Source organism: Notolepis coatsorum (genome assembly GCF_963971535.1).
Source record: "Notolepis coatsorum genome assembly, contig: SCAFFOLD_979, whole genome shotgun sequence".
NCBI classification, from domain to species: Eukaryota; Metazoa; Chordata; class Actinopteri; order Aulopiformes; family Paralepididae; genus Notolepis; species Notolepis coatsorum.
The window spans coordinates 1-55,000 of record NW_028173714.1 but is presented as its reverse complement, the minus strand read 5'-3'; the positions used below and the strand labels follow the sequence as shown (position 1 = coordinate 55,000).

Below are 55,000 nucleotides of genomic sequence, written 5' to 3'. Positions count from 1 at the left end.
ATATATTGTAATGCTTGTTCACAGAACAAGAATGTAGCCCTTCAAAACAAAGAAAGCAAGTCTGCCTTGGGTATAGAGGTTTTGAAACCTAATTATCAAAATTTACGAGTTGGAGTGTTGGTTATTCAAAGCATAAAACGGCATAGATTGAGTTTTCTGGGTGATATTTGGACATTAACACTTCAAATGATTGACGCCACAACTACGGTTATTTAAGCAGATTCGGATTGAGACACCAACTACACTGTGATTTTCTCCCACCAAAATCGATCGACAATGTAACTGGGCAATGGTCTGAGATAAAAAAATATTGTGATATTTGGAAGAGATGATGTTGGATGTTCATTTGGAATCAGTTATAAAATAATCGATCCTTGTATATGATTTATGTATGTAATTAAAGGAGAAATCTCTATCTGTGGGCAGGGGGCGAATTTAGAGCCCGCCACCCACCATTGGCGCTCAGTTTTTACATTTGGCGCCTCCCACTGAGAGGTCTGCCCGCCGTGTGGCGTGTAATCAATCAATCAAGTTCATAACGATACTCTTATTTTGAAAATCTGTGCGGGTCTCATTTCCGCCCCAAGCGCAGCTCCAGTCATAATATCGATGGCTCCGGCAGTTAGCAACATTCGGTTCGTATGATACTCATATTTTGAAAAAAATCGTGGCAACGAGTCATATCCGCCCAGCCCTGCAGCGGGATACTATTGGCTTCTGCTCGTATCAACACAGAGGCAGTCTGCTCTAGTCTAGAGCGGACCTCCATGAGCTACAGTAGAAGCCCTTAGAAGTCCAGCTTTTACTGCTACTCTACCACTATTCCACCACTCCACTTTGTGACTTCTATTGTTCTGGATTTCACACCTCCACTGCCTGCCACAGGCTGGAAAGATTTTCATCTTACATTTTTATTCGTCCCAAATGTCCCAGCCCCATCCAATTTCTTAGCTTTTTTCACTGTTTATTTATCATGCATTGCAACACTAATATATGGTACAGTAGCCCAAGTCAGACTGCCGATATAAAAATTATCTTGGGGGTCTGAGGGCAGAAGCCCCCGACCCCCTCCCTGGGGAAGCACGTAGGTTAAGTACCCTCGCTTTGTTTACTGCAGAAAATTTACTTAAGGACTTAGGTTAAGTACCCTCGCTTTGTTTACTGCAGAAAATTAACACCTAGTGCTAGTTCTAAACTGACATCGAAGTGACATTGGAGTGGCAGAAGGGACCCGATTCTGAAAAGATTCATCTGTACCGTTACTGTTTAAACAATGACCCAGTCAACTATTCACTTTTAGTTTAATACATGACGAGGCATTGTCTAATGGTATCTAGCTGGCTAGCTACTGATAGCTGCTGATATCAACAAATGCTCCAGCAATAGTCGACTCGAGTGCATAATACCTCCGTTCCCTCGTTAGCTAGCTCACGTTAGCTAGCTCACGTTAGCTAGCTCACGTTAGATCTATATGTCCCAGTAAACTAAATTGTCTTAACGTTATCTAGCGGGCTAGCAGTAGCTACAGATAGCTCCTGATATCAATGTCTTATAACATTGATTCAATGCGTATTCTAGCTGAGGGCATGTTGAATGTGATTTGACCAAAGAACCGTAACATTATACCAATAGGGTCCAGCTGCAGCGCCGGAGAATCCTTGCATGCTGAATGTAGGGTCTAGCTGAATATAGGGACTAGCTGCAGCGCCGGAGAATCCTTGCTGGAGCTGGAGGCTACTCAAGTATACACACAGACAGTGGAGCTGTTTGCAGATAGCGAGCATTTTGACTTATTGCGTGGTGGCGATGTCTCGCAGATAATACAACTACAAGTATGATTATATAATATATATTTTATAAAAAAAAAAATTATATAAAATATATATATATTTTTTTGTAATCAAAAAAAATTTGGCAGGTAAGAAATATGCTTGGCGGGTAGATTCTTCCCATCTACCCGCCACTGGCCGGTGAGTCAAAAAGTTAATTTCGTGCCCTGTCTGTGGGGTGCTGTAGCCTCCATTATGTCTAGAAGGTTCAGTGATGTTGTTTAACACTGCGGTGGAGTTAAGAGGAGTGGCTGGGCGAGAAGACCCATGAATGGCTCCAGACTGCAATTCAAATCTCCACCCACTATTAGATGTGTAGTTGACAATTCAGGTAATATATTAAAAACACTTTTATTCGGGGCATATACATTTAAAGGAACGCCAACATTTTGGGAAATTAGCATACCGTCTTCTCCAGAGAGAGACAAGAAGATGGATACCAGTTTCCTCTCTGTGTGTTCAGTAGAAAGCTATCTGGCTATCTTAGCCTACAGTAGCTTAGCACAAATGAATAGAAGCGGACAGTACCAGTTAGCCTAGGCATTGTCCAACTAACACCTCTCCCGAAGGCTAACCGGCACTGTCCGCTTCCATTCATTGTGCTAAGCTAGGCTAACATGCAGCCAGATAGCTTTCTACTGGACGCACAGAGAGGAAACTGGTATCTATCTTCTTGTCTCTCTGGAGAAGACGGCAAGATAATTTCCCCAAATGTTGGCGTGTTCCTTTAAGAAAGTAACATGAAATGATAATACATTGGCTGTGACTATCAAATAGCGGCTGTTACATGTGTGTTTCAGATAGACCTCCTGAGGTCTACAGCACAGTGCCGTCATGGTTATCAGAACGCGGAGGTCACCGGATCCTAACCGCGGCAGTGTGGTCGTGCACTCCAAGGGGTCGGAGCGGCTCGAACGGTCAACCATTCAGAAAACCCAGTCGCCGCTTTCACCATATCAACAAAGCGGCGTCCAGGTCGTGCGTCTTCATGAGCCTCTACGGTACCGGGCTTTGGGGGGAGAATCTCTAAAGTTCATAAATATTGATTGAGCCGTCCCATGAGCCAGAGGAATGGTATATTATGTGTGAATTATTCAATTGAGTGTTTTTCACTACCACACTACAGACGGTTAACCCTTTCACTACCACACTACAGAAGGTTAACCTTTCACTACCACACTACAGAAGGTTAACCTTTCACTACCACACTACAGAAGGTTAACCTTTCACTACCACACTACAGAAGGTTAACCTTTCACTACCACACTACAGAAGGTTAACCTTTCACTACCACACTACAGACGGTTAACCTTTCACTACCACACTACAGACGGTTAACCCTTTCACTACCACACTACAGGTTAACCTTTCACTACCACACTACAGACGGTTAACCCTTTCACTACCACACTACAGAAGGTTAACCTTTCACTACCACACTACAGAAGGTTAACCTTTCACTACCACACTACAGAAGGTTAACCTTTCACTACCACACTACAGAAGGTTAACCTTTCACTACCACACTACAGAAGGTTAACCTTTCACTACCACACTACAGAAGGTTAACCCTTTCACTACCACACTACAGACGGTTAACCTTTCACTACCACACTACAGAAGGTTAACCCTTTCACTACCACACTACAGACGGTTAACCTTTCACTAGTACCACACTACAGAAGGTTAACCCTTTCACTACCACACTACAGAAGGTTAACCTTTCACTACCACACTACAGAAGGTTAACCTTTCACTACCACACTACAGACGGTTAACCGTTCACTACCACACTACAGACGGTTAACCTTTCACTACCTCAATGGACGCATTCTGCAGTCAGTCGTTTATGATTAATGATGACTAGTGTGTGGACTATATGGTGAATCACTGTCAAGCCTTTAATTGATGTTGCTAGGGCAACGGGTGCAGTTCTGCTGGACAAACAAACAAACAAACAAACAAACAACGGTGGTTTATACACAGGTTTGTCTGTGATGGCCCACCGCAATATCAAACAGGCCCACCCCAAATTTCCCAAATGGATACAATGACACACACAAATAACCTGACAGCCAGTAGGGAAAACACTTCAAGTATTATATTTTGAGTACTTTTTAAACTACAACAATTTGACACCTGTTAAATTCAAGTTACTTTTGAATGAGACGGTTTTGCCGATAACAATGTGTCACACAGCCGTGAAAACGTTAAATCAGCGCGGCTGAAGCACACACCCCATTTAATAGGACCGCTAAGAGGTTATTGCGTCGAGGACTGAACACTGCCAAGAACTGCAGTATGAGTAAGAGAATAATTATGGACTTCTGGTCCAAAAATGCATTTGATAGCAACTGTTTTACGACTTCCACATTCTACTGAACGGAGGACTTCTGCAATTGCCAGAGTAGTACGCTGTCAGGCCAGAAATATCCTCCAGTCATACTTTGAAGAAATCACATATAATTGACAACTCTGGCCCACACACCCGCACGCACGCACACACGCACGCACACACACGCACACGCACACACACACACACACACACGCACACACACGCACGCACACACACACACACACACACACACACACACACACACACACACACACACACACACACACACACACACACACACACACACACACACACACACACAAGCGAAGTATATGAGAAAGACCTATGGCCCTGACAGAACTAAACATCTAAAATACTCCTGTGCTGAAGCACATGGTTTTTTATGTGTATCTGCCAATTTCATGATCTTACATATTGTTATGTGCATCAGTGATAATCAACCCATAAACAAAGAGGCCTACTAAGATGTTGGATCCTAATATGAAAAACGATGTGATCTAATGTTCTATGCCTTACCTTGACTTTGTCTATTTAGCTGCCATCTATTTTATGCTCATTTTATGCTCATTTTATGTCCGCACTTTATGCATTGCTCTTAATCTGCCAATTTTGTGCGCATTTTATGTCTGTCTTTTTACTGCTTTGGAGCACTTTGAGCACCTCTTGTATAAAAGGTGCTTTTATTATAAGTTTATTATTATTATTATTATTATTATTATTATTATTATTATTATTATTATTATTATTATTATTATTATTATTATTATTATTATTATTATTATTATTATTATTATTATTATTATTATTATTATTATTATTATTATTATTATTATTATTATTATTATTATTATTATTATTATTATTATTATTATTATTATTATTATTATTATTATTATTATTATTATTATTATTATTATTACCCACACTCTCTCTCTCTCTGATGCTCTTCGTATACCCAGCACCAACGCTGGCTCGGCTGGTTTCATCACGTTGTCTTTAGGGGTGGGAATCACCAGTTTCATCATGTTGTCTTTAGGGGTGGGAATCACCAGTTTCATCACGATACGATGCGATATTGATTCTTTGGACAACGATACGATATTTGCCGATATCACAAAGTCTGCCACGATACGATACGATTCGATTCAGGTGCCTGCGATCGATACGAGACGATATTATATGCCCATTTAACACAAATCAGTAACATTTAGATCAACTAAAAAAAGGCAACGAAATATCATTTGACATTTTAATTTTTGAGCTCTTCCAGACATTTAAATGAAAAACAATCTATACAAATAGACCTCCTGTTCACTGTAAAGTGCCACGTTTTGATATATTGAGCTTTAAACTTTAAGTAAATTTTTTGGAACTCACACCACGCAACCTAAAACCCCTTCCTCTCCCAAAACCGCTCCTACAAATGTTTTATGTTGCATGATGATCATGAATAAATGTATGATGTATTGTATGCATTGTTTAAATATCAACATTATCTGTCCATCCTCAGTCAATTTACTATCAATATAACATACTCCTCTGACTTCATCTGGTCTTTTCAAACACACACACACACAGAACGGGAGAATGCCCCTCCCCCCTCGATGTATCGTCCCACCCCTAGTTGTCTTGTACTCGCACAGTGGCACACTACAGGGGCTGTCAGTGGCCGTCAGTGGGCAGCGTGTCGATGTGTCCTTGAGCAAGACACTTAACCCCTAATTTCTCCCGATGTGCAGGTTGGCACCTCGCATGGTCGCCTCCGCCGTCGGTGTGTGAATGTGTGAGTGAACGGGTCAAATGCGAGGAACAAATTGTAAAGCGCTTTGGATAAAAGCTGCTATATAATTTACATTTAGTCATTTAGCTGACGCTTTTATCCAAAGCGTCTTACAAGTTCTGTACGACAAGTCAACAGGAAGGGCACAACTCTATCAGCTGAGTAACAATGTTCATCAAAGTGTTGAGTGCTACAGTGTTGGTTAGTATATTAGGACAAGTGCATGACAGTAAGGTTAGGCCTAACAAAATTAATAGTTGGTTTCAGGTTGCCGACCGACCCTGCCGATTTAGGTGCGACCCAATATATTTTATGAGTTTTTAAAAAAAATTATAAAAAATTATATATATATATATATTTTTTTTTTTTTTTTTTTTTAAGAATAAAGTTTCATAGAAATCTTAGTCAAACATTTAGTATTATGGATATTAAACATGCTGGCAGAGTACATGCATCCATGTTGTTGTGAACATTTTAATTAAATAAAGAAATTCCCTATCCATAGTCGCCGTGGGAAAGAATAAAATAAAAAAATAAAATAAAATAAATTCCCTACCTACCCATGGCCAAACTGACAACCAACCTGAAACCAACTATTAATTTTGTTAGGCCTTAGTTAGGGTTAGATATCTTTATTTTTTTAATTTTAATTTTTAGATAATGGTGCATATTTAGTCGACGGCGAAAGATTGGACGGGTTTCGGCTGTCCTAACTGGAGTGGGTAGTTCATTCCACCATTGTGGGGCAAGGACCATTTAACATTTATTACATCCATGGTAATGTTTCTCAAACCATTTCACGTCAAGGACCCCAATTTGTCACATAACCGGTCAGGGAGCTCCATGTGATTAGTCTCAGGGGCCCCTGTTTGAGAAGATCATTGTTTTTAGATTGATTTCTAATGTATGTGTCGGAGATAACAGCAGAGAGTGAAACCTATGATCAGAATATCCATACGTTCTCTCAGTGGGCTACACTGCTAGTGAATAAAGCCCCTCAAGGACCCCTGGTCAAGGACCCCTGCTCAAAGACCCCTGCTCAAAGACCCCTGCTCAAAGACCCCTACTCAAGGACCCCTGCTCAAGGACCCCTGCTCAAAGACCCCTACTCAAGGACCCCTGCTCAAAGACCCCTGCTCAAAGACCTCTACTCAAGGACCCCTGCTCAAAGACCCCTACTCAAGGACCCCTGCTCAAAGACCCCTACTCAAGGACCCCTGCTCAAGGACCCCTGGTCAAGAACCCCTGGTCTAACTGATGCTGTGTCCACCAGGCCAAAAGGATCTCATTGCAAAGCACTATATATACATTTGGGGGGTGAATAACTTCTACCTATTCTTTTTAACCCGTTCACTGCCACACTACCAAAGGGTTTTAAAGTACATTTATTGTAATGTATAATATAACCGATAGGGCACACAGACGCTCATCTGCACCTTTGTTTACACCGTTTATCTTTCTAATATCTTTATATTCAGAGTGTAATTATATTATTTACACTGTTTATTTTTTAGCATCACATCTTTATATTCAAATAAAATTGTATCGCCTATAGTTATGTCTTTCTACTAGTACTATTACCATGCCTATAGGCCGACCTCTCCCCCCCCCCCCCCCCCTGTGCTGCTATGACATCATGATTTTCCCCGAGGGGATCAATAAAGGAACATTGTATCTTAAACACAAAACGCAAAAGCAACAACTTTAGCGCACGCCGCTCCGAACATCTCTAGGGGAAACGATGATATTGTTACGGCAAAAAACAATCCTCATAATGACCATGTTAATTTATTCCATAGTGCCCAGCCCTCCACTCTCAATAAACCCAAAGAGATCAGGACCGAGGGGACTCATCGCTCCTAGAGCGGCTGCATATTCTTAATGGCTGTTCTGAGGGACCGTTATTGTACTAAGAGCACATATTTATTGACTGCTAAGGCCCTGGGATCATAGCTTCAGCTTCCGCGTCCATAAATGTGATTTTACAACCCGTATCCATGATGGCCGTCTGATCAGAGAGTGGATCTTGTGATTTGTTCCAGTGGCTTGAAGCGTGCACTATAGACATGTATAATACTGTACCAATATGCACTATAGACCTGTATAATACTGTACCAATATGCACTATAGACCTGTATAATACTGTACCAATATGCACTATAGACCTGTATAATACTGTACCAATATGCACTATAGACCTGTATAATACTGTACCAATATGCACTATAGACCTGTATAACACTGTACCAATATGCACTATAGACCTGTATAACACTGTACCAATATGCACTATAGACCTGTATAATACTGTACCAATATGCACTATAGACCTGTATAACACTGTACCAATATGCACTATAGACCTGTATAACACTGTACCAATATGCACTATAGACCTGTATAATACTGTACCAATATGCACTATAGACCTGTATGATACTGTACCAATATGCACTATAGACCTGTATAATACTGTACCAATATGCACTATAGACCTGTATAACACTGTACCAATATGCACTATAGACCTGTATAATACTGTACCAATATGCACTATAGACCTGTATAATACTGTACCAATATGCACTATAGACCTGTATGATACTGTACCAATATGCACTATAGACCTGTATAATACTGTACCAATATGCACTATAGACCTGTATAATACTGTACCAATATGCACTATAGACCTGTATAATACTGTACCAATATGCACTATAGACCTGTATAATACTGTACCAATATGCACTATAGACCTGTATAATACTGTACCAATATGCACTATAGACCTGTTCGCCGACGACTTTTAGTCAGGGGAGTGCCATGGTTTCTCCATAGAGCTTCATTATACTTTTAGTCAGGGGAGTGCCATGGTTTCTCCATAGAGCCCCATTATACTTTTAGTCAGGGGAGTGCCATGGTTTCTCCATAGAGCAGCATTATACTTTTAGTCAGGGGAGTGTCATGGTTTCTCCATAGAGCTCCATTATACTGTTAGTCAGGGGAGTGTCATGGTTTCTCCATAGAGCTCCATTATACTTTTAGTCAGGGGAGTGCCATGGTTTCTCCATAGAGCTTCATTATACTTTTAGTCAGGGGAGTGCCATGGTTTCTCCATAGAGCTTCATTATACTTAGAGCGTCCATAGAGCTTGTGACTGCAACTTGTTCTTGTTCGCGGACGACTCAGCCCTGCTGGTCTCTGACAAGAACAAGTTACAGGTTGAAAAAACCCTCAGCTCAGAACTCGGCAGAATCTGCACCTGGCTCGCTGATAACAAACTATCATTACACATGGGTAAAACAGAGTCCATTCTCTTCGGATCAAATAACAAACTCAGCAAGACCGACGGCTTCTCAGTTACAGTGGGTGACAATATTGTCACAAGGAAAGATGAAATTACATACCTACTGTAGGTTCCATCCTAGAGGCAAATCTTTCCTGTGACAAAATGGCATCCAAGGTAATAAAAAAAGTCAACCAACAAACTAGATTCTTGTACAAGATCTCCTCTCTGGTAAACAAGAATACCCTGAAGACTCTGGCAGGAGCACTCATTCAAGGGTACTACGACTATGCTTGCACCTCATGGTACCAAAGCACCTCAAAGGCGCTAAAAACAAGATTACAAACATCACAAAACAAACTGGTCAGACTTCTACTTGACCTTACCCCTAGAACCCACCTCACCCCTGCCCACTTTGACAACCTAGGATGGCTTAGAGTAGACGACAGAGTACAGCAACTTGCAATGGGCCTGGTCTACAAGATACACTATACGACTAAGGTACCCATGTACATGTCAAAATACTTCCCAAAGGTCAGTGAATACCACGACCACAACACCAGAGGAAGCTCAACAAATCATGTTAAACCCAGATTCGGCTCAAACAAGGGACTAAACACGTTTAGCAATTATGCCACATCAATGTGGAACGCCCTACCCAAAGCTGTAAAGGAATGTGAATCCCTACCCACATTCAAAACCGCTCTTAAAGAGCACCTACGGGAGGCTGCAATTCTAAACTGGCCACCGTAAATGTCCAAACCCCCCCCACCCCCACCCCCTCCTAATAGACAGTCTCCTCCCCACCGCATGTATATATTCTCTCCCCACCGTATGTATATTTCTCTCCCACCCACCCACCCCTCCTAATGTACAGTCTCTTCCCCACCGTATGTATATATTCTCTCCCCACCGTATGTATATTTCTCTCCCACCCACCCACCCCCTCCTAATGTACAGTCCCCTCCCCATCATATGTATATACTCTGTCAGGATCTATGGGTAACAGTACTGTATATTTGCATATCGTATATATGTCACAAATGTAACAGTACTAAATACCTGTATGTCATGTATGTCCCTATCTATGCCATAAATGTCATGATGTCATGTATGTTGTGTATGTCATAAATGTCACTATGAATTGAAAATGGGGGTCCCTGATGTAAACGAGACGAAAGTCTTTTCTCAGGTCTGCATCCCCTTAACAATTGTGTGTATTGAGCCGTACTGTATTGTACCCATTCTGCAATCTGTTAAATAAAGTTTTCATTCATTCATACTTTTAGTCAGGGGAGTGTCATGGTTTCTCCACAGAGCCCTGTCGTACTTTTCTTTAGCGCAGCAGGTCGCGCAGGCCCGGGGCAACTTAGTCACGTGACTCAGTTGGTATCGCTGATTGGCTGGAACGCGGTATGTTTGTAAACAGCGAACAGGTCTACAGAACTGTCCTCATGCTGAAAGCCAATAGGGAGGTGTAGTCTGACGTCACTTTAGTTTCCCGCGCGGTCCACCCGTTTAGGGATTTATCATTGGGAAAATGTATTATCGGCTATTGTAATAATTCTGCCTCATGAACATTGGCAAGCTTTCCATTTTTGCACAAAATGAGTTCCCTTCTATCACTAACATTATTGTTTGAGCATTTTTGGTTGAAATAAAGTTAGTTAGTAGTTATAAAGTTTTTAATTTGTCGTTAAAAAAGAACTACACTTACCAGTAGAACGTCTCCCGTTCAGTGCTGTCGCCTCATACAGCCAGGAGTCTACGCTGTGGTGACGTCAGTCAGCAGCGCCAAAGTGAGTGTAGTTCCTCAGTGAACGAAAACATAAACGTTGTTATTTAGCAACTTTTAAGATAAATTGCGAGTTTTTTCATGTTGAGCTATAGATTGTGGATGAATACACACAGAAAGGTACACCGTGCCAATGTTCATGTTTTATTTGTTTTAAACGAGACGATTTAGAAATGGGTCCATTGGAAATACATGGCAATTTTGAGAAGGGTGGACCGCACGGGAAAAACCAATGACGTAACCACTACACCTCCCTATAGACCAGGAAGTAACCACTACACCTCCCTATAGACCAGGAAGTAACCACTACACCTCCCTATAGACCAGGAAGTAACCACTACACCTCCCTATAGACCAGGAAGTAACCACTACACCTCCCTATAGACCAGGAAGTAACCACTACACCTCCCTATAGACCAGGGAGTAACCACTACACCTCCCTATAGACCAGGAAGTAACCACTACACCTCCCTATAGACCAGGAAGTAACCACTACACCTCCCTATAGACCAGGAAGTAACCCACTACACCTCCCTATAGACCAGGAAGTAGGGCTGGGCGATATGGCCAAAAACGTTATCGCGATAAAATTAAAAAATTATTTTCATATAACTCTATATCGATAATTATCGTGGATATAATGTCTGTCAAGTTTAATTAACTTCTTATGCCCGGCGCCGATGGACGGGCTATTAATAGACTTGTTTTGCTGCTGCGAATGTCTCGAGTTGATGTCGTCATCAGTCCGCGCACGTTAGCAGTTAGCTAGAGCAAGCGGTGTATCCCATGACAATGTACTAAATATGACCCTAAAATACTCTGTTCCGCCCCAATACATTGCAACGACGTCCACCGTATACCCCACACTACTATAACCGTTACCCTCAGAATTAAAAACACACACCAACTCGGCAGGTAAACTATAAAATAGCGCCGTGCAAGCTAATTATCCTAGCCAGCTTTGTTTACTACTTGAGTCATACCTCTCTACGTCTCCTTCCACTGTCAGCCATCTCCTTCACTGATTGGTTGTTAGTGCGTGTGCTCATATCCAAGCTTGGAAAATAGATATATCGAAACTTTGCGACCACGTTTCATGTTTATTTCGAGGAAATAATTTATCGCAATAGTTATCGTTATCGTTTTATCGCCCAGCCCTACCAGGAAGTAACCACTACACCTCCCTATAGACCAGGAAGTAACCACTACACCTCCCTATAGACCAGGAAGTAACCACTACACCTCCCTATAGACCAGGAAGTAACCACTACACCTCCCTATAGACCAGGAAGTAACCACTACACCTCCCTATAGACCAGGAAGTAACCACTACACCTCCCTATAGACGATGCATCACAGGTCACTAACAGGTGGACAGGGTTCTATCCGGACAGAGACCTGTATCATAAATCATTGAGACTTAATTCCTTCTGACGGAGCGTTTATATTTTAACTGGAGCAGCTTTTCTAGCCTTTACGGTTCTGGTTTAGTGGCTTAGGAGGTGGGGGGGGGGGGAACAAATCCATACAGCGATATATCTCTGTATGAAATGCAAAACCTCCTATCTGCAAAATTTCTGATTTCACTTTGGATGATGAGAAAACCTCCTATCTGCAGTTTCAAGCAGCAAGACGTCTAAAAGTCTGAGGAAGAGCCTTATTTAACCTCTGTTTTCATCAGCTGTGTTCTCTCTATCTTTCTCACTGATCCCCTCATCACCAGGGACTGATTAACCTACCCAGGGCCCCCCGGGGCCTCCTCCATTACCCAGGGGCCCCCTGGGACCTCTTCCACCCTCTCAAGTGAAAGTGTCCCTCCATGGGCACCTGTTCTCATTGAAATTAATGAGATGTCTACATCCAGAGGATGGTGTAGTGGTTATGAACCCTGCCTCTGGAACCACATGTCTCCCTGCTGGCCTGGGATCAGATCCCACCAGAACCTTCTCTCCTGTGTCTCCCCTACTCTGTCTCCCTGCTGGCCTGGGATCAGATCCCACCAGAACCTTCTCTCCTGTGTCTCCCCTACTCTGTCTCCCTGCTGGCCTGGGATCAGATCCCACCAGAACCTTCTCTCCTGTGTCTCCTCTAATCTGTCTCTCTCTCAGCCTTCCTACTGTCTCAATAAACAACCATCTCTCCTGTGTCTCCTCTACTCTGTCTCCCTCTCAGCCGTCCTACTGTCTCAATAAAGAACCGTCTCTCCTGTGTCTCCCCTACCCTGTCTCCCTCTCAGCCTTCCTACTAAAATAAATGGCTGCCACCTCTTTTTTTCGTTTGTTCCCACGTGAAGACAGTTATAGGTAGTAAAATACCATAGTATGAGGTGATAAATGGAGAAAGTGAAGTTGTATCCTATGGAGAGAAGACAGCTTTCTAGTAAAAAGAGAAAATAAACGTGTGAGATGCCCCCCCCCCCCCCCCCCTGCAAATGTCAAACCCGGTACAGGCGATGTTCTGAGGCCTCCCTAGGGACACCTGCCCCGCACGCCCAGTGAGTAATCCACTCATACTCGTCCTCTGCGCGGGCAATTCCCTCTCGTCCCTCCCTCCTCTCTATCCCTCTTCCACCCCTCCCTCCTCTCTATCCCTCTTCCACCCCTCCCTCCTCTCTATCCCTCTTCCATCCATCCCTCCCTCCTCTCTATCCCTCTTCCATCCCTCCCTCCTCTCTATCCCTCTCCCACCCCTCCCTCCTCTCTATCCCTCTCCACCCCTCCCTCCTCTCTATCCCTCTTCCATCCCTCCCTCCTCTCTATCCCTCTTCCATCCCTCCCTCCTCTCTATCCCTCTCCCACCCCTCCCTCCTCTCTATCCCTCTCCACCCCTCCCTCCTCTCTATCCCTCTTCCATCCATCCCTCCCTCCTCTCTATCCCTCTTCCATCCCTCCCTCCCTCCTATCTATCCCTCTTCCATCCATCCCTCCCTCCTATCCATCCCTCTTCCATCCATCCCTCCCTCCTATCTATCCCTCTTCCATCCCTCCCTCCTCTCTATCCCTCTTCCATCCATCCCTCCCTCCTATCTATCCCTCTTCCATCCCTCCCTCCTCTCTATCCCTCTTCCATCCATCCATCCCTCCCTCCTCTCTATCCATCTTCCATCCCTCCCTCCTCTCTATCCCTCTTCCATCCCTCCATCCCTCCCTCCTCTCTATCCCTCTTCCATCCCTCCATCCCTCCCTCCTCTCTATCCCTCTTCCACCCCTCCCTCCTCTCTATCCCTCTTCCATCCCTCCATCCTCTCTATCCCTCTTCCTCCTCTCCCTCCTCTCTATCCATCTTCCATCCCTCCCTCCTCTCTATCCCTCTTATATCCCTCCCTCCTCTCCACCCCTCCCTCCTCTCTATCCCTCTTCCATCCCTCCCTCCTCTCTATCCCTCTTCTATCCCTCCCTCCTCTCCCTCCTCTCCCTCCTCTATATCCCTCTTCCACCCCTCCCTCCTCTCTATCCCTCTTCTATCCCTCCCTCCTCTCTATCCCTCTTCCACCCCTCCCTCCTCTCCACCCCTCCCTCCTCTCTATCCCTCTTCCATCCCTCCCTCCTCTCCCTCCCTCCCTCCTCTCTATCCCTCTTCCACCCCTCCCTCCTCTCTATCCCTCTTCCACCCCTCCCTCCTCTCTATCCCTCTTCCACCCCTCCCTCCTCTCTATTCCTCTTCCATCCATCCCTCCTCTCTATCCCTCTTCCATCCCTCCCTCCTCTCCCTCCCTCCCTCCTCTCTATCCCTCTTCCATCCCTCCCTCCTCTCTATCCCTCTTCCACCCCTCCCTCCTCTCTATTCCTCTTCCACCCCTCCCTCCTCTCTATCCCTCTTCCACCCCTCCCTCCTCTCTATCCCTCTTCCACCCCTCCCTCCTCTCTATCCCTCTTCCATCCCTCCCTCCTCTCCCTCCCTCCCTCCTCTATATCCCTCTTCCATCCCTCCCTCCTCTCTATCCCTATTCCATTAGTCCTTTTTTCTGCCTGCCGTTTCCTTTTCTTCACCCTTCTTTCTCCCTTTTCCTCTCCATTATGTGGACCTTGAATAACGCTCCCCTTTGGTCTCTCATCTCAAACTCTCTTTTTACTCAAAGTCTTTTTCTTTTGTACAGCCCCTGCGGCCGTCTTTGATAATTCTCCCTTTTTTCTTTTGTTGCGCTATCACTTCTCTCTTCCCCCCCCAACCCCCCCCCCCCCCCCCCCACCCACACACACACACACACACACCCACACACCCATCCCTCTGTGATATTCCCTTTTCAGTCCAGCGACCCATACCTCAAACAGTCCTTTCTGCCTTGCATCATTCATAGTTTTTGTTCCCTAATGCACTCTCTTTCATAGGAGCGTTATCCACATGTTCATCATTGGCTTTTATCCGTCCGACCATCACCCCATCCACTCACACACACACACACTCTCTCTCTCCCTCCCTCTCTCTCTCTCCCTCCCTCTCTCTCTTCTCCCTCGCTAATGTCTCATCTGTTACCTCCTCCCCTTCTATTTCTGTCCCAGCAACAAGCTCCATCAACAAGCTCCATCCTCGCTCCTCTTTCAACCCCTCCTCTCTTATACCACTCTACCCTGTATTTCTCCATCTCTCTCCTTCTCTTCAATGCTCCTTCTCCTTCTCACACTCCTCCCCTACCAGGCTCTCTCTTTCCAATACTTCTCTTCTCTTCTCTTGAATGCTCTCTCACCCTCATCTCTCTTTCTCTTTCCATTTTACTTTCCATCACTCTCACGTTCCTCCTCTTTTATTCCTCATTTATCCCTCCCTCCATCATTGTTCCCCTTCAACAGTACTCTCTCTATCTCTCTCTCTACCTGTCTCTCTCACCCTCTGTCTAGCTCTCTCTCTCTCTACCTCTCTCCATTTCTCTCTCTCTCTCTCCCTCTCCCCCTCTCTCTCTCTCTTCCCCGCTCTATCTCTCTCCCTCTCTCTCCCCCTCTCCATCTCTCTATCTCTCCCTCCCCCCCCTCTCTCCCCCCTCTCTCTATAGCTGTCTCTCCCCCCCTCTCTCGCCCTCTCCCCCCTCTCCCTATCTCTCTATCCATCTCTCTCTCTCTCTCTCTCTCTCTCTACCTGTCTCTCTCACCCTCTCTCTAGCTCTCTCTCTCTCTACCTCTCTCCATTTCTCTATCTCCCCCCTCTCTCCCCCCCCCCCTCTCTCTCTCTCTATCTCTCCCTCCCCCCCCCCCTATCACTCTCTCTCTCGCTCCCTTCCCCCCTCTCTCTCCCCCCTCTCTCTTTAGCTGTCTCTCCCCCCTCTCTCTCCCTCTCTACCTCTCCCCCCTCTCTATCTCTCTCTTTCTCTATCTCCCTCTCCCCCCCCTCTCTCTCTATCTCTCTCTAGCCCTCTCTCTCTCTCCTTCTCTCTCTCTCTCTCTCTCTCTCTCTCTCTCTCTCTCTCCCCATTTCTCTCTCATCCCTCTCTCTCTATCCCTCTCCCCCCTCTCTCTCTCTCCCACCCCTCTGTCTCTCTCCCCCCCTCTCTCTCTCCCCCTCTCTCTCTCCCCTCCCCCCTCTCTCCCCCCCTCTCTCTCTCTCCCCCTCTCTCTCTCTCCCCTCCTCTCCCCCCCACTAAAGATGGCGGAAACGACAAAATAAACATACATCTGTTGTTTAAAAATAATTAAAAAAAAACTTTATACTTATAACAATTTCGATAATTATCGATATCGAGTGATATGATAACATTATCATATCGTTATCGCGATATCATTTTTGGCCATATCGCCCAGCCCTAACGCATGGTACTGTCACACGTCTTCTCCCATCAGACTGACGGATGTGTTTTGATAGACAGCTTGAAGAAAAAGCTCCTATGCTCCTTGACTCAAACAACATGGAGGCATCAAAGCTTGTCAGGGCTCCTTACTAAAGAGACCGGCATGCTCGCCATTGATGTGACATTTGTTCCACAAAGGGACAAAATGGGTGTGACAATCGGAACGGTATCGCTATCATAACCCTTTCACTGCCACACTACAGAAGGTTAACCCCTTCACTGCCACACTACAGACAGTTAATCGTCTGTAGTGTGGTAGTGAAAGGGTTAACCTTCTGTGGTGTGGTTGTGAAATGGTTAACCCTTTGTGTTATGCATTATAGAGTGTGAGTGTGTGTGTGCGTGTGTGTGTGTGTGTGATCTTTTTTAGATGTTAAGATATTAACCAATGAACTTCAAAAGGCGTGGCTCAGCACATACATTGATCCAAGTCAATCATCACCAAATGTGCAGGGTATGTCCAGATAAGTACCCAAAACATTATCCTGAAAATCCCATTCAAATCGACCACTAGGGGGCACTACAAATGTACAAAATGTGCATGGAATAACACAAATCAGATTATACGTCAACGTGTTCTTATTCAAACATTACAAAACTTGCAGGACATGTTTCATAACACTGCTGAAATGGGTGTGTGTGAACTTATTTTAATGATCAATATTGGCTTGAAACCCTGCAGATCGCCGCTTGCGGCTATATTTCTTACCACTTTTGCATAATTCAACTATAAAAGAAAATCCACGTCTGAATAGAACTGAATTATTTGATCCCCCTCTTCTCAAGAGGATCTGAGCACCGTTGGATTCCAGACAGTATGTGTGTGTGTGTGCGTGCGTGCGTGCGTGCGTGCGTGCGTGTGTGTGTGTGTCTATCCATTAAACGTGATAATACAGGACGCATGCTGCATGCACGAGTGACTTTATTATGTGCGGATCCAATGCGTGCACATGCTCTGTGCGTCTTAAATAGGGTGTGTGTTTTCCTTTGTGGGAAAGCTCAAATGAGCCAGTAACCGATAACGTGTGCACGTGCGTGGTTGTGTGAGCACATGCACGCGATACTTGTGCATGTGTGTGTTCAGTATGCTGAGGGGTGGCTTGGTTGCGTTGGAGCGCGTTCAGTGTGCGTGTCCACACTATAGGCCCAGTGTGTGTGTGTGTGTGTGTGTGTGTGTGTGACTTGTACACACTCCACGTGCTTGTATTCAGTCGCGTGTATATGCATGAAATTACAAGTGCTATACATTTGATTTCCCATATATTGACTTTGTGCATAGATGTATGGGTGTGAATGTGTGTGTGTGTGTGTGTGTTTGCGTGTGTATGCGTGTCACGGTGCACTTGCACATTGTTTGCATTTCATAGTATGTAACTTCATAAAGTGTGTGTGGGTGTGCGCACACACTCAAATGCCACTACCCATGCAGACCTTGGTGAGTGTGATTTCCCAAATACTGTCGCTCTCTCTCTCTCTTTATTCAGGGAGGGGCCTGTTTATTCACGGGGGGCTGTTTATTCATGGTGGGGCCTGTTTATTCACAGAGGGGCCTGTTAATTCACGGGGGGGGGCTGTTTATTCATGGTGGGCCTGTTTATTCACAGAGGGGCCTGTTAATTCAGGGGGCCTGTTTATTCACAGGGGGGCACGCCATGCAGTGTCTTCCGACATGGCGATAACCCTGGCACGCGGAGGAGAGCGCACTCCATCACTGACAGCTAGCCGGCACTGAGAATGACGGGACCCGCCGGCCTCGACGCACTGCGCCTCCCATCCTGCGTCAGAACGTATGCCAGCACCGTATATATACACATAGCAATAACATAATATATACAGTATATATAGCTACATAGTAAAAGTATAGGAACTTTTCTTGGCAGAGCCTGAGTTTCAAGTTTCAAGTTTGTTTATTATTTGTCAGAACAAAAAACAGAATACTTAATAATGAAAAGTTTCTGTATGAGCCCCTGAGAGTGTGCTACATACAGTAAAAATAAAGTAAGTAAAAAGAATAATTAAGAGGTAAAAAGTAGGTAAAGTTAATATACATATATACAATATACAATACAGAGTAAAATGAGTAACAGTGAGGTAGAATGCAGAGGTACAAAACTTGGGATAGGGTGCAAATGAGGTATGAATGTGGTGCAAATCTCTTTAATAATAGATAAATATAAAGTGTGTTAAAGTGTCTAAAGTGAATAAAGTGAGTGGTAAGGTGAGTGTTTGTTAACCCTTTCACTGCCACACGACAAAGTGTTAAAGGTCCCCTATTTTTCACTTTTTGGGCAATTTTACACAATTCCTGTGAGTCTATGGAACACATCTGTAAAGTTTATTTTCAATAAAATCCACTGTTTTGTATTTTTAATCAAGTACTTTGGTGGACCACTTTCTCCCCTTCCAAAGTCCAAGCTGTTTTTGGCTGGGCTCCGCCCATACTCGCAATGCGCTTTGAGTGACAGTCACCCACCTGCACTATAGCCTAGCTAAGAGATGGTTGATACGCTGGCACAGAGGTAAACCGCAAAATGCAGAAACGCTACAGTAAAATAGTAATGTTAATACACTATTGACACATGTGCAGACAGTTGACAGTTGCTGAGTAATGATTTGACAACTTCTGTCCATAATAAATATAACCCTGACAGTGAATCAATGGCCAATGGCTCAGCTTCCACTCCCATATGAAATGCACACACACACACACACACACACACACACACACACACGCGCGCACGCACGCACACACACACACACACACACACACACACACACACACACACACATACACACACACACACACACACACACACACACACACACACACACACACACACACACACACACACACACACACACACACACACACACACACACACACACACACGGAGGAGTACCACAAACGCTAACGTTAATACACTATTGACACAAACGGATGAATGAACGAGGTCCTACTGCTAATTTTCTTTTTTCTCAATCTCAAGTTTTGCTCATAATTGCAATGTTACGCTAACTTCCTCGAATTGTTGATTGTGGGCGGTGGCTACAACCACAGAAGGAGCTGAGGTTACGCAGATCAGATTTCTTACACGTCACAGATCGGAGTTAATTCAGAATGGCTTGGTTCAGTCGGGGAGGTTCTTGTCTCAGCTGTACTGAAGAAACGGGACCGGGTGGAGATTTCACATCTAGCCAGTGTTGGTACAACAACCCCACATTGCTAGAAAACAATGCAAACCACTGGAAAAGGCCATTTATAAAATAGGGGACCTTTAACCCTTTCACGGGTGACAGTGGCTCGGGAGGTAGAGCAGTCGTCTGGCAATCCGGAGGTTCCCGGTTCGATTCCCGCTCCTCCCGGGCAGCGTGTCGATGTGTCCTTGAGCAAGACACTTAACCCCTAATTGCTCCCGATGAGCAGGTTGGCACCTTGCATGGTTGCCTCCGCTGTTGGTGTGTGAATGTGTGAGTGAATGGGTAAAAATGTGAGTAACGAATTGTAAAGCGCTTTGGATAAAAGCTATATAAAAAAGCAGCCATTTCACAACCACACTACAGACGGTTAACCTAGTGGGGAGGTGGGGTGGGTGGATGCATCAGATCATTCTTTAAAACATATTTACTCCTTCATCCCAGTGACAGCTGAGAGGAAATATGCCTGGGGGCAGTGCACGTGTGAGAGAGAGAGCCTGCTATACCGAGAGAGAGAGATAGAGAGAGAGATGCTTTTGCTCAGTTCAGTCATTCAAAACCTAATTCACAGCAACAACGAGCAAACACAACAGGACACAGTTTATCAGCAATGGCATAATAATAATAAAAAAACAATACATGAGAATAAACAATAAAAAAAACAAGTCGACACGGAGATCATACTTTTAAATGTAGCGAAAGAAGGAAGAACCTTCAGCTTCAGAGTCAGTCGGAGGGCATTCCAGGTGTCAGGTCCTGAGGGGACAGTATATGCATTTAGTTTAAAAGGAACGCGCCAGCATGTTGGGAAATTAGCTTTCGTCTTCTCCAGAGAGAGACAAGAAGATAGATACCAGTTTCCTCTCTGTGCGTTCAGTTGAAAGCTATCTGGCTGCATGTTAGTCTAGCTTAGCACAATGAATGGAAGCGGACAGTGCCGGTTAGCCTTCGGGAGAGGTGTTAGTTGGACAATGCCTAGGCTAACCGGTTTTCTTCCAGTGAAGTGCCCCCTTGTCTTAAAGGACAAAGAGATCCTTCATAAAAGTACGCTGGTTTGTTAAGTCGGTGGTGAATAACTGAATGGACTGGTCCTCTCTAATAGGGATGTGCATGACTGGCCAAAATCATTTCGAATTTTCTGTTTCAGTTTAAATGTAGTTCAAATGTTCAGTTTCAGTTAAATTCAGTTATTCTTTTTAATAGAATGGATCATTAAAATCAAAGGGTATTGCACATAAATAGGCACTTCAGAATCTGAAGTTCAGATAATCCTTCAGATCGTCGATCGGCTCAGCTGACCGACAATACATCAAAATGACACCATTCAACATCGTAGCCTATAATAATAACAGCGTTGCATTGGCCCATCAACCGGTTTTAATAAACAAACAGAAACAGTAGCATGTGCATCCTTTTTTAGATCAATTAGGCTATGAAAATTAGGCTGCCTCTAAATATAAAAATGTATTAAATAGGAATGATTTGCTTGCTAAAAGAAATTATATATATATTTTTCGACTGACATGAAAGTCGAATATGGAAACTGGCACGACTATTAGAAAATTCTAAAATTCGAACTCATCCCTCCTCTCTACGTCACCCCCATACCTCAAATGGATCCGTTATCAGCTCTATCCTATTTTCAATCTTTCAAAATGTTCTTATGTACCCCAGTTGCTATTGCGTGTACATATTTGTGTTTTATCACACGTATATGTACATACTTACCAACCGTTTCGCCAGTTTTTATAGCAACACTACTATCACCGACATCTTGAACGGCCCTTCCAAGGTGTCTCTCCTTCACATTGCCGGTGGTGCTTTTTTCGCTAAGGTTTTTAGTGAGTTTTTCCTTACCTTCGCGTGGGGTACGTCTGGGAGTGTTGCATTTATTTATTTAACATTTTATTTTGGATTTCATCGTGTTGTTTTTTGTTTTGTTCTCGATTTATTGTGATGTCTCTTCTTGACTTGTTTAGACGTGTCCGGGCCCATGGGGACATTACCTTGTGTTCAGTGGTGCAGTGGCAAATTGACAGTAGGTCAAACGCTCCATGCGCGCGCGCGCATGCACAGTTTTTTTTGGCACACATTTTTTTTTTGCCTTGAAATAGAGAAGCTGAAAAAGGTAGCAGCGTATGAAACTTTTGTATCACAAACAGTACTGTATTTGCAAATCTGGTATATGTCATACATGTATAGATGTAGCAGTACTGTCTATCTGTATGTCGTGTATGTCATATATGTTATGATGAATTGAAAATGGGGGACCCTGATGTAAACAAGACGAAAGTCTTTCTCTGGTCTGCATCCCCTTAACAATTGTATGTATTTAGCTGTACTGTACCCATTCTGCAATCTGTTAATAAAGTTTTCAATCAATCAATCAATCAATCAATCAATCAATCAATCAATCAATCAATCAATCAATCAATTCAGCCATTGGGTGGGACGGTCATGTGATCCAAATCAGCCAATGGAAGCGAGGGTCCTTAAAGTGTGGGTCCTTAAAGTGTTGCGGTCCTGAGAGTGTTGGTGCTCTCGTCCTGCAGCTGGATACTATTGCCTCACAGCGCGGCCGTCAGCGCGCGGCCCAGAGAGCGCCGCTGGCTCTGCGGCTCTGCAGCTGCATGCTTCTCCGGGAGTCCGGTTGGATAATGCCATGTAAAAAGTCGCATGCCTGACATATCGGCATGTAACTCGAGAACCGAGGCACGGATTTTGGCGATCCAGATGGCATTCGAACGGCAACGAATAGCGCTTTATTCGGTAATTTATATGTTCGGCGAAAAATGCAGCCCCGAGCCTTCAGATGCTCGCAAAGGGCCGTGAAACTGAAACTGAAACTGAAAAACAGTGAAACCCCGGACATTTCGATGAATTAATAAACCCCCCCCCGGACGCCCCGGACAGGGCGTGAAAAGAGGACATGTCCGGGCAAAAGAGGACGTTTGGTCAGCCTACTCTACCTGTGCTTTTGTTATGTAAAAACGGTGGCCGCGGGCCGAGCCGATACTTAGTTACAACGAATGGGAACAGCGGATTTTTGTGTGCGTGACTGCGCGTACACGCGGGAACATATCCGTGCGCGATTGCGCGTACTTCAGCCTCAGTGACCAAGGTAAAACGCTGTTATACCGCGTTATACCAGCACTGCAACACTGCTTGTGTTGTCGGGCCTTACAAATACATTTGATTTGATTTGAGTGTCTTGAGACACATGAGGAGCAAGAGCAGTGGCGGCTGGTCAATGGGGGCGCTAGAGCGCCGCCCTCCCTGGTTAACCCTGGTTAAAATAGCCCTATAAATACCCTGTTTTTTTTATAGCCCTATAAATAATATAAACATGTTTAAAATGAATAATATTTACTCATTTTAAGTATGTTTGTGTTTCCAATGCACAATATAACGTTAATATATCAAATATAAATAATTGTTTTCATGAACAGGAAGTGACTGTCTACTGACTATAGAGCAGGGGTGGGCAATTATTTTTCCCAGGGGGCCGAATGAGCAACTGAAAATATGTTGGAGGGCCGGGCCAAAATTCCAAACTCAATTATGCATAATATACATTTTATTTCTATATAAAAAGCAGTAAATGGCATTGTTTTGACCCCTGGTAAGAGTGTATGTTATTATTTGGCAATTAAAAGGTCAAAAATATCATTTATTCAAATAGAATTTATTTCCAAAATGATAAACAAAATGTGAAACATTAATAACAAAGGGCATTTTGAGTTTCATATACTATTGAAACAAGGATTTTCTTAGCTTTCTAAAGACATCACATCATCTTATAGCAAAAATAAACAAGACATGTCACTGAACTGTGTAAAGAAAAGTGTCCCAGTTTTGTAGCCTTTTTTACTTTACATGCCTATATTAAACATTTAATGTTTTCAGAACTGTGCAAAAAAAAGAAAAAAAAATATTAAGTGTCCCATTTCACTTGTTATATTTCCACATTAGTGTTCTTCAGTTCTTTTTTTTTCATTCAGTGTGAGAAATCCAGTCTCTGTTGAGCTTTAACAAGTCCATCAAAGTCAGGTCGCATGTCTGAGGTGGAGATGTGAAGCACAGCTGCCAGGTGTTCATCAGTGAGAGAGGATCTGTACCTGGACTTGGTAAACGTCATGACTGAGAATGTCTGTTCACATATGTAGGTGGATCCAAAGAGAACCAACATCTTCTGAGCATGTCTCCTCATGTTTGGAAAGTTCTCTTCCTTGAGAGCAGAGTAGAAGTCTAGCAGTGATGCTGACTTAAAGTGCTCTTTCAGTAGTGAATCAGACTGCAAGTCAATGAGTTCAAGCTAAACATCAGTGGGTGGACTATCAACACTGCAGGTAAAGGGAGAGGAAACCAGCTGCATTTCATCCTCAACCTTTTTGAAATCTTGAAAACGCCTTGAAAATTCATCATGCAGTGCTCTCAACATGGATGAGTACCTGTGCCGGTGATCAGCTGATGGTTTGACTTCTTTCAGGGTTTTCATGTGTTTGAGATTGTTGCTGCCTAGTTGCCTTGAAATTAATTGCAACTTTGTCATGAAGGCTTTCACATGGCTATGCATTTCATGAGCAAAAATGCCCTTGCCCTGCAGTTGTGTGTTCAGTAGGGATGGGTACCGTTTGAACCGATACGGTACCGGTACCTGTGAATCGATACCGGTACCCAACGGTACCTTTTTTCTGTACTTTAGTCTCTAAAAATGTAATCTTCAAATAACCACACTTTCGACCGTTTTCGGCTTGCCCCGACTGTTTTGTTGTTGAATCAAGTCAAGTCAAGTCAAGTCAAGTCAAGTCAAGAGTTTTAATTGTCACGGCATACAGGTATACAATGAAATGCGGGTGGTCTTGCCCGCAACGATGTGCAATACAGTGGTACATATAATAGAATCAAAAGAAGAAACAACATTGTGCAGTAACAGGTAGCAGGTAACATGGAGTGACATCTCGGTATCTGTACATAGTTATTTACAGCGCATGTGTGACATGCTAGTTAGCTTTGGTAGTGCAATACACTGTTCCTGTTATTCTAATTTAAAGTGTCCTTTCCTTTGGCCATAAGTGTGCGTGTGTGCGACATGAGTGTGTGCCCGCTCATGTTAAAGTGTTAAGTGGCTGCTCGTGTGTGAGCGTGCACAGTGTGCGTGTCGTGTGTGTGTTCATGTGTGCTTGTGTGTGGACAGTTCAATGTTCTGAGCACTCAATGTACATTGTTCATGGCTCTGATGGCCTGGGGGAAGAAGCTGAGCCTAAGCCGCTCTGTCCTAGTAGCTGGGATTTGCAGGCGTCTGCCTGACCTCAGCAGCTGAAACAGGCTGTTATTGGGGTGGTGAGGGTCTTTCATTATCCTGCAGGCTCTGGATTTGCACCTCTTGTTGTATAGAACCTGCAGGGGGGGTAGTGCAATACCCGTGGTACGCTCGGCTGAGCGCACCACTTTCTGTAGGGCCTTCTTGTCCTGTGCCGTGCTGTTTCCATACCAGGCAGTGATGTTTCCGGTCAGGATGCTCTCTACAGCTCCTGAGTAGAAGGACTGGAGTATCTTCCCCGATACTCTGAACTTCCTTAACTGTCTCAGGTGGTAGAGACGCTGTTTCGCCTTCTTTACTACTGTGCCTATGTGTGTTGACCATGTCAGGTCCTCTGAGATGTGGACCCCCAGGTACTTGAAGCTGCTCACCCTGTCCACGGTAGCCCCGTTTATCATCAGTGGTGTGTGTGTCTCCTGCTGTCCTCTCCTATAATCCACGATCAGTTCCTTGGTTTTGCCAATGTTCAGGAGCAGGCTGTTGTCCTGGCACCAGCGTTCCAGTACCTCAACCTCCTCCCGGTAGGCCTTCTCGTCGTTGTCCGAGATCAGCCCCACCACCACCGTGTCATCTGCGAACTTCACTATGGAGTTGGAGCTGAACTTGGCCACACAGTCGTGTGTGTAGAGTGAGTACAGCAGGGGGCTCAGAACACAGCCCTGGGGGGACCCGATGCTCAGGGTGATGGTGTTGGAGGTCTGACCCCCCACCCTGACCGCCTGGGGTCTTTCGCTCAGAAAGTCCAGTACCCAGGCGCTCAGGGCGGAGCTCAGACCTAGCTCGATCAGCTTGTCCACCAGTCTGGTGGGGACTATGGTGTTGAACGCTGAGCTGTAGTCAATGAACAACAGTCTCACATAGCCCCCCTTCTGACGGTCAAGGTGCGAGAGGGTGCTGTGCAGTACCTGGGAGACCGCGTCGTCGGTGGACCTGTTTGTCCTGTATGCAAATTGCATAGGGTCCATATCACTGGGGAGGGAGGCACAAATGTGGTCCTTGACCAGCCTCTCGAAACATTTCATGACCACAGAGGTGAGTGCCACCGGTCTGTAGTCATTTGGACATGCTGGGGAGGGTTTCTTCGGCACAGGGATGATGGTAGACCTCTTGAAGCAGGCAGGGACCACTGACTCCGCCAGTGATTGATTAAATATGGCGGTGAACACAGGGGCCAGCTGGTTGGCACAGGTCTTGAGTATACGTCCTGTTATGCCATCTGGGCCAGCAGCCTTCCTGGTGTTCACCTGCATAAATGCTCTTCTCACACTGTGTTCCGACAACGAGAGAGCGTCCCCCCCCCCTCGCGGTTGCCCCCCCCCCCTCCACAACAGCCGGCGCGCCAGTGACGTCACTAGCCGGAGAGCCAGCAGCGCCACTGTCTACACCAAACCGAGCGTAGAAGGTGTTGAGCTTGTCCGCGAGGGAGGCGTCGTCGCTCCCCATTGAGGGGGCGCTGACTTTATAGTCAGTTATTGTCTTCAGTCCCTGCCATAATCCTCTTGTGTCGTTTTGTGCCATTTGTGTCTCCAGTTTGTCAGCATATGTCCTCTTAGCAAGTTTGACAGCTTTGCGTAGAGTATAGACTGAAGCCTTATACTCCTCCATGTTTCCTGACTCTCTACCCAGGTTGTAGGCGGTGGTACGAGAGTTCAGAGCTGCTCTAATAGTGCTATCCACCCACGGTTTCTGGTTTGGGAAAATCCGCACCGTTTTCCTGAGGACAATACCATCAGCTATTGTTGTTATGTAGCACACCACTATGTCTGCTAGTTCACTGACGTCACTGGCGCTTCCTATGAACATATCCCAATCCGTGTCTGCAAGCACGTCCTTGAGCGTGGCCTCTGATTCGTCGGTCCACTTCTTTGTCTCACGTGACACGACGGCGTCACGTGATCTCTGTTGATATGCCGGAAATAGCAAGATGGAGTCATGATCAAATCGTAGGTAAGCGTATATTGTGCGTGTGAACGTTGACATGAAAAGAAAAAAGTAAAAAAAAAAATATATATATATATAAAAAAATTTAAAATTAAATAATAATTTTTTATTATCATGTAATCTTTCGCGGGCCGGTCAGAATCATCCGGCCTGCGGGCCGTACAATGCCCAGGTCTGTTATAGAGAATACGTTCCGTAGCCGCATTTCTCTCGGGCTAGACGCAATAGCGCTTACAGTGGGCGTGCACGCCGTGCACTGGTTTCATCGCTGTATCCGTCGCAGCCAATCAGTGCGTAACGCGTTGTGCGTTGAAATATGATGTATTATGATGGAAGCCGGGCGCGTTTTAAAGCGAACTATTATCTCTAAGCAAGCAGCGCCAGTATTTTCCGTAGCCGCATTTCTCTGAGAAGCTCTCTGATTGGCCGACGCCAGTATTTTTCTGTAGCCGCATTTCTCGGAGACGCTCTCTCTGATTGGCCGACGCCAGATTCTGGTTAGTTCAAGTTCAAGTTCTTTAATAGTTGTCATACAGAAGTACAGAATACTTTCATACAAAATGCTTCTTACTGTTACGCTCCAGAGACTGTGCTAGACAAGATAGTATCAAATAACATAATAACATAATATAGCATGAATTTAGAAGAAGAATGAGGTCACAGTTGTTCGGTATAGACATATGTACAATGTTCTGAGTTACCATATAATATACAATACACAATACTATGCAGTGTACTAATGTACAGTACTATCTAGTGCAAAGCAGAAATGGGATGAGGTACAATTTTAGGTACAATTTACAGTAAGGTGTACGAGTTGTAGTGCAATCCTTCATCCATAAATATAAAGTGTGGGGAGTGGGTGCTACAGTGTGTTTGTTTAAAGTGGGTGTGTGCTATAAAGTGTGTGTAGTGGGTGCTACAGTGTGTTTGTTTAAAGTGAGTGTGTGCGTGTGGATGTGTGTGCTATGTGTGTTTGGTGGTTGTTGTTGTGTAGTGTTCATTCATTGTTCGTTTAGCAGCCTGATGGCCTGGGGATAGAAGCTACTTCTGAGTCTTTCTGTGCTCGCCTTGAGACTCCTGTGTCGCTTGCCTGACGGCAGCAGTTCAAAGAGGCAGTTGTTCGGGTGGCTCGAGTCCTTAATAATTCTCTTAGCCTTCCCCTTGCAACGCTTGTTGTAAATGTTCTGGAGAGTGGGGAGCCCCCCTCCAATTGTGCGTTCGGCTGAACGTGTCACTCTTTGTAGTCTGCTTTGGTCTTTTGCAGTGCTATTCCCAAACCAGGAGGTGATGTTGCCGGTCAAGATGCTCTCTATTGTACATGAGTAGAAGTTCTTAAGGATCTTCTGGCTGACTTGGAACTTCCTTAGGCGCCTGAGGAAGTAGAGGCGTTGTCGTGCCTTCTTCACCACACTGTTAATGTGTATGGTCCATTTCAAGTCCTCGGATATGTGGGCTCCGAGGTACTTGAAGCTGTTGACTCTCTCAACCGGTGCCCCGTCGATGCTGAGGGGGCTGTAGTCCTTGACCCCCGACCTCCTGAAGTCCACAATCATCTCCTTTGTTTTGCTGACGTTCAGGGAGAGGCTGTTTTCCTGGCACCATCCCGCCAGGACCTTGACCTCTTCCAGGTAGGCCCTCTCGTCGTTGGCAGAGATCAGGCCCACCACCACTGTGTCGTCAGCAAATTTGACGATTGTATTGCTACTCCGCTGAGCCACACAGTCGTGTGTGTACAGGGAGTAGAGGAGGGGACTCAGAACACAGCCCTGGGGGGCCCCTATGTTGAGGGTGATGGATGAGGAGGTGCAGTTGCCTGCTCTCACCACCTGGGGTCTGCCAGTCAGGAAGTCCAAGACCCACTGGCAGAGGTCATAGCCCAAGCCCAGGTCCCTGAGCTTGGCTATGAGTATGGAGGGGACTATGGTATTGAATGCCGAGCTGTAGTCGATGAATAGCATTCTCACATAGTTCCCCTGCCTCTTGTCCAGGTGTGATGCTGCTGTGTGCAGCACATGGGATATGGCGTCCTCCGTGGACCTGTTGGGGCGGTATGCAAATTGCAGGGGGTCCATGTTGATGGGGAGGGAGGAGCAGATGTAGCCCTTTACTAGCTTCTCAAAGCACTTCATGGCTATGGAGGTGAGAGCTACAGGGCGGTAGTCGTTGAGGCAAGCAGGCTTGGATTTTTTGGGTACAGGGATAATAGTGGACTTCTTCAGGCAGGTGGGGATGACAGCCTGTTCTAAGGACAGGTTAAATATGTCAGTGAATACTGGGGCCAGTTGGTCGGCACAGACTTTTAGGACGCGGCCGGGGATGCCGTCCGGACCTGCTGCCTTCCTGATATTCACTTTTTTAAAGGTCCGCCTCACCTCATGCTCTGTTACCCTGAACACTGCGCCTCCATCAGCAGCCGACCCCCCCCCCCCCATTGCCGAGGCTTGTGAGCTGGTGTTGTTATTACCAGCATCAAACCTCGCATAGAAGGTATTGAGGTCGTTTGCTAAGGAGATGTCATTGTTCAGTTTGAGGGAGGCGCCTTTGTAGTCTGTCATCGTTTTGAGCCCCTGCCACATAGCTCTAGAGTCAGCTTGTTCAAACTGGAGTTCAATTTTATCCCTGTAGCGCCGTTTGGCCTCTGACACTGTCCTCCTTACGTTGTGTTGCGCCACCTTGTGGTCATTCATGTTGCCTGCCACTAGGCCTTCATTGTATGCTTTGGTGCGCTCTCTCAGAGCTTCACGGACGGATTTGTCTACCCAGGGTTTTTGATTTTGGTTAGTAGATAGTTACTCAATGCTAGCTGTTGTGTTGTTGTGATGCAGTCACACTTTGTCTTAGAGCGTGGCGGCAAGTTCTTTCGACGGTTAAGCTTAGGCACTCTTTCAAAGTTGGTTAAGGTTAGAGTTTGTCTTAGAGCAGGGCGATAGGAACGCCAGGTAGTTTGCAGGCTGTTCGACGCGGAAATGGGCAAAGACACAGCTCGTCACTCACACAGTACTTGTTGCCTAAGGCTAACAAGAAGCTATATATGGATGCAGTGGACATGGATGGACATCAACAAAGGCTAACAAGAAGCTATATATGGATGCAGTGGACATGGATGGACATCAACACAGTCTGGACAGTGGATATACTTTATCAAGCCCTTCTGCCTGCTGGACCACTGTGCGTTTCAACTTAACAAGTGAGAGCCCAGATAGCAAAAGGTGTTAATTCAATGTTGATTTATGGTCACAATGCTTGATTTTTGGTTAAGGTCGACGATTGATGTTGAATCACCCATTAACCGCTAAAGCAATTGACTAATGTTGAAAACATATCATTGAATCAATATTGTTTTGTGGTTGCATTTTAATGATTGAAATGCCAATATCTAATAAATGTTGAATCAACGGATGCTGCTCAACATGCTGTCGTCATTGTCTCATCACCCAGACTGCACTGCACTTGTGCTGCCCCGCCTCCCAGAATGCACCTGTGCGGCAGCTTCCTGGCTGCTACCTCATGTCTCTCTGCATCGGTGAGTACTGCATGGCAATAATGTCGATTATGTTGTATGTTGTATGTTGTATGTATGCTTTCGATTGCAAACGCCAGCGGAGTAGTGCCGTGTTCGTTTTTACATGGTAGAGAATATTATATTAACCGTTATTCATGCCTGCTAGCTGAAGCTAATTTAGCTAGTAGCGTTAGCAGTTAGCTATGATGAATGTTTCTTGATTTTGGTGTTTAGTGATATCCACCTGTTGTATATACTGTTATACATTTTATGTAGGCTAACGTCAGTAACGTTTCAAAATGTGGCTTATGATGTATTCTTTAACAGGATACACTGGCACAATCAGTTAGCTTAGCATTGCTGCTACCTTGCTTGCTAAAAAGTCATGGTAAACCAACATGGCAGGGTGCAGGCATACAGGCCGGGCCTGTCTCTCTCCCTCCCTCCCTAATGTGTTTGTGCTTAAAACAGTGAATGATGACCGCATGTTCTCAGAGCATTTTCAGAGCACTGTTAAACTGTTAAATGGTCATTTTAAAACTAATATAAGAAATTAATGTATATAGTGGTATATTTATGAGGGAAAACAAATATTTGCAACAACTTTTAACATTTATACAGGTAGGTTATTGATAACTAATTCTGCTATGAGTGTCATATTATAATCAATCAAAGCGAGGAACATAGAACCCGGGGAACATAGGACCGGCGGAACATAGGGATGATCCCCTGGTGGGTATCCACTTGCATTCATTGTGCTACAGTAAGCTAGGCTAGCTGGTTTGTATCCACTTGCATTCATTGTGCTACAGTAAGCTAGGCTAGCTGGCCTGTTCTGTTTCCATTCATTGTGCTAGGCTAGCTGGTTTGTATCCACTTGCATTCATTGTGCTACAGTAAGCTAGGCTAGCTGGTCTGTATCTGCTTCCATTCATTGTGCTAAGCTAGGCTAGCTGGCCTGTTCTGTTTCCATTCATTGTGCTAAGCTAGGCTAGCTGGTCTGTACCTGCTTCCATTCATTGTGCTAAGCTAGGCTAGCTTGCCTGTTCTGTTTCCATTCATTGCGCTAAGCTAGGCTAGCTTTCAGCAGGATATCTTTCTACTGAATGCACAGAGAGGAAACTGGTATCTATCTTCTTGTCTGACTCTGGAGAAGACGATAAGATAATTTCCCATAATGTTGGCGCATTCTACTTTAAACACTCACTTTTAACATTCACTTTAGACACTTTAAAAAATGTTTAACAGTCCATCATATAATATCTATGTATTACTAAACTATACTATATTTTGTATCCAGGTGACAGCCACTGGCCCACTATCGCCCCAGACCATTGCAATGGTTCCAGACAGTCTCCCATCGACATCGTGTAGGCTAATGCCACCGAGGACTCTGCCCTCACTGCCTTCTCCTTCGTCAACTACGGCAACACCTCTGCCCTGTACGAGAGCGAGAACACCGGCAAGACAGGTGAGCAATGATAGGGACCCTGTATTGGGAAAGGATAGGGACCCTGTATTGAGAAAGGATAGGGACCCTGTATTATGAAAGGATAGGGACCTGTATTGATAAACTATAGGGAAAGATAAGATAAGATAAGATATTCCTTTATTGATCCCCTTGGGGAAATTCAGGCATCATAGCAGCATGGGGGGGAGGGGGGGAGGGGTACAGGTAGTAAAACAACACAGTATACAGGTAGTAAAAGACAACACAGGCAGTGTAAACAATTTGATCAATATGGTCAATATAATTTACTATCTGACTAGCTGAGGAATATTCACATTATTCACAGTGTCACATGAGGTGCAGTATGCAAGAGGTAGTGTTATAATAATTTACTATCTACTGAGTATACATTAATCAAAGTACCAGGGTAGTCTACTTTGTCCCCCTTGGGTTCCTATAAGTCCCAGGTCAATGTCTGGTAGCAGTCGCTGTCGCTGCCCCCTGTTGTGGGGCCTGGAGGCTGCTAGTCGCTGCCCACTGTTGTGGAGCCTGATGGCCGCTGGTATGAAGGACTGTCCGAGGCGGTTAGTTGAGTGTCGGGGGGGGATGAGTCTGTGGCTGAACGAGCTTCTCATCTTGACTAGCTCGTCGTAGAGGGGGTGGTAGGGGTTCTCCATGATGGCATCCAGCTTCCTTATCATCCCCCTCTCTACCATCACCTCAAGTCTAGGTAGCTCGACTCCCACCACAGAGCTAGCCTTCCTCACCAGCTTGTTGAGCTTGTTGGTGTCCCTTGAGTTGATGTAGCCTCCCCAGCATGCCACAGCATAGAAGAGGATGCTGGCCACAACAGACTGGTAAAAAGACTGCAGCAGTTTGTTGCACACATTGAAGGACCTGAGTCTCCTCAGGAAGAACAGCCTGCTCTGTCCCTTCCTGTAGAGGGCCTCTGTGTTGTCCGACCAGTCCAGTTTATTGTTCAGGTGTACCCCAAGGAACTTGTATGAGTCCACCATCTCCACATCCACCCCTCGGATGGAGATGGGAATCGGGGGGGGCCTCTTCTTGCCCCTCCGGAAGTCCACCACCAGCTCCTTGGTCTTACTGGTGTTGAGTTGGAGGTGGTTGCTGTCGCTCCACCCCACGAAGCTCTCCACCAGGGCTCTGTACTCCTCCTCATCATCGTCGGTGATGTAGCTTACGATGGAGGAGTCGTCTGAGAACTTCTGCAGGTGGCACCCGCTGGAGTTGCGGCAGAAGTCTGAGGTGTAGAGGGTGAAGAGGAAGGGTGACAGCACAGTTCCCTGGGGGGCGCCGGTGTTGCTCACCAGTACGTCAGACTGACTGTCCTTTAGTCTGACGTACTGTGGCCTCTCAGTGAGGTAGTCCTTGATCCAGGCCACCAAGCCGTGCTCCAGCTGCATCGCAGAGAGCTTCTCCGCTAGCAGTGACGGCTGGATGGTGTTGAAGGCGCTGGAAAAATCAAAGAACATGATCCTCACTGAGCTGCGCGGCTTTTCCAGGTGCGTGTACGCTCTGTGGAGCATGTAGATGATGGCATCCTCCACCCCGATGTTTGCCTGGTATGCAAACTGCAGGGGGTCGAGGGAGTCACGCACCAGGGGCTTGAGGTGTTGCAGGACCAGTCTCTCAAACGTCTTCATGACGTGTGACGTCAGAGCGACTGGCCTGTAGTCGTTGGGGGTGCTGGGACGTCCCTTCTTGGGCACCGGGACAATGCAGGAGGTCTTCCAGAGCTGGGGCACCCTCTCCAGCCTCAGGGAGAGGTTGAAAAGATGCTGGAGCGGTGCTGCCAGCTGCTCTGCACATACCTTGAGCACCCTGGGATTGGTGTTGTCCGGTCCTCTGGCCTTGTTCACATTAATTTTGGAGAGCTGCCTACTGACCTGACTGGTTGTGATCGTCAGGGTTGGGGGTGGTGGGCAGTCTGCTGGTGTTGGGGGTGGGGTGCCGTTGCTGATGGGTGTGGGGGGGTGGGGGGTGGGGGGGCTGCTTTGTAGGTGTGATCTGGTGCTGGTGTCGATGGGTGGGGGGAGGGGTGTGGGGAGGCCACTCTGGTCAAAGCGGTTGAAGAACGTGTTGAACTCGTTTGCACGCTCTGGAGGGCCCTCCACAGCTGTGCCCTGCTGTTTGAAGCCAGTGATCTTCCTAACCCCCGCCCACACCTCCCTGGTGTTGTTGGCCTGTAGTCTGCCCTCCAGCCTGTCCTTGTAGCTGACCTTGGCTGCCCTTAGCTCTTTTTTGAGCTCCCTTTGGACAGCCCTGGCCTGCTCAGTGTCCCCTGCCATGAAGGCCCTCTTTTTCCTGTTTAGCAGGTGTTTAATGTCCTTGCTAATCCAGGGTTTATTGTTTGAGAAGCAGCGTACCCTCTTTGTGGGTACGATGCTCTCCTCACAGAACCTGATGTAGTCTGTGATGCAGTGGGATAGTCCATCAATGTCATCACCGTAAGCCCTCTCAAACATATCCCAGTCCGTCGACCTGAAACACTCCTGTAGCTCCTCCTCGACGTCGTCAGACCACTGTGGGACAGACATGGTGATCGTAGGCTGTCTCTTAATGAGAGGCGTGTATGTGGATACAAGCCTCACAAGGTTGTGGTCTGACTGGCCGAGGGGGGGCAGGGAAGTCGCACTGAAAGCCTCCTTCACGTTAGCATACAGGAGGTCCAGAGTTTTGTCTCCCCTGGTTTTGCAGGTGACATACTGGGTGAAGTTTGTCAGGGTCTTGTTCAGTCTGACATGGTTGAAGTCCCCATTGATAAAAATAAATGCATCCGGGTGTTTTGTCTGAAGCGCCGCGACGGTGGAGTGTATGACGTCACTCGCCTGCGCCGCCGCCGCGCTGGGAGGGATGTAAACAGTGAGAGCCAGGACGTGTGTTATTTCTCGCGGTAAATAGTATGGCCGCAGACTCAGTGCCAATAGTTCAATGTCGGGGGAACAGATACGTTCCTTAATGGTGATGTGCCCCGGGTGGCACCATTTGGAGTTCACAAAGACAACAAGCCCTCCGCCTCTCCGCTTGCCGCTCTGTTTACTCCGGTCGGCGCGCACCACCGTAAAACCCTCCTGTTCTATTGCACTGTCCGGGATGTTCTCGTTCAGCCAGGATTCGGTGATGCACAGTAGGCTTGCCTCCTTGTACTCACGCTGGTTGATCATCAGGGCTGAGAGCTCGTCGGTCTTGTTGACCAGCGATCGCACGTTCCCCATGACGACAGCGGGCAGGTAAGGCTTGAATCTCCTTCTGTCCTCTCTCCTGTCCTTCACGCTCGTGCCAGCTCGATTTCCCCGTCTGCGAATCCTTATTTCGGCTGGTAGATTCCTCGGTGGTTCTGCAACTCTGTTTCGAAAGCAGAGGAGAGCCTCCCTCGGGTAAACCAGCCCGCCGTTGTTGCTGTTGTTGTTGTTGTTGTTGTGCTGCCGCGGGTAAACCAGCCCGCCGCCGGTGTTGTCCATTGTTCAGAGCTGTGCTCGACCGAACTTTCCTAACTCAGCTAACTTCACAGAAGTTGTTACAAATGCCTTAACTTGGTCTAAAGCAACGCACAGTCACTTATACACCTATTATGTAAGTATAATCACAAAAAGAATAATTAAGAAAGTAGTAAACACGATAAAAAGTAGAGGGGGTGGGAGCTGCTATGAAAAGGCTGCCACTCTCCTCGGCGCCAACTACTACATGTATTGATAAACGATAGTATTCAGTCACATAAAGAGCAACAAAAATAAACAGGATGATTAGTAGTCATTTAGAACAGTGGTTCCCAAAGTCGGGGTCGCGACCCAAAGGTGGGCCGCGAGCAGCCACGGATGGGCCGCGAGATGATTTAAAAAAAATAAAATAAAAAAAAAAAACATTTTTTTTATTTTTTTATTTAAATTTTTTTTGTCAGGCCACTGAACTTAGAAGCAGGCCAGGACAGTGTTTCTAGTTGTATTCTAAAATTATATTCTATTGTATTCTAAAATGTGACTATATGGTTTTATATTAACTTAATAAATAAACAAAAACGAAAAATCTACTTATATCAACAAACATTTCAAACTAAATAACAGATTATGCACATAAAACACTGAAAACAACCGAAGCAACAATAGTATTTTAATGAGGCTATTATTATTATCATTATTATTTTGCAACAAGTTAGCCCTCTCATAAATAGCACATATAAATGAATAACTAACTTGAACTAACTTAATAGGATTGAAGTGATATTTGGCCGAAATCGGTCGACTGGCAAAAAAAAAAAAAAAAAAAACAGACAATGTGCATTGGGCCGCGGCTCTCTGACGCCTTATTTTCTGGGCCCCGGCCTGAAAAGTTTCGGAACCCCTGATTTAGAACAACGCCACCAGACTGTTTGTAAAGAGTTTCTAGTTTGAGGAGAAACAGGATTCCTTTCACTCGAGTCTCCAGTCAGTCTGGGTGTAGTTTGTGTTCAGTGCATCACCTCCATCCCAACAAGAAGACCCCCTGGAGACCCCTGTCCTAGAGGACCTCTCTCCCAGTCCAGACCCCTGTCCAGGACCTCTCTCCCAGTCCAGACCCCTGTCCTAGAGGACCTCTCTCCCAGTCCAGACCCCTGACCTAGAGGACCTCTCTCCCAGTCCAGACCCCTGACCTAGACTAGAGGACCTCTCTCCCAGTCCAGACCCCTGACCTAGAGGACCTCTCTCCCAGTCCAGACCCCTGACCTAGAGGACCTCTCTCCCAGTCCAGACCCCTGACCTAGAGGACCTCTCTCCCAGTCCAGACCCCTGACCTAGAGGCCCTCTCTCCCAGTCCAGACCCCTGACCTAGACTAGAGGACCTCTCTCCCAGTCCAGACCCCTGACCTAGGGGTGGTTAAGGACAGGGACATGTAGGCCTAATGTATGGAGATGTTTTTCATCCACATGCTCTTGTACAACCCCATCATGTCTGACTCTGTGTGCATGTTATGCTTGTTCAGTTTATTATTCAACGTTTTGTGCCCTGGCTTTCTGGAATAACTTCTCTTTTTGTATGCAAGAATGTGCTTTAAAACTCAATGTGTTGTGAAGGGCCAGATTAAACCAAATATATATATTTATTTATATATATATATTTAATTGTATTTGTATATTCTCTAATATTCCCTGATATCCCTTGTATATTCCTTGTACAATATGCATTGAATATCCATTCTAGCCTACTGAACATCCCATAATAGTCTCCATTCTACTATTGGTCGAGACCTTGGTGCCAGGCTGCCATACCCCCCAGACCCAGTTCAAACGTACCGCTCAACATGTACGAACAAGTCCTAGTTCCGCGTAGGAATCTGGCTACCGCACCACTAATGGGACTATTTGTTCATAGTGCGTATATATACTGCGCTACTAAAGTAGGACTTCCTTTTTCAGTCCAGTTTCTTACCCTCCAATAGAGTCACAGACGTAAAGCCTCCCCGCGACGCCACGTGTGGGAGTAAGGCCAAGTTCGGCCTACCATCGGTATTGAGACATCGTGTATATTAATATTTGAATAGTCATATTTGGCACTATATCGTCGAGTTGGACGTGGTCTATTGAGCTAATAATAGTCTGTTAATGTATAGTGCTTCGTGCGGTGAGAATACTACCGTAGTCAGCACCCCATCGTTTCGGGCAGAAAACTGGCTGCTTAACCAGGATGATCGACCCCATGTGAGATTGCACCCGAGGAGCCCCAGAGCCGACGAGCGAGTGGACCTGTATACCGGATTATTCTACCGACGACAGCCCGCCTTCCCAGGCACGGATTATGCTTTGTATACGTTGATTATTCCATGGATAAAGACCCCCGACACTGCCGTGTGTTGGAACCCCCCCCCCTGGAGAGGACGCAAGGTGAGGAGACGCTCTGCAAGACGAGGTCGCTTCACGTCTCTCCTCCGTGGACCGGAGGACGCCGGCCCACAAAGAGTCCATCTGCTTTCATCTGCGGTCCAAGGATCGCCGGCGCATTGAACGGCACTACAGTGGGTTCACCTGGGATACCCTTGGCCGGATGAGGCAGCCGGACTCTACCCCCCCCCCCCCTTCCTACTCCTGTCGGCTTACAAGCGACCGGATTAACCCCCCCTAGTGTATCCAGCCTATAATCATTAAAGTATCATTGCTGTTATTCCTTAACTATTCCAGGTCGTATATGTACCACCTGCGCCTTCAGAGATTGGACATTCTCTATTGATATACCGACGAATACTCTTGCCATAAAAGTGCATACTAATTCCCATTCATAAATGTGATTGATTTGATTAAGTGCTTGCTCTACACACCATCGCTGTGTAGAAATAAAGACCTATTTCTAATTCGTACATTTGTGTTGGATCCGTTTCATCTACGTGACAGTGTTCATCATAATATATTTATGCCGAGTACTGGGTGGCCGAATATTAAGTACAAAGGTAGTGGTAGTAAGTATCATATCTAGTAATACAGTCAGGGAATTGTACCCCTCAGTTACACAATGCATTATTCTGTGTTTTGGATTATTAAAGCTGCAGTAGGCAACTTCGGAGAAGTTTAGCAAATAGCAGTTATAAATAGAGGACAGTTTAGCAGTTATGAATAGAGGGCAGTTATGAATAGAGGGACAGTTTAGTTAGACGAATTGTGCACCATGACAATTCGACGAAAGGTCATAAGCCAGGATTTGAACCCGTAGCATCGCGGTACGTAGCTGAACCCACCCTCTGTTTGTTTGTCTTCCAGTCAAAGTGACTCTGAGGAGTGGCGTGCAGGTGTCCGGGGGGGGTCTGTCCGAGGCCTACGACAGCCTACAGTTCCACCTGCACTGGGGCAACGGCTCTGAGGTGAAGGGGTCCGAGCACACGGTGAACGGCAAGCGCTACGCCATGGAGGTACGGGTTCGACTAGGGATCAGACTGGGGGCTAGATCCACAAAGAATGTATTGCACGGTGCTAATTGCACCCTTACTTACAATTCATTATGAATTCAAAATGGGGGACCCTGATGTAAACAAGACGAAAGTCTTTCTCTGGTCTGCATCCCCTTAACAATTGTGTGTATTGAGCCGTACTGTATTGTACCCATTCTGCAATCTGTTAATAAAATGTTCAATCAATCACCTGCACTGTGATTGATTGAATGACATTTGTACTGTACTTTACTGTACATATAAAACCATTGAAACAATAGAAAAAAGATGCAGGTGCGTTGAAAAAGGAGTCCAAAGAAGTGGGCGCAGGCGAGCGTTTTGAGCCCCAGATGTTCATTAACCCCTGCATGGCTTCCCCTCAGATGCACATTGTGAACCTCAAGTCGTCCTACGGCGGGAACACGTCGCTGGGCGTCGCCGACCCCGCCGGGCTGGCTGCCTTCGGCTTCTTCAACGAGGTGAGGATGTGTGTGTGTGTGTGTGTGTGTGTGTTTGGGTGTTCGAACGTTCGGACCTTCGTTCATTACGTTGGCATTCAAATTCTAAATCAACATTAGAAAATTTTCATTTTTAATTAAAAAAATAAATCTATTATTTTTAATTGTTTATGTCTATTCATTCTGTTTAAACCAATGGGGTTTTTCTTCACAGTTGCAGATAGAGATTAGGCTACACTAATATTATAGTATTAAAAACTGATGAATTATATTCATTAAAGAAAGATGATTTAATAAAAGAAAAAGACTCACTTTATTCAAATTGAGGATTTAGTTTGAGGATATTTATATATATAAAAAAAGAAATAAATTTTTTTTTTAAAGATTTTTTTTTTATTAAAAACGTAGGATCAAATGTCCGTTTGAAAAACCCTGACGAAGTTCGAATCCCAAAAACAGGCTTCGGGGACAGCTTTAGTGTGTGTGTGTGTGTGTGAGAGAGAACAGGGTACAATAGACTCGAGCGCTAAACCATGACTGCGTTTTGACAGGAAATGTCTGGAAATGCGACTAACTCACCTGCCAGTTGGAACGCCTTGACCTCCCACCTGAGCAACGTCATGCTGAAAGGTAAGAGGATGTTTCGATATGTGTTGCCTTGTCCAACGAGAGTTAAATCATCTCCTATCAGGTAAATCATCTCCTATCAGGCTGTCTGGCTGCAGGTTCAACAAGTTAAATCATCTCCTATCAGTCTGCCTGTAGGTTCATATAAAACCATTGAAACAATAGAAAAAAGATGCAGGTGCGTTGAAAAAGAAGTCCAAAGAAGTGGGCGCAGGCGAGCGTTTTGAGCCCCAGATGTTCATTAACCCCCGCATGGCTTCCCCTCAGATGCACATCGTGAACCTCAAGTCGTCCTACGGCGGGAACACGTCGCTGGGCGTCGCCGACCCCGCCGGGCTGGCTGCCTTCGGCTTCTTCAACGAGGTGAGGATGTGTGTGTGTGTGTTTGGGCGTTCGAACGTTCGGACCTTCGTTCATTACGTTGGCATTCAAATTCTAAATCAACATTAGAAAATTTTCATTTTTAATTAAAAAAATAAATCTATTTTTAATTGTTTATGTCTATTCATTCTGTTTAAACCAATGGGGTTTTTCTTCACAGTTGCAGATAGAGATTAGGCTACACTAATATTCTAGTATTAAAAACTGATGAATTATATTCATTAAAGAAAGTTGATTTAATAAAAGAAAAAGACTCACTTTATTCAAATTGAGGATTTAGTTTGAGGATATTTATATATATAAAAAAAGAAATAATTTTTTTTTTTTTTTTAAGATTTTTTTTTAATTAAAAACGTAGGATCAAATGTCCGTTTGAAAAACCCTGACGAAGTTCGAATCCCAAAAACAGGCTTCGGGGACAGCTTTAGTGTGTGTGTGTGTGTGTGTGTGTGTGTGTGTGTGTGAGAGAACAGGGTACAATAGACTCGAGCGCTAAACCATGACTGCGTTTTGACAGGAAATGTCTGGAAATGCGACTAACTCACCTGCCAGTTGGAACGCCTTGACCTCCCACCTGAGCAACGTCATGCTGAAAGGTAAGAGGATGTTTCGATATGTGTTGCCTTGTCCAACGAGAGTTAAATCATCTCCTATCAGGCTGTCTGGCTGCAGGTTCAACAAGTTAAATCATCTCCTATCAGTCTGGCTGCAGGTTCAACAAGTTAAATCATCTCCTATCAGTCTGCCTGTAGGTTCAACAAGTTAAATCATCTCCTGTCTGGCTGCAGGTTCAACAAGTTAAATCATCTCCTATCAGGCTGACTGTCTGCAGGGTTCAACAAGTTAAACCAAGACCTTTTAAGGCTTTAAATGGAGAATTATGAACGTAATACTTTTTAAGACTTGTTAACCCTTTCACTATCACACTACAGACGGTTAACCCTTTCACTATCACACGACAGACAGTTAACCGGTCTGTGTCTGTGTCTCTGAGGATGTGTGTCTGCGTCTCTTTTCTGAGGATGTGTGTCTCTTCTTTGAGGATGTGTGTCTGTGTCTCTTCTTCTTTGAGGACGTGTGTCTCTTCGTCTCTGAGAAAGTGTGTCTGTGTCTCTTCGTCTTCAGGTCAGCACGCGTCCCTGCCAGCAGGCCTTTCGCTGGATGATCTGCTAGAAGGAGTGGATCGTACCAAGTACTACCGCTACCTGGGCTCCTTGACCACCCCCGCCTGCAACGAGGCTGTGGTTTGGACCGTGTTCAAGGACTCGATCAAAATCAGCAAAGATTTGGTGAGGTTTCATTTCTTCATAGATGTTAGCTAGCTGGCACCACAAGTCTCAAGAGAGATGTAAATGATCGACCACAGGAAAAAAGGTACATAATGTACATTATGTTATATCCTCATACGTCTTGTATAAGTCAGCAAAAGTCAAAAAGTGACCGGTAGTCGAACCAACAATGATTGTAGTTGTGGTTTGAGTGCTCTCACCACTTGACTAAGCATCCCACCCTGAAACAAACACAGCTCTCACCACTAGACTAAGACGACACCCACCCTGATACAAACACTGTGACAGACCCTCTAAACACTGATAGACCCTCTAAACACTGTGATAGATCCTCTAAACACTGATAGATCTATCAGTGTTTAGAGGTGTCACAGTGTTTGTCGCAATTGAGTGATTAATCACAATTGAGTGATTAAAAAAAATCGCACTCGTGTGAAGTGAGGGGTGCTCTTATCATCGTACATCATCTCACCTCTCTTCCTCACTTTTTTATTTTTGTGTCTATCAGCTGCTGCTCAACAGTTTGACCCCAAGCTGACCGACCAGGACTACAGCGAAACTGTCAAGAAGTGGCTTCGTTATGCGCCAGACCGGGAGGGAGGCATCTCAAGGAACCGAAGTGACCCAAACTTAAGTCAAGCGAACCAGAGTCAAACTTAGGGTACCCCAGCACAGCACAGCACACCACACACTGTTTCCCTGGTTCATACAGTACAAGGAATTACCCTGGCATCTACTTGAATGACTTATGCTGCTTCAGCCTGTTCTTGGAACCGAAGTGACCCAAACTTAATTGTCAAGCGAACCAGAGTCAAACTTAGGGTACCCCAGCACAGCACAGCTACCCCAGCACAGCACAGCACACACTGTTTCCCTGGTTCATACAGTACAAGGAATTACCCTGATGGACACTGTTCTTCCATGGACGGCATCTACTTGAATATGCTGCTTCAGCCTGTTCTTGGAACCGAAGTGACCCAAACTTAATTGTCAAGCGAACCAGAGTCAAACTTGGGGTACCCCAGCACACTGTTTCCCTGGTTCATACAGTACAAGGAATTACCCTGGACACTGTTCTTCCATGGACGGCATCTACTTGAATGACTTATGCTTCAGCCTGTTCTTGCAGTGTTTATTTTTTTTATTTTTAATTTTAACCTTTATTTACCCAGGGTAGGTTCGCTGAGCACAGATGCTCTTTTTCAGCTACGCCCTGCTTCACATTCACAGAGTTCCATTCACACCTGGGAGCTGCCCAGGCCTAACAAAATTAATAGTTGGTTTCAGGTTGCCGACCGACCCTCCCGATTTAGGTGCGACCCAATATATTTTATGAGTTTTTTTTTTTTTTTTTTTTTTTTTTTTTATAAAGTTTCATAGAAATCTTAGTCAAACATTTAGTATTATGGATATTAAACATGCTGGCAGAGTACATGCATCCATGTTGTTGTGAACATTTTAATTAAATAAAGAAATTCCCTATCCATAGTCGCCGTGGGAAAGAATAAAATAAAAAAATAAAATAAAATAAATTCCCTACCTACCCATGGCCAAACTGACAACCAACCTGAAACCAACTATTAATTTTGTTAGGCCCCAGTACAACCACAGTCTGACACTGTTGGCCACTGAGCAACTCCACTGGAGCAGTTGGGGGTTTAGTGCCTTGCTCAAGGGCACTTCAGCGGTTGGTGTTAAGGGTATGGGAGAGAGTTATATGGGAGAGAGTTATAGAAACATTAGGGGTGTAACGGTACACAAAATCCACGGTTCGGTACGTACCTCGGTTTTGAAGACACGGTTCGGTATTATTTTCGGTACAGTGGGGGGGGGGGGGGGGGGGGGGGGGGGGTAATCCAAAAAAAATTGCTTTTCATTTATCTATTTATTTAACTGTATTAAACAATATAAAACGAATTGGCCATAATTGACTGAGCAAACTAATGCTTACTGCTGTAACCTACTAATAACACTTAAGTAAATCTGAAGATTATTATATAGCAGATGCCTTGGAGGATAAGTCGTGGACAACTGTAGATCATCTAAGCTCCACTGTGTTTAAATTCAAATCCTATGCCATTGTTTATATTTAACCCTTGTGTCTGAAAACTAAAGTATTATACTCTTATTAGGGGACTAAATTGAAAAACTCCATAAAAAGATTATGTTGAAATAATTTCCCACTTTCTTTTCCATAAATATTTTATTCAACTTCAGCCCTGATCATAACCATTTTTTATATTATTTTTGTAATGAAATACTCCCACTTTTCTGAAAAGAGTTGTTAAATATGACAAAAAAAAGAATATGTGGTGGTTATGATCGGGCTGAAGTGGAATAAACAATTTATGAAGAGTAAAAAAAAAAATACAAGATAATTAAAAGATTATGCCACATATTATGTTGGCTCATCACTGCAAAGTTATCAAACAAATACGAATCTGATCAGACACAAGGGTTAAGTTGTTGTTCCCTTTCTAATTTCCTCAAACATCTAGTCTAGTTAATGTGATCAATATTATTTGACAATTGATGCTTTTTGTTGGACATTTCAGTCAGTAGTGAGCTCATACTTTGAGCTCATAAATTTATAGTTAAAATGATTGCAATCTTGTCTTCGTTGTGCATGAATGCGTGTGCTCACCACACACAATATGTGTCACTATTCTGGCAGTGGCTATATTGTTAATGAAAGCCTGTTATAAGGTCTGTTATTTGTTTTTTGTAAAGTTTTAGTCACTGGAAGTTCTGATACCCTAGAAAAAAAAATTCATTTTAAAAGCCATGTTGTCATTTTTGTTCACACATTTTTGGAAATATGGTCATATAAGAATTTTATTATTATTTATTTAACAATAGTGTGTTTAACAGCAGGAAAAAAACATGTAATGTTATGATGTATACATATCAGCAGCAATATTTTAATGTAAAATGTACATTAATCAGTATTGATTCCTTAACTTTACAAGTTACAAGTAGATGTACAAGTTACAAATGTACAAGTAGAGTACCATTTAGATTATGGTTGAATAAACATTGATGTCTAACATTGATTCAATATAAAATCAACTAAAATGTGCATGTAGATTACCATTTAGATTATGGTTGAATAAACATTGATGTCTAACATTGATTCAATATAAAATCAACTAAAATGTGCATGTAGATTACCATTTAGATGATGGTTGAATCAACATTGATATAGTATCAGCTATGGTTGACACCTAATGTTGATTCAACGTTAGGGTCATAGACAACGATCTATATAATTTAGATGTCAGGCTTCAACATAGATTCAATATTTCTGCTGAACCCTATTTCAACGTTGATTCACTCATTTTTTGCTATCTGGGAGTTGCGATATCTCTCTCTCTCTCTCTCTCTCTCTCTCTCTCTCTCTCTATCTCTCTCTCTCTCTCTCTCTCACTCTCTCTCTGATTGTGTAGGGCATATTGGAAGCGTGGCTGCATTTGACTGACTGTGATCATATATTGATTGATTGATATTCGCCAATGCGGGGTACATGTTTGCAAAATGTTTGGTATAGCGCCCCTCATGGAGAAGAATGTACCGGCCGCCACTGAGCAAGAGGGAAGCAATGGTTCGCTGCTACCCTCCTGAACTGGTTGGTTTTGGGTCGATGAAACGTGGACACATTTTTGAGACCCAGCTGACGGGTCGATTCTCCGAAGACGAACACCATGCGGCAGGACTCTTTCCCCCTATAGCAACAGTGGAATGCGGCATTAACAGGAATCCCCCACAACTCCCAGCCTCCAGGCATGAAAGGCTCTCCTGTGCCCTCGGGACCTTCTGGTCGGAAGGAATCCCTCTCCTATGCTCCCGCTCCTCAGCTGTAGATCACTCTGGGGACGGCGTTAAAGCTCCCAGCGCACTCCTTTCAACACCGTAAGAGCCGGTCTCTGAGAAGGAGCGTCGAGGCGCAGTAGTACAACGCTGCACACTGGGTCGTGGTCAAAGCACACCCGATCAAAGTGTAATCACGTGTTTCATATGACCTTGTGAAATCATCAAAGTTCTAACCGATTAGCTGTTATCGACCACCTTTATCGTGTCATTTCTACACTGTACCTGAAGTTACCCGCGCTGTTCTAGCCTATATACACGACACGACCATGCAGCATTTAGTTCCAAATAGAGGTCTGTGCGGACCCAGAAACCAGAAGAAGACCCAGAAATGTAATACCCAGAACTAAACCGGACCATCTATTATTAGAAAGCTGAGACCCGGACCCATGCAGAACCTGAGAAATGCCGGACCAGAACCTGGTTAGCGCCGGGGGACACAGACCCGAACGACACTGATTTCAAAGTTGCTTGCTGTTGTTACAAGTTGTCAAAATAAAACGTTGTGTCTTACCCAATTAGTAGCCTTCTCCCCTGATGTTGCCTGATCCTGATTCATATAATCCATCCAATCATTGCCAAGAAAGTTGGTAATAAAAATAAATCCATATTTTCTGTTATTCTTCTTGCTGATTGAAACAGCACGTCTAACGTTAATCCACTTGCTGAAATTATTCCAACATCTCATTTAGAATCAGCTTTGCAGTTTTGTTGCATTTGCTTGCATGTAGCATAATAATAATAATAATAATAATAATTATAATAATAATTATAATTATAATAATAATTATAATAATAGCAAAAATAACTGAGTTTGCCATTTTTAACATTAGCATAATAATGATTGATGTTGCCACGGCTGCTATGCTATGATAGACCTCTGATCTCTGACCCTTCACCTCCTGACCCAGCTTTGGATTGTACCAAGTAGCAGGGGACACAAAGGCTGAATCAAGCTTACTCTGATGAAAGCTAGATGAACTCCATGCAACATTGTGTTTCGGTGAATTGAATGAATCCTCTTATTTGAAATGCTGTCCGCCTCATGTGAAGCACTGCACACGGAAGAGGAGCTGTTCACCAACGTGGTGCTGAATTTATTCTCAAGGTTTCCTTACAGCCTTCCAGCTGCTACCGCAGACCCACTTGACCATAATAAAAAATGTGGTACCAAACCCGTAGAGGTCACGGGTCGGGTCTCGAATCCTCGGTTTTTCGGGTGTACTGTGGGAAACATATAATAACTTACTCAAGTCGATGGATCCGGTTAATAAAATGTATTAACTCAGAATGAAGGTTACCAGTCGGGTCCTATCAGTGACTTGTGGAACAGTCTGGAGTTAGAGATAAAACAGAGTACAAACATGAATCAGTTTACAAATATGTACAAAAAAATCTTTCTTAAATAGGTATCTGGAAGAGGAAGTGTGTTGATTGGGAGTATGTGTAAGATGTAAATAACAAATTTAGGAAATTATGTATATCATTTGGTATTTATTTAGTATATATATATATATTATATATTACATATTTATAGATATATTTATATAAATGTATTTATATATAATTGTATTGGCTTGTATAGAGATACAGCGTTTATACATATAATTAACAATAGATTCAATTGTAATTTGTGATAGTTAAAAAGTGTATACTTCTTCCTACTCCTTTTTCGAACAGGGTAAACGATGATTTGTTTATCTGTTTCCCTTTTTGTTGTCTTTCTTTTTATTATCTTTTGTATATGTCAAATGAACAGATATATTTTAGTTTACTTTGTTTATATTTTATACTCAAATCTTTCATTCATTCATTCAAGGTATCAAATACAAAGTTAGAGAATATGGCTTGGATGGACCCCGGTCCCAGTGACCCGCTTTATCACCAGGAGAGAAGAGAGCCGACTCACAGGAAGGGGCTATATTTATACCCAGGAGAGAGGAGGTGGGGGAACACACCATAAAATGGAGGTTTGGCAAAAGGGAGGGTATAAAGACAAGCCTGTTATCACCCACAGTACCCATGAAGGCATCAGGTTCCAAACGCCAATTGTGATTGGATGAGGGACATTCATTCCATGAGTGCTTAGCAACCAGGGCTTCTATATAATGAGGGTCACTGATAGGCCCAGAGCTTCTATATAATGAGGGTCACTGATAGGCCCAGAGCTTCTATATAACGAGGGTTCGGTCACAGTTACAACCAGAGCTTCTATATAAAGAGGGTTCGGTCGCAGTTACGACCAGAGCTTCTATATAACGAGGGTTCGGTCGCAGTTACGACCAGAGCTTCTATATAACGAGGGTTCGGTCACAGTTACAACCAGAGCTTCTATATAACGAGGGTTCGGTCACAGTTACAACCAGAGCTTCTATATACCGAGGGTTCGGTCACCGTTACGACCAGAGCTTCTATATAACGAGGGTTCGGTCACGGTTACGACCAGAGCTTCTATATACCGAGGGTTCGGTCACAGTTACGACCAGAGCTTCTATATAACGAGGGTTCGTTCACGGTTACAACCAGAGCTTCTATAGAGGTCTCAGCGGGTGAGGCTGGGGAAGAGCATTTCCAGCTCTAGGTCCACCAGCACCGGTTCCCCGCAGGGCTGCGTTCTATCCCCACTACTGTTCTCCCTGTACACAAACAGCTGTGCCTCTCTACACCCCTCGGTCAAACTCCTGAAATTCGCTGACGACACCACCCTGGTGGGTCTCATCTCCAGGGGGGATGAGTCGGCCTATAGGAGGGAGATCGAGAGGCTGCAGAGCTGGTGCAGCTGCAACAACCTGGAGCTCAACGCTCAAAAGACAGTGGAGATGGTAGTGGATTTCAGGAAGAAAGCAGCCCTGCCCCCTCCCATCATACTGGGAGGCACTCAGGTGACCTCCGTGGATTCCTCGGCATGACCATCTCCCGGGATTTGAAGTGGGAGCTTAACATCACGGGCCTGCTCAAGAAGGCCCAGGGGAGGATGTTCTTCCTCCGGCAGTTGAAGAAGTATAAACTGCCGAGGACCATGATGGCCCAATTCTACACGGCCATCATTGAGTCCATCCTCACCCACTCCATCATCTCCTGGTTCCCTGCTGCAGCGGCAAAAGATCTTGCCAAGCTGCAGCGGGTGATTCGCTCCGCGGAGAGGGTGATCGGCTGTCCCCTGCCCTCCCTCAGGTCCCTGCACGACTCCAGGGCGCTGAAGAGGGCGAGAAAGATCATGGCCGACCCATCCCACCCCGGTCACAGCCTCTTCACCCTGCTCCCCTCTGGGAGAAGGCTGAGGATCCCAAAGGCTGTGAAAGCTCGACACAGACTGAGCTTCTTCCCCTCAGCCGCCAGGCTGATCAATGCCTCAGGCCCCCCCCCCCCCCCCCCTCGGTACCACCCCACCCCCCCCACCCCCCCCCTCTGCCCCCAAGTGACACTGGCTAAATGACATTGACTGCACTGCACTAGTCCGTACTGGATCTCTGCACACTTCACTTTATATATATATATATGTATTTTATTTATTGATTAATCCCCCACTGCACTGTTTTCGTTTCTTGTCTGTGATGGTGTTTGTTTACTGTGAAAAAAGAAAAAATGCATACACTGTATTGCTGCAACAATTACCAATGTGTTTTACACAAATGGCTCAATAAAGGAATCTGAATCTGAATCTGAATCTGAATCTATATAACGAGGGTTCGGTCACGGTTACGACCAGAGCTTCTATATAACGAGGGTTCGTCACGGTTACGACCAGAGCTTCTATATAACTAGGGTTCACTCACGGTTACAACCAGAGCTTCTATATAACGAGGGTTCGGTCACTGTTACGACCAGAGCTTCTATATAAAGAGGGTTCGGTCACAGTTACGACCAGAGCTTCTATATAAAGAGGGTTCGGTCACCGTTACAACCAGAGCTTCTATATAACGAGGGTTCGGTCACCGTTACAACCAGAGCTTCTATATAACGAGGGTTCGGTCACAGTTACAACCAGAGCTTCTATATAACGAGGGTTCGGTCACAGTTACAACCAGAGCTTCTATATAACGAGGGTTCGGTCACAGTTACAACCAGAGCTTCTATATAACGAGGGTTCGGTCACCGTTACGACCAGAGCTTCTATATAACGAGGGTTCGGTCACAGTTACAACCAGAGCTTCTATATAACGAGGGTTCGGTCACAGTTACAACCAGAGCTTCTATATAACGAGGGTTCGGTCACAGTTACAACCAGAGCTTCTATATAACGAGGGTTTGGTCACAGTTACAACCAGAGCTTCTATATAACGAGGGTTCGGTCACCGTTACGACCAGAGCTTCTATATAACGAGGGTTCGGTCACGGTTACAACCAGAGCTTCTATATAACGAGGGTTCGGTCACAGTTACGACCAGAGCTTCTATATAACGAGGGTTCGGTCACAGTTACAACCAGAGCTGTCTATTGTAACTATATTTATTGTAATGCAAATCTAACTGATAGGGCATACCCTAATCTGCACTTTGATATACACTACTTGTGAATCGTGGTCAAATTAATATTGAATTAACATTTGAATCGTAATCGAATCAAATCGTTGTGGGGTCACATATTTACACCCCTATTATTCACCTATAGTCCCTTCATGCAGAGTGAATTTTTGGGGGAATTAACTGATAAAAAATGTATCAAATCGAATCGAATCGTGGTCAAATTAAGAGATTTCATGATGCATTGAATCGTCGCCTGAAGAATCGTAATCGAATCGAATCATTGTGGGGTCAAATATTTACACCCCTATAATTGACCTATAGTCCATTCATGCAGAGTAAATTTTGGGGGGAATTAACTGATAAAAAATGTATCAAATCAAATCGAATCTAATCGAGGTCAAATGAAGAGTTTCATGATGCATTGAATTGTTGCCTGAAGAATCGTAATCGAACCGCTGTGGGGTCAAATATTTACACCCCTAGTAATTACCATGTACCTGTAGGGGAGAACGGGGGACGTTGTCACACGGGTAGGTTGTCACATTCATTATATTTCACCACCAGGGTCCTGTCTCCCATACTTTGGTATTTAAATGTCCAGAATTGGGGTCAGAGTTCACCTACATTGTCATCGTTGGAGAGAAACAGCTGAACTTGAGGTGAGAGGACTTTTTGTGTTTTTCATGTCCATTTGTAAATATTCTGCTCCTCAGTATTTTTCTTCTAGGCTTTTACACAATTGGTTTATAATGAAACAATTATTACCCTTAAAGTGGAAATGAAGCAGTGAGCATAAATACATATTCATAGCATCACATTAGTATTTAGATAAGCCACAGAAGAAGTCACGTTATAAAAATAAGCAGTTTCTAAGAAAAAACGATTTGTTGTGTACATTTCTGAAGCATTTAGCATTATGGGCGCGGCCATTTTGTTGCTGACGTCATACCGTGGCTTGGGTGTATACACTCTGGTTAGCTGCCTATATTGAATGGGTCGGTCAGCAAATAAAATGTTGCCTACAAAACAACGGGACCGCGGTGGTTCTGTTTGTATTGCTCCTGGCTGTTCAAACTAATTTTACCATGTGAGAGAGAGGAAAGTTGGTTAATTTCCACAAACTACCAGTGAAAAAAACAGTGTTGTTGACATGTTGGCTCGGGCTGCCTGCACCCAGACGGCGCGACCAGCCTGTTGTACAGGGAAGGAGGATCTGCAGCGAACACTTCATTGCCTCGGATTATGTTGTTGGGGTGGGATGTTTGTCCAGAAGACCACTAATCAGCTGAAGCCGGACGCGGTTCCCTCGGTCTTCGACAGACAGACCGGCGTTAGCTCTCGGGGCCCGGCGTTAGCTCTCGCTAGCTAGCGTTAGCAACCGGAGCGTCGCGGAGCATTCAGCCTGCTGGCTACACAGCTTGTGTAGCCAGCAGGCTGAATGCTCCGCGACGCTGGTTGAAGTGGGTCTAGGTAGCCAGCAGGCTGAATGCTCCGCGACGCTGGTTGAAGTGGGTCTAGGTAGCCAGCAGGCTGAATGCTCCGCGACGCTCCGGTTGCTAACGCTAGCTAGCGAGAGCTAACGCCTGGCCCCGGCTGGTGCCAACTAGCTCCCGAGAGCTAACGCCGGTCTGTCTGTCGAAGACCGAGGGAACCGCGTCCGGCTTCAGCTGATTAGTGGTCTTCTGGACAAACATCCCACCCCAACAACATAATCCGAGGCAATGAAGTGTTCTCTGCAGATCCTCCTTCCCTGTCCAACAGGCTGGTCGCGCCGCCTGAGTGCAGACAGCCCGAGCCAACATGTCAACAACACTGTTTTTTTCACTGGTAGTTTGTGGAAATTAACCAACTTTCCTCTCTCTCACATGGTAAAATTAGTTTGAACAGCCAGGAGCAATACAAACAGAACCACCGCGGTCCCGTTGTTTTGTAGGCAACATTTTATTTGCTGACCGACCCATTCAATATAGGCAGCTAACCAGAGTATACACCCAAGCCACGGTATGACGTCAGCCATGACGTCAGCAACAAAATGGCGGCGCCCATGTTGAAAACAGGGATATTATATTATATTTTTCAGACAAATAAGATAGATTTCACATTTGATTATAGAACCCTGTCTTACACAAGGTACACAACAAACAAACTAGGATCACATTGCTCACTGCTTCATCTCCACTTTAAAAAGTGTGAAGGGATAGCTATAGTTTATATTAGATTGTTGTTAGCTAACTAGTTGTTAGATGGCTGTTAGCCTTGATGCTATCAAGACATTCCAGTTGGGGTTGGTCGTCACATTTTCTTTGGGGTTGGGTGTCACATGGAGTGCCCAGACCCTACATTTGGCATCACTGTAACTGTTCTTATTTTTATTTTTTGTATATACAGTAGGATGGCCTAAAGATGTGTTCCTGTTTATGTTCATGTTAAGATGCATTAAGTTATGTATTTGTCAACTGTCATTTGTTCCCATTAAAACACATAGTGACAACCAACCCCATAGTGTGTGACAACCATCCCCATGATGGGGGTTGGTTGTCACAATGTGTCAGAGTGTCTTTGATAGGTGATTAACTCTTTGTTACAATACATTGGAAAATGAGAGGGATACTCATTTCAAGCCAACATCTTAAAGGATAACTCCACTTTTTTTTTTAAATTAGCTTATTTAACATCTTCCCTGGAGTTAGACAAGAAGATGCATACCTTTTTTGTCTCTGTGCGTGCATTTTAGCTTTGGGAATAGACGCTCCGTTAGCATAGCTTAGCTTCATCACTGGAAGTGGGGGAGGACAGTAGCCTTACAGTGCCTTACAGTGTATTGCAAGGTCTGACATTGACCAAACTTGATATGCATGACCTTGGTGGGCTCTAGGTCAACTCCTGAAAAGGGGGTCAATGTCAGACTTTGCAATCAAAAGTTAGGGGGCTAATAACCCTTGCCATAATTTCAGTGCGCCCCTAACTTTTGATTGCAAGGTCTGACATTGACCCCCTTTTCAGGAGTTGACCTAGAGCCCACCAAGGTCATGCATATCAAGTTTGGTCAATGTCAGACCTTGCAATACACTGTAAGGCACTGTAAGGCTACTGTCCTCCCCCACTTCCAGTGATGAAGCTAAGCTATGCTAACGGAGCGTCTATTCCCAAAGCTAAAATGCACGCACAGAGACAAAAAAGGTATGCATCTTCTTGTCTAACTCCAGGGAAGATGTTAAATAAGCTAATTTAAAAAAAAAAGTGGAGTTATCCTTTAAGCTTCAATTTAATGTAGGAATGACTATTGAAAGATGTTTTGATGATGAGCAATTCACACTAGAGTAAAAAGTGTGACAACGTCCCCCGTTCTCCCCTACCTCCCCCCCTCCCTCCCCCATGCTGCTATATGATGCCTGAATTTCCCCAAGGGGATCAATAAAGGAATATCTTATCTTATGTATGATTTACATTGTTTATTAAATCTAGAATAATTAAACTTGAAGACATGGTTAAGTTTCAAACAATGTTAATTATGTTTAGGGCAAGAAATAATACACTGCCAGAAAAACTACAAAATCTTTTTCATTTAGAAAGTGAGTTTAGTAGGAGAAAATACAATTTTAAACATCAGTTTGCACGTACCACACTTAAACAGATGTGTCCTTCAGTTATTGGTGTAAAGTTGTGGAATTCTCTCCATCGCGAGCTTAAGGGATGTAATAGTGTTTATCAATTCAAAAAAAATTATAAAAAATAAATATTTAGTCAGTATGAAAATCAAATGTGATCTGAATAGTGAGATCTTTTCTTTTCTTTTTTTCTCTCTTTCTTTTAATCTTTATTCTTTATTATTATTATTATTATTATTATTATTATTATTATTATTATTATTATTATTATTATTATTATTATTATTATTATTATTATTATTATTATTATTATTATTATTATTATTATTTAATTCTTTCTTTGTTTAACTGTGGATTGTGAGTTTCTGTATAATGGTATAAATTATTATTGGTATAAATTAGGTTGTACGCCGACCAAAAGAAAATACTTTTTTAGTTTAGGAATAAGGGGCAGGTAACTATAAGATTTATTCTTCTTCCTGCTCCTTTTGTCCATGGAATGTTATTTATGATTGTGTAATGAAGAAACTCTGATTGTATGATTCCATGTGGCAAATAAAAACTCTGAATCTGAATCTGAATTTAGTCAAAAAAGTAGAAGTTAAGACAGCACTACTGAACTACCACAAACAACCCATGTCATGTCAATGTATCATGGATTTAATGCACTGAAATACAATAATCCAAATACAATAATAAATACTTGGATCTCTGTTGCCTAAAGTACATTCAATATCAAATCATTTTATACTTTTACCTGTACTAAAGTAAATGGCTGCATTTATACAGCGATTTTATCCAAAGCGCTTTACAATTTGTTCCTCACACTTTACCCGTTCACTCACACATTCACACACCGACGGTGGAGGCGGCCATGTGAGGTGCCAACCTGCTCATCGGGAGCAGTTAGGGGTTAAGTGTCTTGCTCAAGGGCACTTCGACACGCTGACCCGGGGAGGAGCGGGAATCAAACCGGGAACCTCCGGATTACCATGACGACTGCTCTACCTACCGAGCCACTGTCGCCCCGAGTGTACTATAGATAGAGTACCAGTCTATCAGGGCATTTGTTATGTATTTTCTTTTTTTACAGTACTTAACCCTTTCACTGCCACACGACAGCCGGTTAACCCTTTCACTGTAACAATACAGGAG

At 44.5% G+C, this 55,000-nt stretch overlaps 1 protein-coding gene across 1 annotated transcript; it reads left to right on the top strand.

The window, feature by feature from the left end:
• Nucleotides 1-32,163: 32,163 nt before the first annotated feature.
• LOC311247724 (carbonic anhydrase 4-like) lies at nt 32,164-41,904 on the top strand (the record flags this gene model as incomplete). Its single annotated transcript, XM_084338730.1, has 5 exons — nt 32,164-32,260; nt 38,983-39,131; nt 40,502-40,597; nt 41,133-41,180; nt 41,746-41,904. Coding segments are annotated over 5 exons (549 nt in total), but the record flags the coding sequence as incomplete, so codon positions are not given.
• Between the last annotated feature and the right edge of the window lie 13,096 nt (nt 41,905-55,000).